Source organism: Hermetia illucens, chromosome 3 (assembly GCF_905115235.1).
Source record: "Hermetia illucens chromosome 3, iHerIll2.2.curated.20191125, whole genome shotgun sequence".
NCBI classification, from domain to species: Eukaryota; Metazoa; Arthropoda; class Insecta; order Diptera; family Stratiomyidae; genus Hermetia; species Hermetia illucens.
Genome location: NC_051851.1, coordinates 77,419,498 through 77,491,586, shown reverse-complemented (window position 1 = coordinate 77,491,586; position 72,089 = coordinate 77,419,498). Strand labels below are relative to the sequence as shown.

At 42.3% G+C, this 72,089-nt stretch overlaps 3 protein-coding genes across 6 annotated transcripts; 2 read left to right on the top strand and 1 right to left on the bottom strand.

The window, feature by feature from the left end:
* Window positions 1-7,996: 7,996 nt before the first annotated feature.
* LOC119651928 (putative defense protein 3) lies at window positions 7,997-23,578 on the top strand. Of its 2 annotated transcripts, XM_038055763.1 has the most exons (4): window positions 7,997-8,076; window positions 8,144-8,421; window positions 8,754-8,973; window positions 23,360-23,578. In XM_038055763.1, the coding sequence occupies exons 2-4, from the start codon at window positions 8,205-8,207 to the stop codon at window positions 23,487-23,489; spliced, it is 567 nt and encodes a 188-aa protein (XP_037911691.1). In that variant the 5' UTR covers window positions 7,997-8,076; window positions 8,144-8,204; the 3' UTR covers window positions 23,490-23,578. The 2 variants fall into 2 exon arrangements, with proteins under 2 accessions (XP_037911691.1, XP_037911690.1); XM_038055762.1 differs by having other exon boundaries at window positions 8,023-8,421.
* Window positions 23,579-48,866: 25,288 nt separating this feature from the next.
* Window positions 48,867-60,596, top strand: LOC119651498 (probable phosphoserine aminotransferase). The gene is made up of 4 exons (XM_038055115.1): window positions 48,867-49,362; window positions 59,267-59,675; window positions 59,741-60,005; window positions 60,079-60,596. The coding sequence occupies exons 1-4, from the start codon at window positions 49,318-49,320 to the stop codon at window positions 60,449-60,451; spliced, it is 1,092 nt and encodes a 363-aa protein (XP_037911043.1). The 5' UTR covers window positions 48,867-49,317; the 3' UTR covers window positions 60,452-60,596.
* LOC119651499 (guanosine-3',5'-bis(diphosphate) 3'-pyrophosphohydrolase MESH1) lies at window positions 60,480-69,148 on the bottom strand. 3 transcript variants are annotated; one of them, XM_038055117.1, is made up of 3 exons: window positions 68,959-69,148; window positions 68,381-68,900; window positions 60,480-60,689 (listed from the first exon to the last, which is right to left on the bottom strand). In XM_038055117.1, exons 2-3 carry the CDS (start codon window positions 68,852-68,854, stop codon window positions 60,564-60,566), a joined length of 600 nt encoding a protein of 199 aa, XP_037911045.1. In that variant the 5' UTR covers window positions 68,855-68,900; window positions 68,959-69,148; the 3' UTR covers window positions 60,480-60,563. The 3 variants fall into 3 exon arrangements, with proteins under 3 accessions (XP_037911045.1, XP_037911046.1, XP_037911044.1); XM_038055118.1 differs by having other exon boundaries at window positions 68,381-68,864; XM_038055116.1 differs by having other exon boundaries at window positions 68,381-68,884; window positions 68,959-69,147.
* Window positions 69,149-72,089: the final 2,941 nt, after the last annotated feature.

The window sequence follows — 72,089 nt, the reverse complement described above, 5'->3', positions numbered from 1 at the left end:
TTCATTTTGATATTTTCCAAACTAAATGAGATTCAAACTTGGCATGAAGGTTATTTATCGCTTGGATACCGGAGTCCTCACTTCTCGTCTCCTCAGATAGCATTGTCAATCCCATCCTCGGGGTCGTTTTCGAAGAGACTCGTACTGCGGTGCAGCACTCTGTGAAAACAAATATCACAAACCATAATAACATAAGGGCACATACACCTAATAGCTTTCGATAAGTGTGTCCGGCAAATGTCAACCACTAAAATTTACAAGACAAGGAGTTCCAATCAACCTGAAGACCAAATTTTTCTTTGTTTGACAGTTACAATCAGAGATAACTTTCGTTAATGAAGAAAGTCCGATGTGCTCGAGGATCATCCTCTCAATCTTGTTACCTCCATCTATTCCTGTTTGCCTTGCCCCATTGTTGTAGGTTTATCAGTTTCATGGCATTCAGTGAAATGAAATTGAAGTACAGCCTCATTGAAAATCTAATATTAAAAAATAAATAATAATCCACGAAAAGACTGCGAATGCAACATAAAAATACGAAATTTCTCCATACTTGCTTGTAGCGAGTCTTAAAAATTAAGAGCTAAAATCGACCAATGATTAACCTCTTCATTGGTCATCAAATATGTCGCCGATTCACTGATTAACTCGATTTGGGCTGAGCGGAACTAGCAAGAGCTCCGAAGAAAAGTTGTGCTCTCATCGCGCTTAATGTTAAATTCTTGAGTATTACATTCAACTGTAAGAGGTCTGCAGTAACATTGCAATTTACATTCGTATAGAAAATACCAAACATTAAGTCCAAACCCGGCTAAAACAGTCCCCCCTAACAAAGGCAAATCAAGAAATAGCCAAAGCACCAAAATCAAAGGATTGCAACTTAAATTTCGAAATTACCCCGGGGAAAATGCAATATGAATGCAGGATATACATATGTAGAACTTACGGCTCAGATCAAAATCATCGCGCATGGGATTTTCACCACAGAAAAAAAACCGTGAGAGTCTCCACCATCCCTTGAAATTCCCCTTTTCCGATTCAGATTATCTCAGTTATGTCGAATACTCAGTGAGTCTCTAGTTTTATCCGCGAGAAATACTAAGAAAAAGAACGCTTATGTGAAATATAAATCTTGCCCACCCACTTTTAAACTTTTGATAACTTATTATCCGAGGATCTATTTTTGTTCATTAAGATTTACAGGATTTGCGCTAACTGCGACTCAGTCAAAAGAATGTAAACTAAAGTAAAATGGAAGAAGAATCAATGACTTCCTTGCTTTCTAGATGGACAAGAAGCTGGAAAAGTGGAGGTACCGATAACATTGTCTTGAAAACAACCCTGGATTGCTCATAGATTGGGGTACTTTCACCGCTAATATGGTTGACTATAATACAGTATTAATCCGCTGCTGTTGGAGAATGAGTTGAACATCTGTTTTTAGATAAACTGGAAACACTACGTCTTTAAAATAATAAACAGGGGTTAAATACTGAAGATACAAGGAAATGACGAAACCGTACCCATAAAGCGCATATCCTCTGGTCTTCTTCAAAGTACTCTAAGAACTAACTTCCTTCTCTCCCAAATGCATGCAAAAAAGGCACTTTTCAGAATGTGTGGAGGTGCCATCGGGTTGGAGTGTTGCCAAAACCGAAAGAAACTAAACATCCTTTCCAGGCAATACCACGAAACGCTGATACCAAGAAAAAACATTAAATTTCAGTTACTCTAGGTTCCATGCCATGTCGGATTGGAAGGCAATGGGGCAACAGACACGTCGCTCGTTGGTTCACTAAACTTTTCTAGAATTGTTAGGTCAAAAAAACGAGAAAAACAGTGGCGGGAATCATGTTAAGCGAGCCTATCAGGAATAGCACAATCTAAAATATTATTTAGGACCATATGTAGAAACCAAAGCGATCGCGATGTACTAAATCTAAACAATAAATATCAAACAAATAAAGTGGGGTGTACTCACAGGCCACCGAAGGCTAAGCTACTAAACACACAGGTACTGGGGAAATATTTTTGCGGTTTCACTCCCGCAGTTAAGGTGTTCCCACTTAACATCTACCTTCGAATTCATAGCATACATACTGCCTATGTAATCGAGACTTACCTATTGCATATACTGCTCCTCAGGAATATGTTCAAGCCTTTCAATAAACACATAGGGCAGAACGAGCATTGGTCCATCATCTTTGGGAAGCAGCACCAACAACTGCTTGCTCAACTTGTCACTGCAAAGCCCCCTCTTAAAACCAACTGTTGGAAGAGAAAGCAAACCTTGCTAAAAATTTGTAAACACTAAACGCTCGCTTTTGGTCGCAGATGAAATATTTATCATGGTAGAAATGTATTCCATTTTCTGTGAGAACAAAGCCGAAGAGGGCCCTTCACCTAAGTTGCCTTCGCTCTCTTAGCGTTAACAACACTACTCTTTGTACTCCTCACCAGGATTAACATCGACCTCTTTGCATTGTTGTTGAAACGAATGTTGTTTACTCCCTCAGATTGATTTCTGCAACTTTCTCCGCCCCCACCAGCTTTTGTAAATAACCTGTCTTAAGGGTACGCACAATTGATAAAACCATTTCAACTGGCTCTCATTACGGGAGTGTTTGATGGGAATACCTACCGTGTAGGCATAATCGCACGGACTCATTTGGCGACCGTAAACAGAGTCTCGCGGTTTATATTGAGTACAGGCTCTGCATTCGTAACAGTTGATGTGGGGGTCTATCTAATGTCGGAACTAAGGGCTATGGGAGGACACATCGAGCCAACAGGAAGATCTGTTCGCTATATAGGTGTAATTACAACCACCATCGAATTCTAAAGAGGAGGCTAGTCGCAAATAACGGCACCTTCTAAGTATCCCTAAAACATATGTTCTCAGAGGGCCATTCCGGTCCTCATGGTAGATATCCTCCAGTGAGGCTTCTTGGCAACAGTCACTTTAGATGAATCCTTTGGACGCTGACTCGCTCAGTACTTTTTCTTTTCAGTGCAGTACTGAGAATAAGAGTTATGTCCACCACTGTGTTTATTTTCCCCCTTAAGAAAAAAAAAGTAGTTCTAGTTTTACCAAACCCCATTTCCAACATTGGCCATGTGTTGAAGACTTTCGCAATGAAAGCGGAGGAACGTCTGCTTGCATCTGTCAGGAGGCGGTGTATAAATCTTGTAAACACCATGTTAATCACAGCTATTTAATCGAGAAGGCTCCATTTGTCCAGTTCGAAAACAACAAGCCGTCAGTCGCAAATCACAGAGAGGTCCAAAAGCGCTATAACATTAGCGTTCACTGTTCACTTTACAACAGAATATTGTGAATAGCAAAGTTTCACAGTCACCTGGCCAGAACAAGGTCATTCATCTCCGAAAATAGCCAGGAAACCGTCTGACTTTGTGAAAGAGCGTACTATGAAAATTTCAGAATTTTAGCATTCAGTTCCCATCGAACTGAAAAAGTAAACGCAATCTATTTGGGGTTAATAACGCGATACCTGGCCAATACTGACAATATCGACATCATGGGAAAACCTACCCGAGAAGCACAAACTGCCTTCATCCAGATCGATCAGGCGGAGCCAGATCTTGGGCTGCACATCAATGAAGGCAAGGCGAAATATAAGATGGCAACGTCAGCGCGAAAAACCAAAGAACCAACAACATCAATTCGCACTGGGTAAACGAGAGCAATAAAGATAGGAGACTACAACTTTGAGACCGTTGATAACTTCTCCTATCAGTTGTCGAAAATCACAACCGATAACAGCTATGACGATGTAATTCACGCACGGTTTTTGGCAACCAACAGAGCCTATTTTAGCTCATAAAAACTATTCCGCTCGAAACGTCTCACCATAGGGTCAAAACTCTTACTGCACAAGCCAATGATCTTCCCAGTCCTCATGTATTCCTCGAAGATTTCGAAAGAGGTCCAAATCTCTCTGGTGCCAGAGGGATTTGCTGTCGGGACAGGATGTCGGATACCAGTTGACTCAGCTGTGAATGAATACCTGAGTCAAATCAAGGTAATAATCTCGGGCCAGCGCAATGCTGACCACATTGCCTCCTACAGTGTACTGTAATGCACTGTTACGGTCTTGAATGAAGTGCTCTAACACACTTCAAGGCCCTGATTCAACTGAATTGTTGCGCCAACGATTATTATTATTATTACATGAAGATGGGCGTAGCCTACATAATGACAAAATGTACGCACGATACCATCACCGTCTCGTTGTGGATAAAACCCGGCTCAATAGGGTGCGGTGGGCGGGTCACTTAATTCGTACGGATGATGATGATCCAGCCCGAAAGGTCTATAAGGGCAATATCTATGGTAGAAAAGTAGACGAGGGAAACGCTACCTGAGATAGAGCGATGGCGTAGGTCAGGATGCCAGGCAGCTTGTAGGGATATCGAATTGGTGGATCCCGGCGCAAAACCGGGATGTCTGGAGTTCCTTATTAAGGCAAGCCTAGACGTGACTGCGGAAATGTAGAGATTATCGATGAACTCTGTTGATAAGAGGTGATGACGACATACTAAAGTTCTGTTACGCGAAAACGAGATTCTGCCCTTGCATTGGTGAGGGAAGTAGCTGCCGCCAATAACAACGAGTTCACCCACAATATACCGCATCACGAAAGGATTTACAATCAATACAAATCTTTCGATGATCCTGTGATGGACATTAAGGGTATGCTTTTCGCCCACGATGATGAGGAGCTGACAAAGTGGACGGAATATTTCACCCCGATTCTGAATCATATAACATCCAATGAAGTTGCATTTCTTGTGGATTATATGGCAAACTGCTGTCACAGGCGGATGTTGACGCTCCACCAAACTGAGACAAAATTGTCTTTGCCATTAATGCGGCCAAACAATAAAACCACTGGCTTTGACTTAAACTTTTTCCAGAGCTCTTACAGTTGCTGCACAGTTACTACCTCTGCTCATTCGTAAATGTTGTGAATCCGAGGATTTATCCAAGGAGTGGAAGAAGGAGACGATCGTTGAAATTCTGAAGAAGGGCAATCGTCTTGAGTGCACCTGGTGGAGGGATATTTACGCGCTTCTTGCCGCCGTGAAAATATTAGCTAAAGTTATCCCAGGACACATCAAGGAAAATCTAGATCAATCGGAAGAGAACAGGTTGGTTTCCGTTCTAGATCGCCCTGTACCTACCATATTCGTACCCTTCGGATCATTGTGGGACAGTGTGCAGAGTTTCAACCTCCACTTTATCTGTTCTTAATCAATTTTGAGAAGCTTTCGGTAGCATGAGCAGCGATTGCGGGCTCTATGCAGGAGGAGCACCAAGGACTTCTTCAAGTTGTGGTCTGATGTGCGGGTGAATTTACATTCGATATAATTTGGACCTACGTTATGTTTTGGAAATTATAAAGAAATTATATCACTTTTGAGACACAAGGATCCTGAGTCCCTTATATATGCCGACCTTTATTTCTGGATTTCCTAACCACAAGTTTTCTGATCCCGGCACTAAAGTTGATATCTTTCCTCCTGTTTGTTTGTCTGTGTTTCTCAAGCATTTTATTCAAAAACGAGTTGAAAAATTTGATGTCCATAAGAAAACTATAAAGTCCTAAGTATGAATCATGCATCACATGAATTGTTTTTTTTTTTTGCCCTTGCAGCGGTAGATAGCTTTACGATCCTTAGCAAGGAGAGCAGCGGGGATCACTCCCCCAATCACCATCACGGCCGGTTCTGAGACCGTGTGCGCTAGGCAAACGCCACTCGCAAAGCTCCCCGTCTGTGCACTTCAGCAAGGCGCTTACGATGCACCTTCTTGTCAAGGGCATCAACCCAAACCTCCACACCATAAGCAGAATCGACTGCGTTGCTCCCATAAGAAGACTTCCCCTAGTAAATATAGAACTCCCAACATTCGCCGACTCATGGCCGGTACCCCCGCAACGACCCTGTCCGCTGCTGCTTTAATTTGCTCGAAGAAGTTCGTCTTCGAGTCGAGCAATAAAGCAAGGTATTTAACTGCTGGGTTTGCCTCACCGATCTTTATGAGTCGCAGGGTCGGCATTCTTTTTCTGGTCAAGATGACTACTTCGGTTTCTTCAGCAGTCATCCATTCGCTTACCCTTCGCCTCAATATTCCAAATCCGCTTTGCGTCTGTTCAACAGTGCGTCCGGCAACAAGCGCCATAACATCGTCTGCATAACCAACCAAGCGCAACTCTTTTGGCATGTCGAGTGTTAGTAGACTACCGTTGGAAACATTTCAGAGGTCCGGCCCTAAGATAGATCCCTGCACTATTCCCAACGTGATCTCCATCCTCCTCTGCCCAAGCTTCTCATAGAGCAGGGAGCGGTCTTTCACCTTGACACCTTGAATGAGTTTTTTAATGTGCCTAGCCTATCTATCCATTTTACGGAATTGAAGGCATTTCGGACATTAAGCGTTATGAGGAGCACTGTCCGTCGAGATCGGCGCTAGTGCGCTTCTGTTCGATGAACCACATCCGCGACCTTCAGTGTGGATCTCCCTATTCTCAACCCGAACTGCCTTAGGGATAAGTTCCCGGCAGCGCGAATCGCTTCAGTGAGTCTACTCATGATGCGGCTTTCGAGTACTTCCCAGCCACGTCAAGTATACACAGCGGTTGCTATGCAAAGGCAACTCCGGGTCTCCTTTTGCCTTGTTGATCAGCGGGAGTCTCCCTACCTTCCAGAGACAAGGAAAAATGCCCTACTTCAAGCATTCAATGCCCCGAGCAGCAGTACCCAATATGCAGGGCAAAGCTCAGATTTTCCGAGTGACAAGTTTATAGCCAAGTACCCACGGCCTCGCGGGCGTGTAAACTTTGTGCCAAACAGCGGAGCCTATGACACTCCCTCCGTAGGTTGGCATTTCTGCCGATATGTCGAGATGCCATGAAATCGGGTCCCTCTTTCGGTATTGTTCACGGATAAGCACTAAATCAACCTTCACCTCCCCAGGATTTTTGACATCTTTGCTAACATTCCTCTGGAGGAACGTTGCCGACCACATACGCTTCTCCACTACCGCGGATTTGCTGATACATCTTCGTCTCTTGCTTGTTTGACAGTCGACTGCACTTCTACTTGGTACGTATCGGAATCCACTAGCTCCCGATTTTGATTGGGCTTTTTTTCCGGAATGGAGACACTACGAGGTATTGGAGTTGCTGTCGCGCCGTCAGTCGTGCTACTTGGCAAAGCTTCCTCTTTGTTTGAGCATCCCAGTGTCACATCGGGTATTCTAGCCTTCGCTGCCTCTTTTTCTGGTGAGCAAGGCATTTGTGTGCTGCGCCACAATCAGTTCTACCTCCTTCCTTGCCATTTCGTCGATTTTTTTTGTGTAATTAGATTGATTCTCCATGCCACTTTCACCAATGTATCTTGTGCAAGGGAGGGCCGCAATAGTCACACTCTCTGACGGTGCAACTCTTTTGTCGTTACATCCTTCATCCTTTGGCAAAAATTAAAGGATACTAGAATACTAGGTCGTGTTTTGTAGCATAATAAATAATATATACAAAGAAATTTTGAAGGAAAAACGGATTATTGATTGATTATCAAAGTGAAGCATTACCGGAGTAGTAAGTATTCAGCCAGGATAGCACTTGGACACCCGCGTGAGGTTCATTTTTTAGCTACTTAACTATAAAGAAGATTTAGTTACGTAATTCTCATTGAGCTTTGTACGAATAACATTTTTAAAACTTTCTTATGATCCTGGACTACACATGAAACTATTTAACTTAACCTTTAGACCAAGACGCATTAACGCTTAAAATAATTTTCATCTAAAAATTGTTTCTCACAACCGTATAAGCATATGATCCACGCTTTTTTAGCACCGCGAGTGTACACACATGAATTAGATACAACTATCTGCACGCGTGAAAAAAATGCCATTCAACTCCATTAAATCGACAGATTTCAATCCAAGGAAAGGGAAAGGCTTTAAAAAGTCCGTTATAATGTCAGAAGCTCAAATTCGTTATAAAGATTTTTCAGGCCTGACGGCATCACGGAAAGAAGATTTGAAGTGTAATTTGTATCTGAGATCCAGGATTATTCATTAAATGGATTTTTCCAATTAACGTTCCCATTATAGTGATTCAGTGTGAATTTTAATCAGAACGTTTTATTTTGCTGGCATTCCAATCCCACCCGAAATGGTGCTCATTATGAAAAGTGTGTTTTTTGCCCTGCTAGGATTCACCAACCTCCATTTAGGACTGGCATTTCCTGATGGAGCGCCAGCCGATACTTGTGTAAAAAAACGTGCCAATCAACCTAATCATGGAGCGGCAAGGTCACAGCCTCCCGAAACGTTCCCTTATCAAGTGGTTGCCAGTTCGGATTCCTATCGGCCGGGTCAGCAAATTCACGGTAATTTTTGAATGACGTTATTAGAATAAAAGAATAGACGGATGTTGTAATTTTCGCGAGAAAAAGAAATCAATTATGACTGATTTCCGGCGTTGGCTAAAATTCCATACTCTCGAGCTTTAGAGGACCACCTTGACCGATTTTACGATGAAACTGCAGAAAACCTGATTTACGAGCATAATAGCTGCGCTTATGTTCAAGATGGAGATTAAATGAAAGATACGCTAAATATAGTGTAGTTGAATGAAAAATGTAGTGCTAACATTCTTCAAATTTTCCCGTGGTATCGCTTCCTCACATCTACAAGTACTCTTCCTGCTTTTAATTTCTAGTTCAAATCAGTGCCACCAGTACCAAGGATCCATTCCGCGGATTCTTCCTCCAAGCTCGCGATGTAGAAACAAACGAATGGATAGGCGAATGGGACGAGAGCCCTAATACCAAGACCATCCCCGAGTGTTCATCCATTACACACGCCGACCCCAAGGATAAGATAGGAGCTACTTTTGTATGGAAAGCACCCCAGGACAAGGCGGGCCATGTTTACTTTACGTAAGTTCAAGTGTACTGTTGTAAAGTTTATGTTCATGTAGCTTTGTTTCGTAGTTTGTTTTTACTTTTTATGAATGTGTAGCCAAGTACCATTGAATACATCAATGGACCTGCATAATACCCAGGAATTCGTATAACACTACTTCTCTTATTCAGTGAATACGTTGAATGTGCATGGAAAGATAGTCAGCATAGATACTCCATTTACTGAGTATGAACTCTAGTTATATCTTCAATCTCAAACGGTCGTATGATGTTATTGCATAATATTGGACTAGAAAAAGTTGACCGACATTCGCTCTGCGGTCAATTGCGTGCTAAGAAGCAATGAATGACGGTAAATATACCTAAGGAGCCACAAAAGCTGTGCGGTGCAATGGCTGCAAAGATACGAGTACTCATGCGATGTGCGTAAAAGTTTAAATATAGAAGATTAGATGAAAAGATATATCTCTTCTCAAATATTTTTCCATCCGCTTGCATGTGCGATAAAATATTCCATGTAGGAAAACTACACTAAATTCCATATAAACATGATTCACATAGTGAAAATTTCGACAATCAACTATATATATGTATAATATATATCTTGTCGGTAAAATTGATAGTAAATGTTTCTTTATATTTAAATATAATCAAAACACACACACTATCTGCCCCTGAAAGAAAAATCAATGGTTGGGGTACTCGCCTTCGAGAAGATTTCGTCAGGCGTCAAAGAAAAACTTTTGAGGTGCTACCACTCTGCAGTACTGCGACTAGCAAGGTCGTAGCCAACTGATGGATCATACCCAATTCATGATATTATGTGACGAAACTTTTAATGTTTTTTATATTGGAATTCCGAGTGAAAGGTGAAAGCAAATTAAAAGTGAGAACACTTTTAGAAGAAGTTTTCTCTACTTGGCAGGTTAGGGCCCCTAACCAATTCAATATCAGAACACACTACCATAATAGCATAGCTCAGCAATCGATACTGAGTTCCACCGCATCATCTAATATGCAGACAAAACAAGCCTATGTCACAAACTAGTTGCGAGACAGAGAATTTTACCAAAAATTACCTCTTCAAAGTATCACAAATTCTACTTAAAATAACTGTAATAGGCCAGGGTGCACATGTAATCAAAATATCACGCTTAGTTTTATCAAACACGAGAGCAAAAGTATATCTCACTTTTGAATTTGAGAGTGCTTATGGTTGTGGTAAATCTCTAGGTGCCACACAGTTACCATTCATCCCTTAATGGCACGCCAACCAGGTCTATGCGTCATCGATCGCGATTCGCTGAAATACGCCTCAGCTCCCCGAAGTACTATCCGAGACGCTTGTATTCGTCCAAAACTCACGAAACGCATTCTTGCCAAGGACACCAGCCCTTTCCTTCCTGCCATAGAACAGAATCGACTACATTGCACTAATAAGAAGACGTCTCTTGGTATGAGCCAACTTGAGATCAAGACTCCAACAACAGCCTTCGAAAAAGCTCAGTTCGAGTCGAGCGTTAACCGTTGGGTCTGGCTCTATAAGCAGTTCGCCAACCGGTATGGAAAGCAAGGTCGGGATACTCTTTTTGGTCAAGATAGCTACTTCCATTTATTCCAGAGCTAGGCTGAAACCATGAGCAGTTATCCATCCGTCCCGTCGCATCAACACACTAAGTCTGCTTCGCCCCTGTTCAACAATGTTTCCGCCAACAAGGACCACAACATGAGCTACATAACCGACCAAGCGCAACTCTTCTAGCATGTACAGTCTTAGGAGACTATCAACTAAATCTTCCAGAGGTCCAGCCCTAAGCTGCCCCGATTTGACTCCATCCTCCTCTGGCCCCTAGCGCCTCACAGAGCAGGAAGCTGTCAGATAATCCCTCAATATCCGAAACAGATATTTTAGTACATGGAGCGGAATTGGAGGCATTTCTGGCATCAAGTGTTAGGAGGAGCACTACCCATGGGGATCGGCGTCTGTGTGCCTCAGCGCGATTAACCACTTCCACGACCTCAATAATAGCATCCAAAGTGGATCTCTCTGCTCTAAAATCGAACTTGAACGATAAGTCCCCGGTTGCACGTAACGATTAACGAATTTACTCCTTCTCTCTCTTCTGCTCTTCCAGCATTTTCCCGGCCGTATAAAGCATACATATCGTTGAACATCCCGAGCTGTAAGTAGGGCCGATAGTGGGACACCAGTTTATACACTAGTGCCGAGATAACATCAGCACCCCTGTGCGGAGTGGCCAGATCTCCCATCAGGCGCGACCCCAGCTGGCGGATTGGGGCATACCTATTGATGTGTAAATATGTGTTCATGCACTTTTCTTTTCTGACTGTGCATGGGCTAGTGTTTGCTCATCTCTGGTGCGCGGACCAAAATGGCTATGGGAAGGATACCCAGAACATAAAACCACCATGGAAGACGAGAGAAGGAGTAAACTTACGGTGCAGGGGCTCGGAACCCCAGTACCGGCGGCTTTTGGGAGTGAGCAAGCGGGGTCCCGACCGTCGATATCCCCCGACCGCAGTGCCTCGGTGGTGGACAACTTGGCCACCTTGGCATATAATATTACAAGTGATTTGGATCTGGAGAAGGAAGTGTTCAAGCGAAGTACGACTCTACCGAGAACACCAGTAGTAAGAACAAACAAGGATGAACTGAAGACGGATCGTTGGACGACAAAAACCGTGACAACACCCACCACATATGTTCAAAATGCGCGACAGCAGTAGGTGCCCCAGGAACAAGAAAAGGATCCTTTCAAAAGAAGCTCATCAACTTTGAGATCTCCACCAATGCTAAAGACGATGAAGGTTAAAGCACAGGCAAGATCAACAACCGCCAAAAGTGAAGCAGCGTATAAAAGGAGTAACCCTGTCGGAGCTTATAGGGAGCGGAGTCCCGATCCGGAGGAATTACCCTTTATCCAGCTTGGGGCAAAAATAGTTGAGCTGTCCGAGTTTATCAAGGACAAGCACAACGTGCACCAAGCCATAAAGAATATGGTGAGGGCTATTAGAGTCCTCTATAACAGATCGCAGATGGAGGAAAATAACACCAAGGATACGCCAAACCCCGCTGTGCCAACAGTGTCGCAAGCAACCCAAATGACGCCTAACCGTACTACCATCGAATCCCAGCGAAATAAGCGAGTACGTGAAAAAGAGGCGGATCCTTTAAATAATCAGCAGGCGCCTAAGAGAAAAAAAGGCGGACAGGACATCCTGAAAACCAACACCAACAGCGCAGAAGGAGGAAAGCATACAGCGAATGTAGAAAAGTCGACCAGCGTTGCGAAGCCCAAGACGAACGAAAACGATGGATGGACTAAAGTTACCAGCAAAAAAGCGAAAGGAAAAGCAAAAGTGCGAACCCGTCCAGATGCGATTGTTATCTCCAGTAAGGGCAATCTGTCCTACGCGGAGATACTCAGAAAGGTCAAAGCGGATCCCGACCTAATAGATCTGAGCGGAAATGTGAATCGAATCCGAAAAACCCAGAGAGGGGATCTCATGTTCGAGCTGAAAAGATCCAGCGTGGGCAAGGCTGATGACTTTCGCACTCGGGTGAAGGACTCACTTGGGGAGAATGCCGCAGTGCGTGCCCAAAAACATGAGATCTACATACAATGTAAAGATCTCGATGAAATAACATCAAAGGCAGAAATTTGTGCTGCTCTGAAGGAGCAATTCAAGTTGCAAGACCTTGCCGAGGAGTCTGTTGTGAGTTTTCGAAAAGCCTATGGCGGTACTCAAACGGCCACAATACGAGTACCAGGGGAGACAGCGCAGAAGTTGTTGGCAACCGGAAAAGTTCGGATTGGATGGGTTGTCTGCCTGTTAAGGGAACAGACTTCACTAAAGAGGTGCTTTAAATGCCTCATGTTTGGGCACTTCGCCAAGGTATGCACCAGCAACATTGATCGATCCGATCGTTGCAGAAGGTGTGGGGAGAAGGGCCATATTGCCAGGGAGTGCAATAGGGTCCCCAAATGCCTATTATGCGAGGTGAAAGAGGGACAGGATACCCAGCATATTGCCGGAAGTAGTAAATGTCCGGAATTTAGGAAGGCGCTCACTGCAATAAGAAAATGAGGTTTATTCAAATAAACCTGAATCATTGCAGGGTCGCTCAGGATTTACTTGAGCAGACCACGTTCGAATCTGAGATGGAAATCGCCATCATAAGTGAGCCGTATAGAAACCGTCACGGTGGCGTATGGGTCACAGATTCGACTGGTAGACCGGCGATATGGGCTTGTGGTCGACAGGCCATACAATGTACTGCAAGTCAGGCAGCCAGTGGCTTTGTGTGGGCGAAAATAAGTGGTGTATATGTATACAGCTGCTACGCCCCACCAAGTTTAACACTGCCTGAATTCGAGCAAATGCTTGATAATCTTGCTCTCGACGCAAGGGGACGAAGTCCAAAGGTGATTGCTGGTGATTTCAATGCTTGGGCTCTAGAGTGGGGTAGCAGAGAATCGAATGCTAGGGGGCGCAGTTTAATAGAAGCTTTCACGCAGATGGATATGGTTTTGGCTAACGTAGGTGCTGTAAACACCTTCCAGAAAGGGGGGTCAGGCTCGGTTGTAGACCTGACCTTTGTCAGCCCTTCGCTAGCGCGTGGTATGTCCTGGTGCGTCAGCGAACGCTACACCCACAGCGATCACCAGGCAATCTTCTTTGAGACATGTGTCGAGCCTCAGGGCAAAGAGCTATCATGCCCGAAGCCGAAAAAAATTTCAGGCTGGTCTGCAAAATCTTTGGATGAGCAGACCTTCATAGAAGTGTGGTTAGATCAACCTGATAAAGCAGGTACCTCGACGGAAAGAGCCGTCCATCTGGCCCAATGCATCGCCTAAGCATGTGACGCGTCCATGCCTAGGTGGTGCTCATTCCCCAGTAGAAGACCAAACTACTGGTGGAATGATGAACTGACCGGTCTTCGATCAGCCTACCACCGAGCCAGAAGAGCAGCTCAGAGGGCGGTAGGTAGAGTCGAACAAGGGCAGAAAGAGTGCGCCTATAAGGCAGCCCGCAAAACCCTCAAGCTCGCCATCCAGCGAAGCAAGAGAAAATGCTTTAAGGAGCTCTGCTCAGAAGCGGACGTAAACCCGTGGGGAAGAGCTTATGGAATCGTGATGGGACGCTTCAGAGGCCGTTCCTCTCTGCAGATCACGTGTCCCACCCTCTTGCTGAAAATCATCCAAGGGTTATTCCCCCAGCAAGAGGAGAGCACCGACACATTCCAACCACCTCTGAATGTGACGGCAATCCCGCCAGTCACCAGAGACGAGCTGCTGGAGATCTGTGGTGGAATAGGAGACAATAAAGCGCCGGGCCTGGACGGAGTACCGAATAAGGCCCTTAAGCTTGCCGTGAAATCCAGGCCGGACGTATTCGCTGAGTTGTTCGAAGCGTGCATGTCCGAGGGAATATTTCCAGCGGCAAGGAAGCGACAGAAGTTGGTACTTCTGCCTAAGCCTGGTAAACCTCCAGGTGAACCATCGTCATACCGACCCATATGTCTTTTGGACACGGTGGGGAAAATGTTAGAGCGGGTAATCTATAATAGATTACTCTCGGTTGTTGAGAGCCAAGGCGGCCTTTCAGATCGGCAGTATGGGTTCCGAAAAGCCAGATCAACCATTGATGCCATCAAATTGGTTACTGGCTTGGCCGAAGATGCAATTCATGGGAAGGGTAGTACCAGCAAATATTGCGTGGTAGTAACCCTGGATGTGAAAAATGCATTCAATTCGGCTAATTGGAATCTAATACGGAAATCTTTAGCGAAGGTTGGTATTCCCGCCTATCTCGCTGCTATCGTCGATAGTTACTTAACTGAAAGGAGGCTCTGGTATGACACCGATGACGGGCCCCAGGAGTATGTTGTTTCCGCGGGTGTCCCGCAGGGCTCCGTATTGGGCTCACTACTGTGGAACATCATGTACAACGATGAACTTAATCTTCCCCTTCCGGAGAAAGTCACAGTGGTGGGTTACGCTGACGACATAGCATTGGTTGTTGTCGCAAAGCATCTCGAAGATGCTGAGTTATACTCAAGCGAGGCAATCAGTGCTGTCAAATGCTGGTTAGAGAGCTCTGGTCTGACGCTTGCGGAGGAAAAAACAGAAGCGGTCCTCATTACGAAGCGCCGGAAGAGAAATTACGCCTGTGTTAGAATCGGGAATCATATTATCACATCCACATCACATCAAATACTTGGGGGTGATGATAGACAGGAAGCTCAGCTTTAAGCAACACGTACAGTATGTTTGTGATAAATCATCCACTGCTAGTATGGCCCTGGCGAGGATGATGCCGAACGTGGAAGGGCCACGGCATACCTCTAGGTTGCTTATAGCCAGGGTGGTGACCTCAATCATGCTTTATGCGACCCCAGTTTGGAGCGAGGCGTTGCGGATACCAGTTAGTACTAGCAAACTGAATGCAGTCTACAGGAGGACAGCTCTGAGGGTATGCTCTGCCTTCAGGACTGTCTCAGATGATGCAGCATTCGTCATCTCTGGAATGATGCTGATTGACATCTTGGCAGATGAGATGGCGAATATATACCATGCGAAGTCAATCTCTCCCTTATTGCAGACGAAGAACGCTGAAAGGGAGAGATCCATAAATAGATGGCAAGAGCGGTGGGAACGCTCGGGAAAGGGTCGGCGGACTCACAGGCTCATTCCTGCCATCAAGGAGTGGTTAGAGAGACGACACGGTGAGATTAACTATAATCTCACCCTGTTTCGCACGGGACATGGAGGATATCTCCAATACCTTCACAGGCTTAAATTGGAGACCTCACCCGGCTGTCCAAATTGTGATGGAGTCCCAGAGGATCCAGAGCATGTATTCTTCCACTGTCCGAGATTTGTGGAAGAAAGGAGGAATCTAGAGGAAACTCTAGAGGAGACTCTAGAGGAGGTGCTGGTACCAGAAAATCTGGTGCCGAAAATGCTAGCACATCAAGAGAATTGGGATGCGGTCAACTCCATGATGGAAAGGAGAAAAGCGCGGTCACGTGCGCCGCGTGTGGAAGAAAGGTGACAAAGCTAGAGTGAGCTGACTCCGCCCCGTGATGTAATACCTTATGGTGGTTCCGCGGGGCAGGGAGGGAGTCGGGGGTGATTTGGTTTTAGTGTCCAGACCAGTGTCTTTTAAAGATTTCCACCTGCTCAAAAAAAAAAAAACAAAGATAACATCAGCACCTGGCGCCATCCGCACTGCTGTGATAAACCCACACGGATTGTTTAGGGGATATTTCCCGTACAATGCGATTCATCTAGTCGTATTTCAGGGTTTCCGCAGAGTGGCGATTTTCCGAATGACAAGTTTATAACCGAATCCCCATAGATCTCGATTTTCCTCTTCGACTAAGTCCGGCCAGTAGCCAGCTTTGCTTTTATTTATCGCGATGCGGAATCTCTTTTTACCTAATCTGTGGTCTGCCATTGTGGTTTAAAGCGTTAAAAAGCTGTGCTGCAAGCGGTCGTTCGTCCTCCAGTGTGAACCTTCCGATGGTCACACTCACAGCCGACAAATAGCGTCAAACACTTCGAACGCGATCTATTGGTAGGCGTTTGCCGAATCTTCCAAAACTCGCATCCATCCACCAACGTGATCAGTGATTCCGACGCAAGGGCGTGGGCAGCGGTACTCGACAAGTCGAGATGCCATGAAGCAGTATCCTTGTTCCCGTGCTGTTTGCGAATTAGCACTAGATCAGATTTTTCTTCCACAACGAATTGCACTAGCAGCTTGTGAGCCTGGCCGCATCTATGGCATAGTGTCCTTCTGTCAGATCCTTACCAAGTTGTAGACGTATGCCCATAGTCTAAAGATCTGAAACGCTTAGCGGGGACTATACACATTTGTCCACTATATAACACCTATCCATTTCTGATTTTCTATCGGTAAATAGTTTCTTTTTTTTGGAACCAAGAAGGTGATATCTATCCCAGCATTGGTTACCTCTGGACATTCACACTTGATACTTTCTTCTTTCCGGCGTAAAAAAAAATCTTTCCGGCGAAACAGTCAAGATTTCGCTTCACGGGCTCTAGACTAGAAGCTAGAACCTTCTCTCCTAGTAGCCCCTTGGTCGCCTTACACAACGTACTCTCGTATCTTCAACTTAATGCAACGAGGACTCCGCCGCCGTTGTTTTTCCGTGTGGGAGACAGCTCTGCTCTACAATCTTCGGGCTTAATCTTATACCGGATCTCACTGAGCATTCCGTCCATTTAATAAATAGAGCCAATGGTCTTGTCCTTCTTCATTTCCTCATCTTTAGTCTTGACGATCTACCATTCGTAACCGCAGTTTTCATCCTTCCCTACCATTTCACTAATTTTTACAATTTTTAAGATACGATAAAACGAACGCAGGTACTTTGTGACCCGTACTATTCTTTCAACTCCTTGCCAGTCTGTCTGTTCTCCTTTTTCTTTAGCGTTAGCGCGAATTATAATACATAACCATACCATCGAAGACGCCTCTCTCGCCATTTTTCCACGATCGGTGCAGTCCCATATCCACCGCGAAAATCCTCATTTCGGATATGATCAGGGTATACCACGCCATTATTCCAACGTAACATCTTCGCCTCTGTTATCGCAAGACACCGTTTATTGTCTTTTTTATTCGGCCAACACTCAGGACCATAGCGTGCGGCAGAACGGACGACATTGCGGTAAATTTTAGATTTAAGACGTTCTTTGATACGTCGATTAAAAAGCACACCACTTGTGGAACACCCCGACATCCACTGCTACTGGCCATGATAATACCTGTTTCATTGGGATCGGTCGTCGAAAATTCAGTTTTTTTTCAGATTCAATCTGATATCGTGTTACATGAGGCGATCATAACTTTTATGGGCAAGTTGCTCGAGCTCGCTTTTGCTATTTAACAAGTATCATCTACATAAAGCAGTGTATAGGACTTTGGACGTTGGATGCCCCGTGTGACAATGCCCATAACAAGAAGAAAGAGGAGTGATGAGAGGACGCCTCCTTGATCAACGCCGACAGAAATACAAAGCGCTTTTGATACACCCGCCACACTTCGAAATTTACTTTCTAATCATGCTAGAGCAATTTAACCCAGCGCACGAACTTTTCTGGTACTAGGTGTTGCCGGCCTACCAGATGAGTTCTTCAAACGCTTTCTCCAGATCCAGAAATGCAAGGTAAAGAGGGCGATGCTTGGCATGGTGTATTGCGTCAGTAGTTCCGCAGTTCTTGACAAACCCGGCTTGATTCACGGTTATTGCAACGATTTCGTGAATATGGAAAAATCTTCATGGTATAGGACAGTAACCGGATCGGATAGTAATTTGAATATTCAGCTGAATTACCTTTCTTTTTCCATATTGGAATCATCGTACTTTCTTGATAATCAGCTGATGTTCTACCTTCTTCAATAACCCTGTCTGTCATGCATGCATTGTAACCATAGAAAGAACAAAGAACAAACTTGTCAAAAGCTATCAAACTGGAAAATGTGAGCAAAATTAGGACAGTACTTTCATATAAAATCTGAGTTTCAGAAAGCATCCAATCCCGATATCTGACCAAATAAATTTAATAACAGTATATTGGTATATTCCAGAAAATTTTGGAATAGACCACAATTCGGGAACTACTAACTAAGCTGCGGTTGGAGGAAGCTTTTTTTTGCGTGCAAGCTTGGGTTACCTCGCCGTTCGTGCTCATGTATTCTTATTCCCCTACAAAGAAATCTGCTGACGACATGCCCTCCACTTCAGTGAAAAACTCGCTCGGTCAACTAGAAAGGAAGGTGTAGAAGCTCTTATAATGAAAGAAACAGGACACCCGACTACGGCTTTGTTGGCAGCACTGTTGACTAATTCTTCCTGGAAACGAAAAAAAGGCACGACAAATGGAAACTTCACTCGAAAGAAGAGAAAAGGAAATCTAAATTTTGCCTGTCAGAACCTTCGCTTCCGCCTCCAACAAGGAAAACAGCACGCAACTGCTCTAATATCGGAATGTGGAATGTGGGAAGAACCACACTAGATGCAGTAGACTAGACACACCCGAGAAGTTTCAGACAGATCAGTGTAACGTCATTTTCGCTGAAATATTTGGAAAGCCTGGTTAAGCGTTAAACTCGCGAGATGGCGCTAAGGTCGGAACTACTAAGTGAAAACTAAGTCTATTCTTCATTCCTTGGTTTCACAGATAGAGGACCCAAATCTGGAAAGGGGGCAATGGGAATGTTCTCGCATATTGAAGGACTTTTGACTGTGCGCTCCATGTAGCAATGTGGATACTGTATTTTCCAATAATGTCATTAGCCCAATGTTCACTTATGCATCGGTGGTGTTGTGGCGTAAGGTCCAACCTTCAGTTGTTTCACTTACTGCAGACAACTGTATGCCTGGGTATTACCAGTGCCATGAGCATGACATCCGGTGCAGCTCTAAATGTATTATTGCATTTGTAGCAATTGAATATATAGAGTATCCCAAAATTATAGGAAGATTTGAATTTGCCACCATTTGTGCAGTAAAGGGCTGAAAACGGCACAAAGAATAATTTGACAGGTGACGTTAAGGGTTAGAAAAAATACACGATAGAACAACGTGTCTTTATTGAATATTATCTTTATTGAATATTATCTCAAAAATAATGAAAGTTCAGCGGTCACGGCTTGAAAATTTCATATAAAATATAATCGGAGTGATCTTGTAATTTCATCAAATGTAGAGACATTAATTAAAAAATTCAGTGAGACTGGATCAGTTGACGGCCAGTGTCAATAAAAAACAAGTCGTTCAAATACCAAACGAAGACAGTTGTTGAATGGATTATTAAATTCATATTCAATTACCTTTTTTGTTTGGGATATGAGGAATCCTAAGTCCACATCTACTTTATGTTGCATCAGACCAAATGAAGAGCAACTTACTCTCACCTTTTTTGGGGCATGGACCCTCATTCTGACATAGCGCCTAAATATTCAAAAAAAAAAGAAAAAGACAGAAGAAACCCTGCTCCCAAGGCATGGGTGAGTCAGCGTCTGATGAGTCGCCTCTGCCCTGGATAGAACCATTAGTCGTCATTCCAAAAGTCCAAAACGGCTAAACCGATCCGAACGAAATTTGGTGGACATGTGGGAACTATGAAACTGCACGCATACAGTGAGTGACATAAATTTACATGCTGTTTAAAGGGGGCTCACCCATATATGTAAAGGGAGGATGTAAACATTTTTTCATCCAATATATATGTGAAAATGAAAGGTCTCAATTAGTACTTTCCGAATTTGATATTAGTTTTGAGGTGAATTGTGAAGTGCGCGAGTAAGGAGTAAGGAATCAAAATGTATACACTTAAAGTAAGACAGGACTCATTTTCGGAAACTACCCAGCCAAAAAATCCAAAAAAAACTCAGGAAGGTGCACTCAGATGAAATCTAGCCCCCAAAATACGTGCTATTCCGATATCTGCTCAAATAAACTTACTAATAGTATATTACCAACTTTTCGAAATTGAGATTCACATTCATCATAGGACTACCGCACCAGCATACAGGATTATATTTCGTATATACGTGCCAAACTTCATGAAAATCAGGCCATTAACGCCAAAGTTATAGCAGTTCAAACTTCACAATTTCGCGCAAATTTACTGCCCATGCAAATAAGATGCTGACGTCATAATTAACGAGAATAATTGACATTCGCGTGGAATATTAAAGTTCGCATTTATGAAGAATCTACTTCTCCTCTCTTTTCCCCCTAGATTGGTCTAAACATCGAAGTCGATGGTAGGCGACCAAACAACGGTGGCTTGGTATGCTGGATGGGGATTTGAAAGCCTCGAGATTGCATCCAGATCAGGCATTTGATATAACCAAATGACGAAACCAATCTGAACGAGCCGGCCACGCTTCTGAACGGGATAAAGGCTGCAGAAGAAGAAGAAGATGTACTCCAATTGCATCGGCTAGCACCACATCCAGTAACGGAAAATCTGCGATACATATACGAATCTAAGATATTTCGTTAGATGAGGAAGTCTCTCGTCCTCACATCATACGCACGAGTTTTTATATGAAATGCCACTTGCCAAGAAGCCTAAATACAGGTTATTTGATACCATGGGAACTGGTATGATCCTCTGAGAGCATACACCCCAGGAGATTTCCTGAAGGATATGTTTCCAGGCGTATTATTTGCAGTTCTGCTCTCTAGGTTTCATGGTGGTTGTGATTACAGCGTGCGTGCGCGCGTGCAGAGCTCGAATTCGCTTCACCCATGAAAGTCATGCTTTACAATTCAACGGTCATATCACTTTGATTGCAACAGATGTATTAGATAGGCCTTGTACCCACTGATATGAATACAGATCCTGCATCCTAGTAGCATTGCGGTTCTCATGCGGGGATCTGATTGTGCTCCCCAATCAACCTGTGTGAAGAATTCCGCAGGATTATGCATACATAACACTTTTTCGCGTTAAACAGCCTCCGTACCCTAAAGTATATTTGGAATGTCAGTATTATATTAAAGTGAAAGTCTGACTTATTGAATGTATGGACATTAAAACGGAGTTTGAATAACAGTAAACGACTTAAATTGATGATTTAAATGATCCCACCCGGAAAGTCTATAAGGGCAATATCTATGGTAGAAAAAGAAGACGAGCAGAACCTGCCTAAGATGAGGCGATGGCGTAGGTCAGGACGCCAGACAGCTTTTAGGGATATCGAATTGGTGGACCTCGGCGCAAAACCGGGATGTCTGGAGTTCCTTATTAAGGCAGGCCTAGACCGGTTGTTGCGCCGTTGATGATGATGATGATTTAAATTCTAGCAACGTTCGAATGAAGCGGTCAGGAACCCAATTCACTTAATAAAACTACAAAACCTATCGTACCTAATGTGTATCCTTGGCCCCCACCTTAATCTTTGACACATCTGGGCAAATTTGTCTAATTCCCAGCTCCGGCTTTATCTCGTCGACAAAATGCTAACCTACCAAATAGACTCGACCTTCACTCCAGCATTTTCTAGCTTGTCGCATGTGATAATACCTCCCAAAACTTCTGCACACGATTTCACATCGGTCAAATCATTAAAAAAAACTCCGAAGCAGAGTAAAGCGGTTTTTTCAGGAAACAAACTTCAGCACGACCAACGTTTACCAAAATTGTTATTTTGTTACGGCATATAAAAGCCAGAATTTCACTGATTATTATTTGACCTCTCCACATGTACATATCAGTCGTATATCGCCATCATTGATGTCATGAGATGAAAGTATTAAAGCTAAAATTAAAAGTTCATGAATCTACATTTCTGCTACATATCATCATACGAGTAACCACATATGTTGGTCGAAAATGAGACTTATTTTTTGTGATAATTACGACACTCTGAAGTACTTGCCACACGCCTATCTGCAGCAGTCAGCGAACCCCTTTAACCACATTATCTGCTCCACAGTCTCGGATAGACAGACATTAGTGCTCGTAAAGCGCGCAATTAGTGCCTAAATATAGTGAAAGGCATGTCACAGAGATAGTTCCCATAATTTACTTGCAATAGGCTTCGTAAGAGATTTTTAACGTTGAATAGGTTTCTAGGAAATTGCACTTCTATTTGAAAACCCGGTTAATTGCACAAAAGGTGGAAGGTAGTGAAACACTTCAATGTTGAAAAAGGATACGATTAGGACCAATATCACCTTTTTGAAGGGTCCTTATGGATCAACCCATTCACCTACCTCAAGTATAATTTCTTTGCTCTCGGTATAAAGTCCATCAACTGCTACCCACCGGCAGCATACCCACCAACCTGCTCATATCAAAATGGATTGAATCAAGATAAATCTCGAGTACCCGCATCTGACTACACGCAATAGATGTTATGTCATAAGATTAGACATTTTTTACAACTCAAAGCTTGGGAAGACCAACGGATTAACCTTTACCAGTTGATCCATTAAAGGCTGCCGGTTGCGATTTCAGCCTAGTGAAAGCCGAGGCACTGGAGACCCCATTGCGTAGGCTCACTCTATCCAATAATAAATATTCGCAAACAGCTTACAAATGAATTCAGGTTGCAACTGATGCAATTCGTGCCATTTTTCATGTTTACCCAACGTGCGAATAAAATGTCCGGTTTGTGTGAGAATGATTGATTAAATTTGACTAAGCCTGAGATTTATTTGTGCAGATGGAATGGAATTTACAAACGTTGAGTGGCACATCAAAATATGGAAATGTTTGCAGTAACTAAATCATTTATTAGTTTGGAAATTTAATATATACAAACAAAACATGGAACAGGAACTTTAGATTTTTTGATCTTGATCACGAGCTTATTCCTTTTTCAGTGGAGCTGTTGTTAAAGACTACGGAACATTTTGGGCCAACGTGCAAGCCTTGGTAGCTGCCCCGAGTTATGAACCCCAACAGCAGCAATACCATCGTCCGCAACATCAACAACACTATCAACAGAAATAATATTTAAATTAAAATAATGTTTAACAAATGTCGGTGCTACTTTAAGGTGATGAAATTGTGGACTTGAAGATATTCTTAATAAAAATAGAGTGTGTATGTCTGAATGTTGTTCTGCTTTCTTTGCCAAAAATTCGACATTTCAGAAGTAAGGAAAGAAAAAGGAGCCACGGCTGGATTTCTTACCCCTTGCATGCCTAGAAAAGGATGGGGTTTACACCAGACTTGCTTGCAATATCTATTATAGATCCCAATATATCAAACCAAATACAGACGGCAGAATTGTAGGTAGCCTAAGCGCCGAAGACTTCAAAATTCCGTAAATTAATAAAATGAAGAGTAATAAGTAATTGACCAGCTTGCTTACATGAAAGGCTAAGGGAAGAGAGTTCAGTGAGACTTTCGAATAGACCGACGCCACCTTTGCATTCTTTTACTGAACTCCTCCTTTATGCATTCCCATCGTACGGATCTATGCGTTCGCCTTTTTTCAGGAAGTTTAACCTTTCGTAACCTAATTTAAGCGCCTGCATAATATCAATAGCATAGCTCCGTGATTGTGATATGTCTTACCATTTTACTATTAGGTAATGTTTTTATTTAGGTTCGCATACACCGATATTTCGAAGATAATTTGTTCCCTTGTACGTATAACAACTTACGATGCAATTTTCCCAATTCATACATAGTTAAGTTTTGTATTCTTCTTCCTAATATATTGTCAAATTCGAAGATATGTTTTTTTTTTCTGTACATGGAAGTGGAATATCTTTGAAAGACACGTTCACTCCAGCTCCACCGCACCGGGGAATCATACCCACTAAAAACCACCTCCCATCTATCCAGGCTCAATCCCGTGAAACCACTATTACGCAAGGTGGATTCGCTTTTAAGCACTCGTCCTTCTGATCCTTTTCGGGTCTTCCCTTCTTTCCTCCTTGAGCACCCCCTCCTGCATTCTTACGATTGCGAAGGAAACCTTAAGTCAGCTCTCCTTCGACCTCAGAATCTCCGCAACAAAATTTGTCAAATTTGCCCAACGTATGGTTCAGATTCCTTCTCTCAAATGGGAACCGTGGCAGTCAAACATCACACGCTCTGGATTCACCGGTATGCCACTACATCTAGGACAATTCGATACACCATCCAACCCAAAGCGATGCAGATACTGCCTGTAGTAAGCACCGCGTCCCGTGAGGAACCGAGTAAAGTGGTAGTTGGTCTCCCCATCTTCCCCTCAAGCCACATCCTAATCTTGGAAATGAGCGTATACATCCACTGACCCTTCGTAGACTCATCCCATCTATGTTGCCAGAGATCATTTGAGTCTGACCTTGCGAATTTCTGCATTTTTTATGCCCCTACATACGTTCTGCCTGGTAATTAAGACTTGCCTTTACGATTCGCTAGGAATATTTATTAAACTTGTAAAAACCGATATTTCGGGAACCACTTGCTCTCTTCATCAGTTCTAACAAGACTGAATGCTAGGCACCAACAGAGACTGCTAATATAGTGGAGGCGATGCTTTCAACGAACAATGGCACGCAGTTCAGGGGATGCTTCCTAAAAGTGATAGTGTGATCTGAATTCCAAGGTAATGATGGGTCCACCACTTCCCGCCAGTTTAGGAAACTACGACCGCCCAAGTTAAACATCGACCGCTTGTATGATCCAGCTATTGCTCGACAGTGAGAAAGTTATTTTGCTGATCAGACGGCAGATACGCTAAATAACTCGCCTGAGAATATCGATCATTTTCTCATGGAACGTGCGCTCCCTGTACAGAGATGAAGCTGATAAGTAGCTAGCCGATACCCTGTGCCAATATAGGGGTGATGTAACAGCGTTACAGGAGATGCCTTCGACAGGGACCGGTTTCCTAGAGAAGAGTCACTACATCATATATTATAGTGGCCATCCAGTAAACCATGTGCTCGGAGTAGGTTTCTTAGTCAGCCAAAAAATTAAACCTACTGTTATCGGCTTTGAAAACATAAGCGAACGGCTATGCACTCTGCGCTTGCGAGGCAAGTTTAGAAATATAAACCTCATTAACGTTCACGACCCTATAGAGGAGACTGCAGAGTCAAAGAAGGATACCTTCTACGAGGCAGTAGAACGAACCCTCGAAGCCTATCCCAGATCATCATCATCATCAACGCGCAACAACCGGTATCCGGTCTAGGGCTGCCTTAATAAGGAACTCCAGACATCCCGGTTTTGCGCCGAGGTCCACCAATTCGATATCCCTAAAAGCTCTCTCGCGTCCTGACCTACGCCACCACTCCATCCCAGGCAGGGTCTGTATCGTCTTCTTTTTCTACCATAGATATTTCCCTTATAGACTTTCCGGGTGAGATCATCCTCATCCATACGGATTAAGTGACCCGCCCACCGTAACCTATTGAGCCGGATTTTATCCACAACCGGACAGTCATGGTATCGCTCATAGATTTCGTCATTGTGTAGACTACGGAATCGTCCATCCTCATGTAGGGGGCCAAAAATTCTTCGGAGGATTCTTCTCTCGAACGCGGCCAAGAATTGGCAATTTTTCTTGCTAAGAACCCAAGTTTCCGAGGAATACATGAGGACTGGCAAAATCATAGTTTTGTACAGTAAGAGCTTTGACCCTATGGTGAGACGTTTCGAGCGTAACAGTCTTTGTAAGCTAAAATAGGCTCTGTTGGCTAACAACAACCGTGCGTGGATTTCATCATCGTAGTTGTTATCGGTTGTGATTTTCGACCCTAGATAGGAGAAATTGTCAACGGTATCAAAGTTGTATTCTCCTATCCTTATTCTTCTTCGTGTTTGACCAGTGCGGTTTGATGTTGTTGGTTGATTCGTCTTCGGTGCTGACGTTGCCACCATATATTTTGTCTTGCCTTCATTGATGTGGAGCCCAAGATCTCGCACCGATAGCCGCCTGCTCGATCTGGATGAAGGCAGTTTGTACGTCTCGGGTGGTTCTTCCCATGATGTCGATATCGTCAGCATAGGCCAGTAGTTGAGTGGACTTGAAGAGGATCGTACCTCTTACATTTACCTCAGCATCACGGATCACTTTCTCGAGGGCCAGGTTAAAGAAGACGCATGATAGCGCATCCCCTTGTCGTAGACCGTTGTTGATGTTCCAGATATGATATCAAAATCACAGCCCGTATTCAGGAAATACGTTTGCTACCATAGCTTACACGACAATAAAAATGATAACGGACTGCGGATTATTCAATTAGCAGGGTCACACGAAATGGTTGTTGGAAGTACCTGGTTTGCGCGGAAAGCGGTCCACAAACATACATGGGCCTCTCCAGACGGGACCACTTTCAACCAAATTGACCACGTGTTGATCGAACGCCGCCACCTCTCACCCTTGATGAATGTCAGAACATATAAGGGAGCCAATATAGACTCGGATCACTATCCCGTTGGCATGGTGCTCCGAGCTCGAATAACAATACTACCAAGAATCCCCTCTGACAATCAGGTGAGAATGAACACTGAAGCCATCCACAACACATCCCTCCGCGACATCTATAAGAGGAAAATGGATGCCGCAATAACCGCAGTGAACAAAGGACCTGGAGATGAAACATCAACAAATGATCTTCACAATCACCTGAAAAACGTTATCATGGATACGGCCACAAACATAATTGGCCCCAGCTGAAAAAAGGGTCGGAACGGCTGGTTTGACGATGAATGTAAGCTAGCAACGCAACGGAAGAATGCCGCATACCGGGTAATGTTGCATTCTCAAAGAACGCGGGTACACGCAGAGACTTATCACGAACTCCGTCGAGCGGACAAGCGACTTCACAGATGGAAAAAGGAAGCCGGGAAAACCAACAAGTCTGTGAACTAGAAAAGTACAGGGAGCAACCGTACCAGGCACAGAAGTTTTAACAACAAGTCAGCAGGATGAAGCCTTATACACCTCCATGCTCATCCTGCCGAGACAAAGAGGGGAATCTGATTTCCGACAGAATGGGGATATTGAAGCGATAGGTTGAGTACTTTGATGAACTACTTAACAACCAGAACATCGGCGAGATGGAGGTTCCGCCAACTGAAGACGACGGACAAATACTACCACCACCAAGTTTAGGAGAAACAGTCCAAGCAATTCATCGGCTAAAAAATCATAAGTCGCCAGGAGCTGATGGAATTACAGCCGAATTGATTAAATATGGAGGCGACCAGTTACACCAAGTAGTTCATCAACTTGTGCACAAGGTATGGGACAGCGAATCAATACCTGACGACTAGTAACGAGGCATTATCTGTCTCATACATAAAAAGGGAGATATCACACAGTGCAGCAATTATAGAGGTATCACGTTGCTGAATACCATCTATAAGATATTCTCCTCTATCTTGCTAGGATAGCCCCATACGCCCAGAACATCATTGGCCCATATCAAAGAGGCTTCACTCCACGCAAATCAGCAACAGATCAGATTTTCTCTCTGCGGCAAGCGATGGAAAAACTGTTGGAATATGGACAACAGTTGCACCATCTATACATCGACTTTAAAGCCGTCAATGATAGCATAGCCAGGGTAAGACTGTACACGGCCATGAGAGAATTCGGTATACCGACGAAACTAATAAGACTGACTAGGCTGACCCTGACCAATGTGCAAGGCTAGATAAAAGCAGCAGGATCACTCTCAAGACCATTCGACGTCAACAACGGTCTACGACAAAGGGATGCCCTATAATGCGTCCTCTTTAACTTGGCCCTAGAAAAAGTGATCCGTGATGCTGAGTAAATGCAAGAGGTACGATCCTCTTTAAGTCCACCCAACTACTGGCCTATGCTGACGTTATCGACATCATGGGAACAACAACCCGGGACGTACAAACTGCCTTCGTCCTGATCGAGCAGGCGGCGCAAGATCTTGGGCACATCAATGAAAGAAGGACAAAATATATGGTCAGCACGTCAGCACGGAAGACGAACCAACCAATAACATCAAACCGCACTTGTCAAACAGGAAGAATAAGGATAGGAGAATACAACTTTGAGACCGTTGACAATTTCTCCCATCTAAGGTTGAACATCACAACCGATAACAGCTACGATGATGAAATCCGCGGACGGTTGCTTTCAGCCAACAGAGCCTATTTCAGCTTACAAAAACTGCTCCGCTCGAAACGTCTCACCATAGGGTCAAAGCTCTTTCTGTACAAAACTATGATCTTGTCAGTCCTCATGTATGATGATGTCAATATCGTCAGTATAGGCCAGTAGTTGGGTGGACTTTAAGTCCATAGGCTCCAAGCCTTCGTCAATATGTATCTGCGTTGTAATATGCTGGACTGACACTATCTCAAACGAAGAGCTTGATCGGCACACAGATCTTTCACTCATAGGCACTGTGATCGGAAGGTAGAAGTGGCAATGAATAAGCCACACACACTCAAGATGGCCGACGAGGAGGTCGCCCAAGTGCAGCTGGCACAAAACAATAGAGGAGAAATGCGAACGTCTCGGGAAGTCGTGGGGGAAGCTAAAGGAGTATATTTTATCTGCGGGTTGGGTTGAGCGCTTTCTTGAATTCCGATCACCTTATGCTGCCTGCAATGTGCCGATGGTCCAACCCCCTTCGCTTTGTAAAGTAACCAATTTGGTGTCAGCTAAACAGTCCTTCTTGGTATGGCCTTTCGTTCCGCATCTCCAGCAGTGCTTCGGCCTATCAATTGGACAAGTGCATACCTTTGCAATATAACCCGCTCCCTAAGTCAACACATAATCCAGCCTATTCTTCTTCTCTTCTCTTCTGAGTACTGTCCCCACTGGTAGGCTGATGATTGCGGTTTGTGTTCCACCGTAGGCTTTCCGTGGTGATCTTATATATATCTCCTGTCTGTTAGCTTTTACGTTGGCTTCATGTCTTACCGACTTTCCGATTTGGTTGAAGAACTGATCCGCGGTTACATCCTTGGAGTTCTGGAGGCCCAATCTAAGGTCTGCTTTCTGAGTCTGTCCAATGTGACTGACATTGTTGCCCAAATTGGAGAGTTCGGGGTCTCCGTTCACTTTCCTGAGAATGTTAGCATATGATCCTTCACCTCGTTTCGACATGACGATGACCATCAGTCTTATCTTCCACCCATTTTTTCCTTTTCATAGTGCCACCTTTCTCCAAACTTCCACATCCGCTTTGAGAGATGCACTCCATTTTTCCGAGGTCGCGGCTGCGTGAGCTTCGCTGTATATACAATATGGATAAAAAATGAGTCAATGCTGTTTTAAAGTGTAGAGATACTCTCATGTGGTGAAGTTAGTAGAAAAATTTCTTTATTATGTTCTATAATATGGGAGCAACCCATTCAATTTGAAATTAGGCCTCTCCCATTGTTGGTTTTAGGATAATCTTTATCGGACCAGATTATCCTAAAACCAATAATCTTTATCGGACCAGATTATCCTAAAACCAATAATCTGGTCCGATAAAGATTATCCTAAAACCAATAAGGGGAGACCAACATAAATCGGTTTCAATCATTTGGGCGAGCATGGCACTGAGCAAAATAACAAGATCCTTCAAACCCATTTCATGTGCAACCTTTTACTCCACACAGAATCGAAATACTTATTAAAATAGATGGTATAATTCGTAATTAGGATTATTGGCGCATCCTTGCTGATAATCCTAACGCTCTGGTTGTAAAAATGGTAATGATCCTTACGAAATCAATCAACTCTGGGAAAGAGCACATGAGGAGTAGCAGAATATTTCGAATGATTTTTAAATGTATGTATTTTTGCATTAGTTTATAAAATTATTAATTTTGATTCCGTTTCTTAATGCTAATGCATAGTAGTTCAATAAAATAAAAAAAATCAGTTAATCGAATAATCAAATTTTAATTGTGATTTTTTTCGTTTTCTTATGACATTGACTTATTTGACTCATTTCAATTTGGGTAATATATATCCCATAAGATCATATTCTGTGAAGAAAAGTTTTACACCACCTTCTGCATGTCTGAAAGCCCCCCTTAAACCTAACCCAACGCCACATTGGATATAAAGGGATTCACAGACCGCGTGTTCTCACCAAATTCGTGATAATAGCTTTTGTCGTTTCCGAGTAAATCGGTTCTGACAGAATGACAGACAAACAAGGACAATAAACAACAAACCCCTAAACTAAATTTTAATCTAACTGAGAAGCGGAAAACTTACAGGGAAGTCATATTCGTGCTCAAACACTAAAATTAATTCAGATTGCAACAATTAAAATTTGCTATCGGTCGGAAATTAGAAATTGTGGAATGCTCTATTATTCACACATACACTATGGAACGTAGTGTACCGGTGAGTAGTAAAATCCACAAAAGATAGAAAGTCACAATTATCATTTCGGAGTAATGACACCTGTCCCAACGTCAGAAGATACTGTGACTTTCGGCGAGCTTTCATCCAACGAAATTTAGAAGAATGATCAAAAATCTTATGGAGTATAGCAATGCTCGACAAAACGTGCATCATGCAATTTAGGTGTGTCAGTAGAGTTGCTTACCTTGAAGTACGTGATGGAATAAAAAACATGTAAAAAAGGACGAAAACCAGGAGAAACAGCAGTAATGCCATCAACACCAAGGGCACTCTTATCTAGGAGAAACTCCAGTGCTCTTTTAGATGCGGCAACGCAAATTACATCAAGAAGATTTCACTGAAAAGACACTTTAGGTGTTTAGAATTTGAGCACAAGGCAAAAAACTGTTCAATTGTCCGGAAAACAACACTGTTAAGGCTATTGCAATGAAAGCACTATGGACTATGGTTTTAACAGCTCAAATTGAACCATTGCCAAGAAGTTCAGGACCAGCGAAATTTGGAATTGGCGGAAATCGAAGCATAGAAGAAATAATGAAGTGCCTTCACAGGAGCGAAAACAGGTGGTATATCCATCTACAGTTGCTATGTGGCACCAAGTTTTACGAGAGAGGAGTTCCAATCAACGGTGGAGAGGCTAGCGAGGGATACGAACTACTAATGCATGGACTGAAGATTGGGGCAGCCGAGAAACGATTGCAAGAGGACGTGTATTATTTGAAGCTCTTTCTGAACTGAATCTTGTTCTTGTAAACCTGGATGCGTCAAGCGTTTCCAAAAAAGGGAAATGTGGTCGCTGATAGATGTCACAGTTGTTAGTGACTCTTAAGCTGTGGGTCTCCAGTGGCATGTTAATGAAAGTTACACAAACTGCAACCATCAGGCCCTCATTTTATAAATTAAACAATAAAAACAAATTGGTCTCGGAAGACAGCTGTTAAATGGGTAGTCAACAGGTCAGAGAAGGAGGCTTTCAAAGAGATTCTGCCGCAAAACACGACACTAGAAGGAAACGAAAATTATAAGGATTTCCAAATTGGCAAATATTCATGACCAGCATGCGATAATAACGCATAGTGGTTCCCAGAAACGAGTACTGAACCTCTGATGGAACCCTGAAATTGAGGAATCCCGGAATCCCCGCCTTAAGGCCAGCAGACGCATTCAGCGGAACCGAAACCGATCTAGATACAAGCTGCTATCCGAAGAATAAGAGACACTGTAAAAGCTGTATGTGGCTATAGTAAGAAGTAAAAGCGAACAAACGTCTGTTTAAAAAAGCTAATTTGGACCTCTCGGGCGCCGCCTACAAAGAAGTAATATCCGAAATCAAAGGCTTACTTGTCCTAGCTTGCTACAATACCTAGTGACGAACCTCTTCCCACAAATTGTAAATACCGCAAACCTTACCATTGGCCAAGTAAATTCCGTAGAAATACCAATAGGAAGTGAGGAAGAGGTTCTGGAAACTGCAAAGAAAATACTAGAAAATTAGGCTCCTGGGTTGGCTCCCCAACAAACTTCGTAGGGCTGCAACGAACATAGCACGAACATATTTGCCAAAGTATTTACCTCAAGTCTTAAGGACGAAGCATTTCCCACAGAGTGGAAAAAGCAGAGGCTAATTTTCATGCCCAAGCCAGTCAAACCTTTGGGTAGGCTAACATAGCTAAAGCCACTCTCGAAGAGAACAAATTCTCTGCAGTGATAACACTTGACGTTAAGAAACCCTTCAATGCCACGAGACATAGCAAAATACTAGAGGTCCTAATTATATTGGGGGGGCCGATGTACCTGGTGCTAATCATTGCCGACTTTTTCATCAATGGGCTTCTGTGCTGCGATTCAGATGAGGGACCTAAATCATATCATAACAAAATGCTAATTTCCACAAGAGATTCTCGTGGAACCACTCTTGTAGATAATTATGTATAAAGAATTGCAGACATTAGGTCTCCCTACCGGCGTGGCCACCATCGTCTCTGAAGATCAAAATTGTGATGCACCGTCGCCTCCTTAAAACACAAGGGTCGTCAACTCGATCCTATTATATGCAGCCCCAGTGTACCCGCGTACACAGGGAAACAAAGTATATATTGGGAGGCGGGACAAATAAAAAGCGGTTTTAAGTGCTCGAAAATAATTTTATTTAAAAAATATTTACAACTGAAATTAAGCAGAATATTTTCTAACTTTCGGACATCCACGAGTCAACTCAATGTATGGCTTCTGATTAGTTTTTGAAGTGCTGCTCTAGTAAACCACTTTTCATCGATGGCAACAAATGATAGTCCGAACAGTGCACCGTCCGAAAAACCAAAACTTCCCAACCAAGGAACTTGAACGTTTCTTTTACGATTTTCGCAGCACGAGGTCTTCCGTTGTCGTGAAGCAAAATCATGTTCGTGTGTCTTTCGTCCCATTCAAGTCGTCCACCGTGCAAAGGTCGACTGAAAGCGATTATTTGCTCTCGATATCGTTCAGCTGTTACAGTTTCATTCGGTTGTAGCAGTTCATAATACAGCGCACCTTGCTGGTCTCAGCAGATACAAGACATAAGCTCCTTGCCGTGAATGTCCCGTTTTGGTGTCCACCGCTACCTATTAAGTCGGATTTTATCCACCACCAGACGGCCATGCTATCGCTGATAGATTTAATCGTTATGTAGATTCCGGAATTATCCACCCTCATGAAGGGACGCAAAAATTCTTCGGAGGATTCTTCTCTCGAATGCGGCCACGAGTTCGCAAGTTTTCTTGATAAGAACTCAAGTCTCGGAGAAATGCATGAAGACTGGAAAGATCATTGTCTTGTACAGTAAGAGCTTTGACCCTTTGGTGCTGATGTTACCACCATGTATAATACTTCGTGTGTCAGCAATATCACCAGCATAAGCCAGTAGTTGGGAAAACTTGAATGTTGATGTTGAATGGTCTTGAGAATGATGCTGCTGCCTTATCTGGCACAAAGCGAAATTGAATTCTTTTTATGTCTTTCAAGAAGCAGTTCACAAGTGGCTAATCGCCTTTCTTGCTGTCTTTCGGTCGACTGGTGCGATACCCAATTTCCTTCTTTTTCGATGAACCCAACGAGCACACAAAGCGTTTTCCACCTGTCGTTGAATCAGCATTTAACGCTTCTGATAATTCCTGCAGAGTTTGCGTAAAAAAAACTTTTCCATTTTCGGATCATTAAAGAAAATAATCTGTATACTTCAACTATCTGTCAACTATAAATTCAAATATAATATAAATCAAATATAAAGTTGATTTATCAGTAAAATTATATGATATTTTATTGTTACTATTTCCACAAAAAAACAGACCAGCCCCATCTCTTGTAAAACGCCTGTTTTTTATTCCGCCTCCCAATAGAAGACAAATAAGAGCTGCATATCACCTAACTACATTCCGAACAAATTGCGCCTATCGAACAATATCTGGAGAACCGCTTTATGATTGAGCGTATCTCACCGAAGAATCTTATGCCATTCGGTGGCATTTCACATGGAGCGAGACTATCGCAGAATAGCAGGAGAGGTGGAATGAGGTAGAGAAAGACCTATGAACCCACAGAATCATATGGGACATTCGCAGAAGGACCTAGCAACCTACCGCGAAGTAGGTTCCGACTTGACATAAGTTTCGAGCGGATACGAAGGTTCTCGAACATACCACTATCGATTTAGACATGAGGATTCGCTTTATTGTCCAAGGTGTCCGAATATTGCAGAGGACACAGAACATGTCTTATATTAATGCCCGAGGTGCGCAATTCAAAGAGCCGCATTGGAAGCTACAACTAGGGAGTACTTTACACCGAATAACATGATAGAATATAGGTATGTTGAAATCGAAGGAGAAATGAACTGTACCCGAAAAGTTGATTGGAGCCATCGATAAGAAGTTTAGACAAGAGGAAGAAGGAACGAGTGAGGAGGACGAACGTGAACACTAGTGCAGGATACATTCTGATTCAGCTTCGCGGCACAATACCATATCGAAGTACCGCGAGGTAAGTGATAAAAATACAGAAGCCAACGGTGACTTTTGAAGCTTCCCATCTTCCAGTGAAAAAAAAGACAGACAGACAGACATTGAATGAATTCTAATAAGGTGAAGTGGTCTAAAACTAACAGCGGACCGGTAAAGAACATTAACGATCAGTTTTCTACTACTAACACTTTCACTATTATTAGCTCATATATTCATTCCCTTCTCCTTTTTCGGCTTTCTCTATTTTTTCATATTAAGGGGGCATCCCGTGTGAAGGCCGTTTTTTGCCTTTTTTTGAAAAATTATTTTGAAGGACTGGATAAAGATAGAAACGTGATTTTTTCACCATATGTTTACTGATGTCCCTAGTATATGTGATACATTTTTCAGCTTGATTTCGTAGCTAATTTTCGGAATAAGTGTTAATTAATGCACCCATCTCCAAAAAAAGTTGTTTTTCTGCTGCCACGCTGGAGGGCGCTGTATTCATCTGAGGGAAAAAAACTCAACGGCATTTTACTGTGGACAATATTCCACGGTCTGCAAACTAGGATAATTAAAAAATATTAAAAGGTAAATTTTTGGTGGGCTTTTAAAGTTAATTTTTTGGATTTTGGTGTTTTTTTACGGAATTTTTTATGAATAAAAAAAAACTACCCGTCCGATTGCAATTATCCTAATTTGCGGACCGTAGAAATATGTATTAAAGAAGTCGTGAAATTTTCAAAGAATTTGGTTGGATAGATTTTGAGCTATCGTGGCAGCCGATTTTCAAGATGCAGTTTCGAGAAAAACGCATTTGAAAATTTAAATGTGATTATCAACAGTAAAATTTTAAGCCACCATTAATCTGCTATACCGGGTCCATAGAGAGCACCCTCCGTTTCTTCAAAAAAGTCTTGTAAGGCCGATTGTTGCTCTCTGATTTTAATTCTGGCTCTTTTTGGCGGGGTCAGTCGATCGTCGTTCGGATCGCCAAATTCGCGCTTCATTACGGCGGTCGACATAAACCTGACATATGTGACCAACTTGACATCCCATTGTCACTAGGATTTTGAGAATGCCATTGAAGCCTTCATTGAAAATAATTATAGCCAGAAAAGTGCCTATTTCTACGACCTTGGCCCCAGAATGAAGGTGATTAGGAGCGAAAGTCCAGACCAATGCATTTAACGACTCATTGTTATTCTGGGTCTTTGCTCCTAAACATCTGTTCAAGAGATCATCTCGTGACAAATCTTCGTAGATTGGTTTGATGACTGTTTGAACTCCTTCAGTCACAGGTGCCTTCTCGTGGTGGAAACTATCCAGTTCTCCTTTAGCTTCCGCTTTGCGCCATTTGCGCCAGCTGTCCTCGCCTGCTGGACAATTTTGATGCTGAGGATTTTCGTCTGTAGAACATTTATGGAAGAAAGTTGTCCAAATTTCTTACTTCATTCCTTCTATCGAATTTGCGTGTCGACGAATAGCTAGCCCAAAAAATGTAGTGAAATCGTTATTAACCTTATCAGTAAGTTTTCCAACCCCTTTTCCACCAATGCATTTGTGATTCTTCTTTGCATTTCTAAGCCGCGTTCCCATTCTTCTCTCGACATGTCCTACGCATTCCTTTTTTACTACCACTTATATTTTATTATTTGCAGAAATTTGCAGAAATACCGGAGAAAACTCCAGCAAAACCCAATACACAATATACAAAACTTGTTGCTAAAAGTTTCTTTGCTGATGTTGATGCGAAGTCCTTTTTTTTTCTGATAAGTATCGATTCTCATGAAATACTTGTTTTTAAGTGCGAGCATGACGTTGAACGTTAAAAAGATCTCCCTTCGTACGATCCATTTAAAAAAATCACTGAACACACAAACAGCACAATACTTACAACAAACTATTATATAACTGAGTATAGCTTGAAAGCCTTTCAGTGCTCACTCTAGACTGGATTATCCTTTTTATTCCAAACAGCAAATAAGTTTAGACAATTGATTGGTTTTCCATCTTTTTATATTTATACCTGTGTTCGAATTTATAAGGCTCAGGTAAAAAACTAACGTTTAAAAAAGATTCAATGCTTTTTCTCATCCTGTAATCCTGTAATTTCTGAACGACTCGGAATATCGGAAAATCCCTTTGCCCACATATTCTCCACTATATATAGATACAATTCATGCAAAAAAAAAACGATTTCTCCAACCCGACACACGGGATGACCCCCATAAGTAATAATATTACATCAATGCGCCCTCTCGCTTGTCGAAGACTAAGTTCATTTATTTTGGATTATTGTACTAATCGAAGTTTAAAACAATCGCCTAATGAATGTTTCCTGCTGGGACCTGACTGAGCAGTGGCTAGAACTTTCAAAAAACCCTTCAACACCACCAACACCCCACCCCTTTAAAACAAAATCCTGCGACCGAGCGCCCTATATCACCCGTCAACCCCCTCGCCGTATACATACGCTAGGTTGCCCATACACTTCCCTTATCTCATAGAATACACAAATGTAAAACAAAGATTAAATAATCATTTACATACATGCATTCGCTTATCAAATTTGAATCTGATTGAATTTTATCTCAACTACCTGTACAGTGGTTTCCACTTCCGCACATAAATTTTCCAACCGAGTTTAATATCACGAAATCACAATATATGTAGCAATGTCGTTATCGTCCTTCCCTCGCATCGCTAATAAGCTTCCGGCAGTAGGTCATTAAAAGCGCGTCCACTACGTGCCTCCAGAGATTGTCGATTGCATCATTCCGAGGTTATCATTCTCTGGCACATGAGAACATCCAACCAACCCCCCAGTGGCAAAAATGCGCTCAATGGGGTAATTATACCGCCAAGTCTACGACAAAAGCATGCAATTCGATTGATAAGAACATTAGCATCAGACGAGTCTTCAATAACAACAATAGGTTGGGACAGTGCTAATAACAACTTGTTTTTACTTCCATATTCATTGGGGAGTATTCAATAAGCACAAAATAATCACCAAACATGTTTTTGTCCTGTGGTAATAATAATATGCTATGGGAACATTCTATGTAGGTACATTCACTTATAGTCTATGTATGGACACACTTTACTCTCTACACAGTACTTCAAGAACTTGTCCAATGTTTTCCAAGGAAAAAAAGTCCTGAAGGTTACCCCTTCCATTTTGAGAAAATATGAATATTCCTGCAACCAAATCCTATTATAGATCATAAACACTTCTGAAAGATATGACTCAAATTCAATCCAACTAAAGTGGTCATTGCAGCTCCTGTCAACATTATTTTGAAAAAGTGAAAAGGGTGCACTCTTCGACATTTCCAACACTTTGTGCGGGGTTGAATTTCAGACAAATAGTTTCTAGTATTGTTGGCACCATTATAGCATCCTCTTGTTGTATCAAATGATGAAGATTGTATTATAACAATCGACCAGACATTAAATTAATGTTGACAGTCAACAGATCGGCATGACCTTGAAGGAAACAAGATGGTTTGATTGGGCAAAGGAAGTGGAAACCTTCTGAAAATATAATATTTGGAGTATATGTTGTTATCGGGTGGGGCATTGTGCATTTGCTTCTTCAGTATTGAATTTTGAGACCGTTGACAATTTCTCCTATCTAGGGTCGAAAATCACAACCGATAACAACTACGATGATGAAATCCGCGCACGGTTGTTGTCAGCCAACAGAGCCTACTTCAGCTTACAAAGACTGTTCCGCTCGAAACGTCTCACCATAGGGTCAAAGCTCTTACTGTACAAGACTATGATCTTGCCAGTCCTCATGTATTCCTCGGAAACTTGGGTTCTTAGCAAGAAAAATTGCGAACTCTTGGCCGCGTTCGAGAGAAGAATCCTCTGAAGAATTTTTGGCCCCCTACATGAGGATGGACGATTCCGTAGCCTACACAATGACGAAATCTATGAGCGATACCATGACCGTCCGGTTGTGGATAAAATCCGGCTCAATAGGTTACGGTGGGCGGGTCACTTAATCCGTATGGATGAAGATGATCCCACCCGGAAAGTCTATAAGGGCAATATCTATGGTAGGAAAAGAAGACGAGGCAGACCCTGCCTAAGATGGAGCGATGGCGTGGGCCAGGACGGCAGACAGCTTTTAGGGATATCGAATTGGTGGACCTCGGCGCAAAACCGGGATGTCTGGAGTTCCTTATTAAAGCAGGCCTAGACCGGATACCGGTTGTTGCGCCGTTGATGATGATGATGATGAGTATTGAATTGCTCGACCATCCAAACCTGTCCTTAGACTCCAGAATAATTTTCACACAGTTTTCCCTATTTAATGGTCGAAATGGTCTTCGATTCCCTCCAGGTCTTCCCAAGAAACTTGTACTCCTTCTCAGCCATTCGCTATGTCCCATTTTGGTGATAACCACAACCAGGGGAACAATACAACCTTTGTGAAATAAAATAGGCTCATCGCACTTTGTTGTGGAGACAGGAGAAAGCATATGGGGCTACAGAGACCACTATTATTATGTAGCCGGTGGAACCAGCGGTTAAACTGATTAACGTGAGCAAGATCATTTTGCAGGAACAAGCACTTGTCAATACGTTTATTAAAGATTGTGCTGGAGGTCCACGATGCATTTTATACAAAGGGAAAGAGCAGTGAAGAGGCAGCACGATATAAATATAAGTAGTAGCCTTTTAAGCCTTAGTAATTTTATTACTCCTTTAGAATTGCAGTCTAATATCATTATTGACTATAAAGCCCATGATCAAAGAGAACTTTTCTCATAAATAGATTTACAATCTATCGCCTATTATTCAGCCATTTAATCGCGACAATGACTTTTTTCAACAAATCATAAAGATATTGGAACATTATATTTTATCTTTGGAGCCTGAGCTGGAATAGTGGCAGGTGTGCGGGTAGGATGTTAACACAAGTCAACCTGAACCCTTGTGAGCTCAAGATCTGCTCTTCCCAAACCAGTGAAGCTTATCGATTTACGGCAGTGCTACCTGGGTGAACGGGTCATCTGGAAACGCGGCGATATACATGCGAAAAGCATGCCATACAAGAAATAATGGCATTCCCGGGACCCGGCTTCGTAAATGCAAAAGTCAATGGGCTCTATATAGTCATCATCCTAGTGCAATATGAAAAGATGTTAGACAGCTTGGTGTTGGCAGTGAGAGACCACAGCTTTAAAAGTATTGAGTAATGAACAGCAGAAGGCAAATCCTCCTTAAAACCTTTGTACTAGGTAGCTTTGGACATGCGGCCACCTTCCGAAGTAGAGGTCTAGGCTCGATCGTCAATTAACTTAACAGTATGTCTGCTGAATACTACCAGCAGACCATCTTTCTTGACATTAGAAAAAGATTGCCCCTTTATACTGGAAGATATAAAAGATGCGAAAAGAATTAGGGTAGCTGGCTGTTCCACTGGGGTTTTCTAGAAGGAGGCATTTCGTGCGGCCCCAGAAGAAAGTTATAGCCCGAAGGGAACAGCCCTGAAAAAGGTGAGTCAGTTATAACCGCGGCTAACGGTGTTTCCATCACAGTAGCAAACCAAACCACTAGTGGAACCATGCAATTTCGTTGATATTAGACCATCGTGTCTGCAAGCATAAGATTTTGGCAAAGAGCAAGAAGGGAGCAAGAAGGTGGCCAAAACGCCGGGAGCTAGGAAAAAGATACCGGTATGTTCGTAGTAGCCCTAAAAAGGCCCCACGTGAAAGTAATCAGCTGTGCCTTGAGGCAAATACGAACCCCCGGTTCACTGCCTGCAAGGTTTTAATAGAGAAGATTCGTGGGTGAAAATCACCCCAAATAATGTGCTCGCGAATGTTATTCAAGGTAATTACTATTATTATAATTAATTTTCACCTTATTTTTCTTCAGTCTTTGTCCCGTCCATAAGCGGGATCGGCTCGTCGTGATCGATTTCGCTATTTCGCTCTATCAAATGCCTGATCTGGATGCAACCGCGAGGCTTTTAAATACCCATCCAGCGTATCACCACTATTTAATGCGCAGTGGGCCAGTTCGTTCCTCACGCTGTTTTATCGGTGGCTTAATTCGCAGGATGACAATCAACACCATTGGAGTGGAACTCGTTTGGATGTGGTGGTCTCTGTTCCCAGAATTACCGAGAAGAAACTACAAAAAGTCTTTGAATGAATTGAGGATAATAAGGCTTCGATATTAGATGAGATACCGAACGAAGCCATGAACTTGGAGAAGATGTTGGAGAGGATCATATATAACAGATTGCTCCCGTTCGTCGCACTAGAAGGTGGTCCATCAGAGCGGCAATATGGGTTCTGGCCAGCCCATTCTACGTCGGTGCGATAACAATGATTATTGGTCTAACTCGGGAGTTGTCGGCCGTTCATGAGTGCAGCACATTGGTGATGCTAAATGTCAAGAATGCCCTAAATTCGGGTTGGATTTAGGATACCTTGGCTAAACTGGGTGTCCTCGATTACTAAACTCGGCCAATCAAGAGCTACTTCTCGAAAAGACTCTTTTGGTACGAAATGAATGACGTTGTATGATAGCTGGTGTTCCCCAAGACTTCGTATTGCAGCCTCAGTTGGGGAACATAATGTATAATGGAGGGCTTGCTCTTCGCGTGCCAGAGGAGAGAACGTTGAATGATTTTGCGGGCGACTTGGCAATGGTTGTAGTGGCTAAACACCCCAAAGAAATGGAACTTGAAGTAAATAAAACCATTCAAGCCATCAAACCATCGTTACCAATGGTTGAACTGGTTTTGGCGGACGAAAAGACGAAGCAGTGTATGCCATCGCAGGAGTGACTCCCTTGGACCTTCTAGTGAATGAGGTGCATTGTCTCTACTCGAGAAAGAAAGCGGATCTGCCCGAGGTGACTGTACACTTCCATTGTAGTGGGTAAGAATCTCACACACTGGCGCAACCTAGCACATCAAAACCTTTTAACATTTCCACCTATACCAATTAAAATAAGTTGGAACACCAAAAGGGAGGACACTTCGGATATAAAGGTTTTGTGTTAACCTTCTGCGAAGAACTTCCTATGCGCGATTTTCTACTCGTGCAATGTATTCCTTCATATATTTCCAAACTACAAGATCGTATGTACATATGCACATCTCAACAAACAAACTTTGCCCATTACCCCCTGTGAGTTGAGGCTTAACAAAGCACTCAAATTCTTCCCTTGTTGTCGCAAAAAGGGATAGAAATGTGTGGGTTAGTAACCTGTACATTTTGAAACTTTACTACAACTGAACTGACCTGCCTATCGAACACAGACTATGATTTCTTTTCTGGAATGTGCGCGTGCTCCCCGAAAATGGTAGCTAAGGTCCCTGGAATGCTTATTTTATCCAGATCGAGTGAGAATTCCGATAATATAAGCTGAACATTCTGGACCTAAACAAAGTAAGATGGTGGGGCTCTGGAGAGTAGTCCACTACCTCTTGCCACGCTAGTGGCAATGTACCTTTACACTCTTGAAAGCCGAGTGGTAGCAGGTAGAAGCCGGTTTCTAACAGACTCTTGGCTGAGAAATGAAGGAACATCACAACTGTATTGCACTATGAACCAATGGAGGTTTCCAATATATTGGAGAAGGTTGCATGTGTGAGCAATTACACATAGTTTAGGAGCTGTTGCCTGAAGGTGACATTGGGATCGCGATGGATAATCTGAATGACATGTGATGAAGAAGCACGATGCAACGAACGTAAAGATAATAGTGGGCGCTTGGTGGATTCCTGCAGCTACCATCGCCGCGGCATTAGTGGCACCTTGTTGGAGCACAGAGCTCAGTTGGATTTCAACTAACCAACACTGCACAAGCAATCAGATTCACCACTTTGTCATCAGCAGTAGGTTTAAGACTTGTTTCCTGGGTGTGCGGCACATTCGAACTCCGCTATGGAGCAAAATCCCAAGAAGTTCAGTATAATGTACACCATGACAAGAGAGAATAGGCGCAATAGTGCAATAGGCCAGGAAAACAGAAGATGCAGCAGATCACAATGATTTAAGAAGTGTACACCCCATCACGAACGAATTTGTATTTGGTCGGAAATGTTTCGATGGTTCTGCGAAGGACGTCATCCACGATGACGAAAAGCCACTGTTCTTGACCGTACCACATCCGGTGAAGTTTTTCCTCTTATGGATGAAATGTCAGCGTTACATGTGGATGCGGACTATTCCTCCAAGCAGAAGAGATATCATTTCAGACGGTCTCCTCGCGAAGTTATTCATCGATGCTTACTTCAGATCTACTATTTCCACTCGTACGAAAATTTTGGGAATCCGGGACCTTTCCCAGAGAGTGGAAGAAGGGGATGATTGTTAAGATCTCAAAGAGGGGCACTCATTTTGAGTGTGACAATTGCTAATGGATAGACTAAGTGAACACGCTACCTATCATTCTGAAACATTGCGCGGTGTTCAGATCTTCGTTTCACCTGCTCTTGATTGATTTCGAAAAAACTTTCGACAGCGGGAATAGGAAGTGTATCTATGTAGGAGAAGCATTCCTGAAAAATAATAGTTATTATCAAAGTGACATATGATGGCACAAAATGTCAAGCGCCGCACCAAGGTAAAATCTTAGAGGATTTTGAGGTCCAAATTGGAATCCCTCAGGATTGCATCCTATCACCGATATTATTTCTACTTTTTATCGGTGATGTTCTTGATGCTGACTTGTCCGGAAGGCGTGGAGAAGTTCAATGGACTATAACATCTTTTCTCAAACATATCGGCTACATTGATGACACTCACCGGTCGTGGACTTTGGCTCTGTATTTGGAAAGAGAGTAGATTTGGACTAAAAATAAACATCGACCAAGCCAAAATTCTCAGTCTAGCGTGCCATCGTACTCTCTCCACCTGCGTTGATGAGCAGAGCATCGAAAGCTCTGATCAATTTAATATTGAAGAAGCGCTAGATCCGCTTTCGCTGCTTGGTCTGAAAATCTGAAATCGCCAACATCAAGTTGCGATTGCTCTCTGCTAATGTCTTTGTTATTAACGTTTTAAACACTTCTTTATTTTCATCTTCTCTAAATGGTCTAACGTATGAATGCAAAACTATGTTACTTTATTTTTATAATAATAATAAAAATGATAAAACAACAACTATGTAGCAGCGCACTAAAATCTAATCAGACGAGGAGTTGGTAGTTTTCTTTTTTTTACGCTTTACATCTCCATTTTTTTAATATAACATCTGCCGTCACCTACTCTGCTCTTCACTCCTGTAGCGAGGTCTAAACTGAGTGGAGAGCGCCGGTGACGTCATCTGTCCACTGGTATTCGCAACATTCGAAATAAATTTCGAATGCCGCGAATCCTGCCGCGCCACATCTTTTCTGGGTTTCTATCATATATGGGAGTAGCATATGCAAAGTGACCACCATTGTGACTCGAAACCTCTAAACCTTCGTTAATACTTGTCTGCGTTGTATCATCGGAGTGCGCTGGCTGGATACTATTTTAAATGAAGAACTTGGTCGCGATGTGATCAGAAGGCAGAAGTGGTAATGGATATGTCACACGTTTAGAAGGGGCAACGATTGCATTACTGGCAACGAAATGCAGTGAAATGCACTCTCCTGTGTTAAAATGGTTGACGAGTGGTTCGCCACAAGAGCGCAGTCACAGAACAGTAGAGGAGGAAGAGCGGGCGCCTCGAAAATTCCTGGGAGAACTGGATTGCATTTCAACGAATCGCACACGATGGCGCGTAGTTGTGATTGACAAGCTATACCCCACCAGGGCAAACTAAAATTTTCCAATCCGGCCCCTTCGTTCATATGACGTCATACACGTCTTGGAGCGCAAAATTTGACCTATGACTTTATTAATAGTAATTGAATTTCTTTCCAAACTTTTCTTCTAAAATAATGGGGGGGTTTTCAAAAGAATTTCTAAAATACGATAATATGTGATTATTAATTTCATTAAGGCAGATATCCAACTTGGATTTATTTTGAGGCCCAGATTTCCTGTGGATATACTATTGTGATTTTTTTCAGACTTTTCGGCTGGGAACGAGACCTATTATCAGAAACACAAAATGATACCACTCATTGCATGAAAAGAGTTTTACTAACCATATACTCTCACCAAATTTCGTGACGATAGCTTTTGCCGTTTCCGAGTAAATTTCGTGTGACAAACAGACAAATATTTGTGGTCGCAAAGAATCTCGAAGATACTTAGATGTACTTATGCGAAGCAACCAGTGTTGCTTAGACCTGATTAGAGAGGCACTTTCGGGCGAAAACGCCGTAATAGAAATTATTCCCACATTAGAATTGCGAATCATGTCATCAATGCCATGTCGACCATCAAATACTTCGAAGTGCCGACAGATGCAAAGCTCAGTTTTAAGCAGCACGTAGAATAGAAAAAGCACCCACCACGAGAAATGCCAAATGTAGAACGGCCGCAGCATTATAGCAGGCTGCTCAAAACCAGGGTGGTGAATTTCATTATGCTGGAAACAGCGGTGGAAGCACTCAGAAAAGGGTCGTTTCTCACAGATTGATCCCTGCCATTGGAAAGTGGCTGGAGAGAAAACATAGGGAGATCAATTATAATCTCACTCAGTTCATGGAGGAGAACTCTCCGGGTTTAAATTGGGCACCTCATCTGATTGTCCAAACTGCGATGAAGTCCCGGAGGACCAAGCACATGTATTCTTCTAATGTTCTAGATTCGTAGAAGAATGGAGAAACCTAGAGGAAACTTTAATTAAGATGCTATCACTAGGAAATTTTTGTCGGGAGAATGCTAGCATGTTGGGAATATTGTAGGTATAAAACTAAACCTGATTAAAATCTGTCTATTGTCTGCCTACCCGTCCGTCTGTCTGTCTATAGCACATATTATCTCATAAACGGTTACTCCTATTGATACGAAATTTGGTAGAACGGTGGGACCGATAAATTCCCTCGCATGCAGTGTGTAAGAGAGTTCCATGTTGAGTTTAATGGAGCGGGTCCCCATACATGCATAAGGGGGGTGTAAAAGTTTTTTTTCACCGGATATATTTATGTGGTGTATCAAATGAAGAGTCTTGATTAGTACTTTCCGAAATCGGAATTAGTTCGACATTGATTGCAAAGGGAAGGAATGTGGGAGTCATAAAGGTGTCAGTTACTTAAAAAATCCGTTCTCAGTAACTACCTAACCCAAATAATCCCATACCAATACCTATTTAAATAAAGTTAATGATAGTATATTACCATATTTATTTCCGAGTTATCACAACCTCGGCAGATGCCGGATTTTACCTAATACTAGCACTAAGTGCCAAGCATTTAAATTCGGACGATCCTACCTACTTAAATTATAAAGGGGCGTGGTAGTGGCCGGTGGTAGGTCAATGGGAGAATCTGTCAAGAACTCCGCACACATTGAGCACATATGCAGAATGGTATATTTCTGCATGGTTTGAACCAGACTGTGTGAGAGTCCCTGGACATCAAGGGAAGTTGTGAGGGATTTAGGTACGATACCTGTAGCTGACAATATTATGGGAACTACAATCACCCACTCGAGACGTCAAATTTCTTTGATTTATCGAGCCAATGGCTCAGAGTTCACTTTCTTCTCTACATATTTCCGTTCGATGTTGCTGTTATGAGCGATAGCAACATGAATAATATACGCGGAGCGTCTTGTCTGCTTGCGGCTCTTATCGGTAAACCGGACATGTTCCCGTGATCAGCCACGCTTGTATGCAAGGTTTTGATAAATCACTTTACATACAGTATTATGCACTGCACCGGTGTCATAACAGTGCTGCCAGAAGTGAGGTGGTCCAACGTCTCTAACGCCGAACCATACGTTCTGCACTGGTCGGGGTGGAGTTCTTTCATGAAGAACTTTTCATAAGCTCGGGTGATGACCACGGCATCCTGAATGACACACATAAATTCCTTCGTCTTAGCAAAGAGCTCCCCAGCACACAGCCATTTGTTCGACAAATGCAAATCGACCAATGGCTGCAAAAGACAATCCACCTGTTTACCATGTATTGCCTTCGACTTCCATTCATCGATCCGCTCTTGGTCCGACTTCACCCCACTCAGAGGATTGAAAAATTGATCCTTCAAATTAAGTGGAGTCAATCCACAGTCTGCAAAGTCTGCAGACAACCGCATGTAAGGAACTCGCACTATTGTGCGCCCCTACCTCCGATGTCACGAGGCAGGTTCACCCACTCCACGGCAGAGTTGAGATGATGCATTCAGAATTTGGACATTTAGGAATCATTGTAACTTCTGAAATCTTCCAATCCTTGGGGGAATAGGTGATACTTAGAATCGTTATGAATATGTGAGTCACGTAAGTGAATGCTATACCTAGAAGTTCCCTTAACATTTTCCCGTGATTAGGTCATATCATGGAGCTGCTTTTAAGTCCACTTGTTCACCGAAAAGTTGAACAAAATGGGTCTAAATTAGAAGCTTCTATTCGGTGTAGCCATGAATATTTTTGGAAATGGCGCCCCTTTCCCGTTATCACTTTTTTTGTCCAGCTGCCGTCTGTTAATGTCAGTGGCAATTCGCATTGAGAAGGTCTCCTCAACTTTCTTGTAGCTTTCCGCAGGAAAAAAATCTATTGATGCAGTAGGTGGTAAACCTCGTAAGTTATTTTATGACTCCCTAAGGGCTTCATAAATATTTCTACCTCCTTTAAGGGGGTCATCCCGTGTGTCGGATCCGCGGAATCGAATTTTTTTTGGCATCAATTATATCTAGATATAGTGTAGAATATATGGGTAAAATGATTTTTTGATATTCTGAGTCATTCGGAAATTATAGTGTTAAACCCGTGATAAGTCACATGCTAGATTTATGTCGATCGCCGTAATAAAGCGCGTATTTATCGGTCCGAATGGCGTTCGAATGACTTCGCCAAAAGGACAAGAATTGAAGCCAAGGCCGTATATGTGTTTTTTCAAGAAAGCTAAGGTTTATGGACTAAGTATAGAAGATTAATGGTCAGTTAAAGTTTTATTGCTAAAAATCGCATTCTGCTTTTTAAATGCGTTTCTCTCGAAACCGCATGTTGAAAATGGGCTCCCACCATAGCCCAAAATCTATCCAACCAAATTCTTTGAAATATTCAGGACTTATTCAGAACATATTTCTACAGCCCGCAAACTAGGGTAATTGCGATTCATTTAGTATTTTTTTTTCTATTCATTGAAGAAGCCGTAAAAAACGCCAAAATTCAAAAAAAAAGTTTAACAAGGCACCAAAAATTTAGTTTTTAATATTTGTTAATAATCCTAGTTTGCGGGCTGTAGTTAAGTCTGTACGTTAAAATGCCGTTTACTTTTTTCTCTAAGATGATCACAGCGCCCTCTAGCGTGGCAGCAGAAAAACACCTTTTTTCCAGATGGGTGTATAAATTGCTCTGTATTTCAATAAGGAACTATTTGATCGGGCTGGAAAAATTACTATGCACGCTCAAGATATTTCAGTTCAGTTCTTCTAAAAAAGCCAAAAACAAACCGCCTTCACACGGGATGACAACCTTAAAAAGCAGACAGGCTGCAAACAGTGAACCGATCTATAGCGATATTTGTTAAATTGTAAAAACCACAGTAGGTAGACCACATAAGTATGTGCCTAGAAGAGTTCATGAGTACAATTGGACGGTTTCGCCATTGAAGCAGAAAGTATAAAATAGAGTTGATTCAAAACCTCAAGATCATTTCTAGGTATATAGAAAATTTCTTGGGCGAAATTCACTCAGAATGGAAAACGCTATAAGCGCAACCAAATTATTGGAAATAGGTACTTGTTAGACCGCTTGCGAACAAAAAAAATCAGATGAAGATGCTCAGACGAGTTTGAAAAAAATATGGAGCGCTTTCTATTGAAAAATTAACTGATAACATAGCAATAACGGAGTGCTCACGGGTTAAACTGGAAATATTTCATTCTCTAGTGACAACACAAAATTATCACTTTCTCTTATCGTGACGTTGTGCTTATGTCAAGTTTGTTTTTTGCAAATGAGCTCCAGTAATGTGTACCACGGCCATTCTACCCACAATTCGAAGCGTTCTACTCCATTCGACTTAGCTCCACAAAAGAGAACTTAATCGAAAGAAACTCAGTCCTAAGTCTGTCGAACTAAGCCGGTTATCGTGGGTTCCACTAACAATTTTGAGCTCAGTCATCACAGCACCGCCACAAAAACCGAAGACGTGCATGGAATTCGCCCCATTGAAACATCACATGCCCCAACATTATCAATACTCCGGAAAAAGAAGAAATCGAACTGGCCTGGGAAACAAGTCTTGGAACTAAGTTCTAGATTTCGAAATCTGGTCTAATCGCATCCCGAGATCCATCTTCAGATCAGTTCGTAACTATAGTGTGTAGCGGACTACATATTAGGACAGTGAGGCTGTGCTCCATTTCTCTACAGTGAAATCGTGGTAAAGCAAGTGCAATCCAGTGAAAATGGTTATCAATTTCGGTGCCGGTCCAGCTAAGTTACCTGAAGAGGTGAGTGGTTATTTCACTAAACCAATACTGGCTTGATTGATGTCCCCATGAACAGTAATAATGGCCCACAGGAATGTGTTCAGAATAAATGTCTCTGATAAGATTAGGAATAAACATGTCAAGCTTGAATGGCGTGCATGCATTCCGAAAAAGTAGTCTGAAATTGCAGTCTATGTTGATAATGATAGAGTGCGCACTTACGCCGTTCAGTTCGCCCTGACTTGTATTCCCCGTCAGCTCCCTATGTCGGAGAGACTATATGCATATGAAGAAACTTAATTGAGCGGCCATTATGCTATAAAATGAGTCCATGCACTTGTCGTGGGCTGATTTACAATTTGTTGAAAAAGATAATAAATTGATTGCAATTAACTTCCTCTTTCTTCTGTCGCAAATTTGCATACTGTTCACGAAAGGGTGCATGCCGATATAGTGCCGCTTTCATAATCTGGCCATGTGTACTCCTGGTTTATGAGTCTAACTCTAGCGTCTGAGTTTTCTGAATAATTGCACTTCATTGTCAAGTCTTTTGCTAATTGCACTAAGCTGACATAGATACTCGTATAGCAAGTTCATTGTTCATTCTACTTTCTTGAATCTGGAATGTCGCTAATGGCGCCTGAAATCGTATCACATCTTGCATCTTACATTATTTGGAAAGCATAAACGTTTTACTTTAAAGTAAATACATATAATACATATATACAATGCATTCCGATCTATTAAAAATTCTCTTATTTTTATTTTGCACACTTGCCTTCCATTTATTCCGCGGCTAGCTATTATCTGGTGATTTCTCAGGTTAAGAACGGTTATCTTATCATTAAACTTTGAGGGCATTCGCCTTGTTATCGAATCATACAGCAACCAACGTGTTTATATATATTAATACCGAGTAAAATCGTCTAATTAAAAGAGGAAAAAAATAACTACTTAAAGCGAAACGGAATATGGTTGGAGGAAGTTCACTATTAAATGAGATAGTTATTGTTCATAACTTTTACGGGGAACTTCCATTCTATACCTTCAAGACTGCAAATAGTCCAGTGGCAAGTCGTTTTCATTCAGAAATGATACATTGAACTTGAGGATCGGATTTCGGCCTTTTCATGATGGTAAATACTGATTTCAGCCCGTTACCGCCCAATAACCTTGGTCCACCAATTACTTGGTCACTGGAAACATCCTACTTATTTCAGAGCTTTTCAGGAGGTGTTGGATTATTGTGTTATTCATTGACTCTAAGCGGTTCCCGTAGAATGACGTGACCAGGAAAGAATGAAGAAAAACAATTCTCTGAGAGTAATATTTATTTTTCCTAGGTTCGACCCAGTTGGAGTTAATTAAGGTATTGTAAGTTTTGTAATGAGATCGAGCTTGCAGTTTAGTAATTATGCCTTTCTCCGTTCAACACCGTCTAGAATGTGCCAATAGATATTGTAAATATTCCTCACATCTTTTTTTGTTGAGGGTGTTGTTGATTGGGAAGAAGTGGAGCATTTTTGAAGTGACAGTGTTCCTTGGCTAGTATTTTGTAATAATAACAATAATCGTTAGCGCGACAATCGAATTGGATCTGGGCACTTCATTTAAGGCCGTAACGAGGCAGTGCAGGAGACAATGTGGTCAGCGTTGCGCACGGCCTTGAATATTACCTTGATTGGACTGGTTTTTTAAATCAGCACAGGCTCCTTAACAAAAGTATCGGGGGCATCCAGAATGCTTACTTTCTGCAACTCAAACGAGAATTGCAGTGATATAAGCTGAATATTTTGGACCTAAGTGAAATGAGATCATTGGAACCGGATGAGCAGCTTTTGTAGTCAAGTAGCAGCAGATGCGACTCCGATGTCAGGCTATTTTTTATAAGCAATTATATACGGTTTAGGGAAGACTTGTAATCGGGATGGGTGATTTGAATCCCAAGGGGGGTTCTGACAACCCCTTGATCAAGCATGTGAGCCATCGCTCGATCAACTTTAGTATATTGCGTCATGTATGTAGTGTCCGCGGCTTTGCGACATGTGCAGCATTATACTCGCCTTGTTCAGTAACAATCTGACCAGAGAATTCGGTTGCTAATATGCAGCATTTCTTCTTTTTTTGTTTCTTTTCTCCCAGCTTCTCCAAAATTTAATTCCTAAAAATTCATCAACATCATCAACGGCGCAACAACCGGTATCCGATCTAGGCCTGCCTTAATAAGGAACTCCAGACATCCCGGTTTGGTGCCGAAGTCCACCATTTCGATATCCTTAAAATCTGTCTGGCGTCCTGACCCCCTGACTCCCTCGTCTTCTTTTTCTACCATAGATATTGCTCTTATAGACTTTCCGGGCTGGGTCATCCTCATCCATACGAGCGGAACAGTTTTTGTAAGCTAAAATAGGCTCTGTTGGCTGCCAACAACCGTGCGCAGATTTCATTATCGTAGCTGTTATCGGTTGTGATTTTCGACCCTAGATAGGAGAAATTATCAACGATCTCAAAGTTGTAGTCTCCTATCTTTATTCTTCCCGTTTGATGTTGTTGGTGCTGACGTTGCCACCATATACTCTGTCTTGCCCAAGATATCGCGCCACCTGCTCGATCTGGATGAAGGCAGTTTGTACGTCTCGGGTGGTTCTTCCCATGATGTCGATATCGTCAGCATAGGTCAGTAGTTGGGTGGACTTAAAGAGGATCGTACCTCTTACATTTACCTCAGCATCACGGATCACTTTCTGCAGGGCCAGGTTAAAGAGGACGCATGATAAGGCATCCCCTTGTCGTAGACCGTTGTTGATGTTGGATGGTCTTGAGAGTGATCCTGCTGCTTTTATCTGGCCTCGGACATTGGTCAGGGTCAGCCTAGTCAGTCTTATCAATTTCGTCGGGATACCGAATTCTCTCATGGCCGTGTACAGTTTTTCCCTGGCTATGCTATCATAGGCGGCTTTAAAGTCGATGAATAGATGGTGCAACTGTTGTCCATATTCCAACAGTTTTTCCATCGCTTGCCGCAGAGAGAAAGTCTGATCTGTTGGTGATTTGCCTGGTGTGAAGCCTCTTTGGTATGGGCCAATGATGCTCTGAGCGCCCACAGCATCATTCGGGCTAGCAAGAGAGCAGAGAATATCTTATAGATGGTACTCAGCAACCTGACACCTCTATAATTGCTGCACTGTGTGATATCTCCCTTTTTATGTATGAGACAGATAATGCCTCTTTGCCAGTCGTCAGGCATTGATTCGCTGTCCCACACCTTGAGCACAAGTTGATGAACCACTTGGTGTAATTGGTCGCCTCCATATTTAACCAATTCGCCTGTAATTCCATCGGCTCCTGGCGACTTATGGTTTTTAAGCCGATGAATTGCACGGACTGTTTCTTCTATACTTGGTGGTGGCAGTTCAGTTGGCGGGACCTCCAGCTCGCCGATGTTCTGGTTGTTCAGTAGTTCATCAAAGTACTCAACCCATCACTCCAATATGCCCATTCTGTCGGAAGTCAGATTTTCCTCTTTGTCTCGGCAGGATGAACATCGAGGTGTGTAAGGTTTCATCCTGCTGACTTGTTGGTAAAACTTCCGTGCCTGGTGCGGTTGCTCCCCGTACTTTTCGAATTCAAAGACCTGTTGTTTTTTCCAAGCTTCTTTTTTTCATCTGTGAAGGCGCTTCTCCGCTCGACGGAGTTCGTGATAAATCTCCGCGCGAGCCCGCGTTCGGTACTCGGTATGCGGCATTCTTCCGTTCCGTTGCTAGCTTACATTCGCCGTCAAACCAGCCTTTCCGACTCCTTTTGCGGCTGGGGCCAAGTATGTTTGTGACCGTATCAACGATAACGTTCTTGAGGTGGTTGTGAAGATTATTTGTTGATGCTTCATCTACAGGTCCTCTGTTGACTGCGGTTATTGCGGCATCCATTTCCCTCTTATAGGTATCGCAGAGGGCTGTGTTGTGGATAGCTTCAGAGTTAACTCTCACCTGATTGTCAGAGGGAATTCTGGGTGGTATTGTTATTCGAGCTCGGAGCACCATGCTAACGAAATAGTGATCCGTGTCTATATTGGCCCACCTAAATATTCTGACACTCATTAAGGTTGAGAGGGGCGTCGTTCGATCAGCAGATGGTCAATTTGGTTGAAAGTTGTCCCGCCTGGAGAGGCCCCGAATGTTTGTGAACCGCTTTCCACGCAAACCAGGTACTTCTAACAACCATTTCATGTGACACTGCTAATTGAATGATCCGCAGTCCTTTATCATTTGTATTTTAGTATAAGCTATGGAAACCAACGTATCGCCTGAATACGGGCTGCTTCCCTTCTTGGCTGTTAAAATCGCCAAGTATGATTTTGATATCATATCTGGGACAGGCTTCGAAGGTTCGTTCTACTGCCTCGTAGAAAGTATCCTTTTCCGACTCTGCAGTCTCCTCTGTAGGGGCGTGAACGTTAATGAGGCTTATATTTCTAAATTTTCCTCGCAAACGCAGAATGCATAGCCGTTCGCTTATGTTTTCAAAGCCGATAACAACTGGTTTCATGACTAAGAAATCTACTCCGAGCACATCGTTTACTGGATGGCCACTATAATATATGGTGTAGTGACTCTTCTCCAGGGAACCGGTCCCTATCGACCTAATCTCGTGTAACGCTGTTACATCACCCCTATATTGGGACAGGATATCGGCGAGCTGCTCATCAGTTTCATCTCTGTACAGGGAGTGCACGTTCCATAAGAAAATGCGCAAATCGTAATTCTTTCGTCAAGAAGAAGCTCCCAGCGGTCACCACGTGGAGGTGGAGATAGGGTTCAGTAGTAGAGCTGTTGGTGTTGGTTCAGCAGGCGTTTCCCAGGTTTTATGCTCCATGGTCGGTACCAATCCACGTTTCACCTTGGGACCTATACTACCCTTTGACATGAAAAATTACTGGGTTAAATATTGAAACCCAGGAAATAAGATATACTTTGAGAAAAGTGGCTGAAGGTGAAAAGCGAAATTTAGTTGCTTAAAAGAAGATAAGCTCGAGATTGATGACTGACGGAGTAGCAAGTTAATTCCGCGCTTCGTAGTCATGTAAACAACGGAACCGGCGAACCATTACATAACTTGTTCTTCATTGACTCATCGTCAGTATATCCGGTAAATGGAAAATCCGGTAATAAGGCCGTGGCCTAGAATACCGACCAATTTAACGAATCTTGGTACCATAAGTAAAAAAAATTATTTACGTTATTAATTTGAGGTAGTGTTTCATAAACAAATCTCTATTGTATCAAGCTGAATATTTCTCTGAGATAAAGACGGAACTCAAATATATTTTTTTTATTTTTTCAAAGTTATCGTTTTTCTGATTTTCTTTGGATTTAAACAGATTTAAACATGGAATCAAATGGCTTTTGTTGTTCTTGATATGAACGGAACTTAAAGAGCTCTCACCACCATCTTATTTAATTTCCTATTTTTATCTTCTTATTTTTATTTTCCTATCTTTGGCTTTGTGTCCGGTTAGCTGAGTAGTTAGAGCACAAGGCTGTCATACGGAAGATCGTGGTTTAAATATCACTGGTGGCAGTAGAATTTGTATCGTGATTTGACGTCGGATGCCAGTCGATTCAGCTGCCAATGAGTACCTGAGTCAAATCACGGTAATAATCTCGGACGAGCGCAATGCTTATCACATTGCCTCCTACAGAGTACTGTAACTCTGTAGTGTACCGTTACGGTCTTGAATGAAGTGCTCTAACACACTTCAAGGCGCTGATCCAATTGGATTGTTGCGTCAACGATTGTTATTATTACTATTATCTTTAGCTTTATCGATCCCGGCACTCGGGTCCGGGGTTTTACGGCTTGTCAATGGAACACTTCGAAGAAGCTTCAGTATTTGCTGACGACCTTCACAGTCAATTTAGCCATCCTTTTTTTCTTTTACGTTTTTGAGATAGCTTTCCCCTTTGTGTCTTCCATCCTCTAATCTCATTTTCTTGGTTCCACCCAGGTTATTCTATACTATGTTTGAAGGTAACTTCGTCCGAGAATGCATTCCAAAAAGTAGATTTAGTTCTCTAAATATTTCCTCACATGTCCATTGTTTCACCATAGACCCAAACTTGTTAATCTATGAGCTATTCTCATTTCAGTGTTTCGAATATGTATATATTCAAGGGTTGCAAATTGAGTAATACATTTAGAGTTACGCCGGATATCGTGCCCATAGTGCTGGTAATATCCAGGCATATAATTCTTTACAGTGAGACTAGCTTACATTTCTGAAAGGCCATTCAGTTTCCTCCTGTTTGTAAAAAATAGCACCAACTATAAATCAAATGAATGGGGGATTGTATATTTCTACACACTCTTCAGAAGTCTCGACCAACAGCTGGCTTATCCATGACATCCGCATAAATTTGTATTGTATTTATGTATTGTATTATATTTATTGTATTGGCACATTTTGCTGTTCACATAATAGCGAATCGACCAGCATACTCCACAGAAGTAGCGATAACACACCTTCCTTCGGGCAGCCTTTCATTGCTTCTATTTTGAGGTATAGATCAACTCTCCCTTTAGCACACTGCATTTTCTGCACAGTTACAACCCAATTGCGAGTTACGCCATGCAATGGGTTCTACCATCTCAGGACGGGTGACATGTGGGTCGCCCCGGAACTTCGTGACGTTGCCAGGAACCAACAACAATGACAATTTAATGTGATTGACGCGTCCAACATAGGGGACTACGAGAATCATACGTATGTTATTCTAAAATTGTTTAGTTGTTGCAATATATACGACCATACATTGATTTTTCCTGCACACAAGATCTCGTAAAACCGATTAGTTTGGTTGAGGATTAACTCTGGATCTTAATAAGAATCGCCCCATATTATGCAGAGTTGTGTGGCATTTCTGCTTCACTACCAATGATTATAGGATTATCCCCATTCAGTAATCCATCGCATATAGTTGCTTGGGAGATATCCGTTGGGTACTGCATTCCTTGTGGTCTGAACGTGTTTTGAACGTATTGACCGAAACCTTCAATATTAGGCGTTTAATACCTTTTTTAGAAAACCATTCTTCATTAGTATTCGAAACAACCTAATCTCTTTTTTGCAATGAAACTCCCCAACACTCATTGTGAGTGCCTTGTGTATTACTATAGATTATAGATTATATGCGGCATTCATTACCTGTTTCCGGGGATGGAAGGATCGGATCGATCGTCTAGATGCCAGTTTAACTTTGGAGATTCCCCATCCTTTATGATAAGTGTGTCCAGGTATGCTAATTGATAACGTCTAATGACATGAGTTGAACTCTTGAAGAATATTGTCCACTTCCTTATGTGGGCAGATCAAAAATTTTCCTCCCCATCGGAAGTCCAAACACTTGTTTACAATTCTCTCCAATAATATGTAAAAACCACTAACTTTTCCTAAGGTTTTCGTATTTCCGATGCGGCACGCGACATTTTGCGCCATCATATGTCGCTCTGATTATATCTATTAGTTTCTCCGGAATACTTCCCCTTCGTAGAAACTTTACATGCAGTCCCCATTTACGTTACTGAAAGATTTCTCGAAATTGATGAAGAGCAGGTAAAACGTAAATCTAAACTCGGCGAATTGTTGCAAAGTGATCCATAGGGTGTTGAAGTTAACAACATTCAAAATTTATTTCGGCTGCATTTTGACAAGGAGTCAGCATCCACATGGTACGATGATTAGCGACTTCATCCATTAGAGACCGTGGTGAAGCGTTCCTTCCACCTCTTCAGTTGCTCATTATCATGAAACTTTGCCTCAAAGATCATCGAAAAGCTGATCGCAAAGTGGTTAATCTAATTGCTCGTACTTTGTCGGTCAGTTGAAACTCAGGTTCTGTGCTCGAATAATGTGCCATCAAACCATTATCGTTACGGTCGCCATTATCGTTGCGGTCATCATTGTCGTTACGGTCGCCAAGATTGCGTTTCCCATTCACATGTCCGAGAAAAGTGCAGTCAGAGCCCACCTTGGCATTCAGATCATCCATCACGATCACAATGTCACCTTTAGGAAGCCTGCCCTGAACAGCGTGCAAATGCTCGCACAAAGCATCCATACATAGCACTGCAAAAACGTGATGCTCCCTAGCCTGGACCGGAGTCTCACAGTCTGTCAGAAACCGGCTCCCAGGTCAAGAAAGCGCGCCTTGCGGTAGTTGTCAGAAACAACCCAACACCTAATTCGCTTCTGCTACCACTCGGCTTTTCAGAGTACAAAAGCGCATTGCCTCAAGTGGAAGAGGAAAGTCCCATCTTAGTTCGCTTAGGCCTAGAATATCCAGATTCAGCTTATATCGTTGGAATCCCCGGTCGAATTGGACGAAGCCGAAGGTCGTAGCCCCTAGTCCTTATCCGACGCGTTGTTAACATTTCAGTAACATTAAGTTTCAAAGTTTGCATTTTGCTAGGGAAGACTTTTAGTGTATTTTTAAGCCACAAGTCACAAGGCAGCCTATAAGCTTAAGAAGTGAGATTTCCGTTTTTGAGTCAAAAGAATTCCACATTAAATCCACTCCTATTCAACTGTAATATGAAGCAAGGAAACAAAGATAACTAATGATTTATTTGCGCTGGTTATTTTTGATAACCACAATAAAAACTTCAAATATGCGCAATGAGATTTGAAGTGCCAAATTGATGCGATTGGAGGTGGTAATATTAGATCTCGTGATAGAAAACACGTTGAAGGTATTAACACCTACAAGGAATATATATCGTAAGCAAAAAGTGGAAATGTCTAGGAGTTGCATTGTCCGTGGCATAGTCTTAGTAGTCCATCCGACGTGAATACCCCATTATTAAAAGATATCGTCTAGTGTGTTAATGAGCACTAGCTTCACACCGCCAATCAGTCAATTTGCCTTTATATAAAAATAGGTCATATGATAGGAGCCTTTTTGAGAGGGATGCATTCGGTGAAGCCAGGACCAGACTAATAGAGGCATGCGACGTTACCGTGCTGAGACGGCAAGAACTCACGGTCAAATTATTGTTGAAATGATAAGATTGCAGTGTTGCGGGATGCATAATAATAATAATCATTGGTGCAACAATCCAATTGGATCAGGGCAGATTCCCTTTTGTGCAGTGTGACAAAAGCAAATTTGCTATCGCGCTGGTTAGAGAGCGGATATGCTGCAGACCACAATGATTTCCGAAATGTATACCGCATCACCGAAAGAGCTTACATATGGGCGTAAATTTTTTGATGGTCCTGTGAAGCACGTTAATGGTCGACTTCTCATCCACGATGACGAGCAACTGAAGGGACGGAAAAAACAAATCATTAGGGTTCTTGACCGTAACACATCCAGTGAGGTTCTCCCCTTATGGATGAAGTGACCCGTCATCATAACATGCGAACACGGACTGTTTCTCCAAGTAGAAGAGAAATCATTTCGACCATTAATGCAATCAAACAACGATTTAATCGCAAGTAGAAAAAAAAAAGTAGGCATCTCAGGAAGTTATGGAGGAACTGAATTTTCCCTGTGTTAATTCACATAAGGAGATTTTTTTCTTGCCCCTACGGCAAGTGCGAAGGCTATATTACGGCCATCTACTCTTCTTCCAAAATTTTTGATACATCGAAAAAGCAAGTGAAACTAATTAGTTGCGGCCCCACCTGAAGCTTGTCGCACTTCAGCAATCAAATTGGCTCTTCAATCAAGGAGAGGGAAGTTTTTCCTTTCTGTAGAGCTTGTTTTCTTGAAGTCATTGATTACATATCAACATTGATTCTTCCACTTGGCAAAATTAAACGGCGTTCTAAGTATTGTTTATGTACATACATCATCATCGATTTACATATATCATAGTACCAACTAAAAGTTGTCCAAAAGTTAATAATAATATTTTCTCCTTACAGGTACTTAAAGAAGTTCAAAAGGACCTTGTCCACTATCCTGGTGCGGATATTAGCGTCATGGAAATGTCACATCGTGGAAGTCATTATGCAGCTATTCACGAAGCAGCTTTACAGTCTCTAAAGGACATAATTTATATACCAGATAACTACAAAATATTACTAATGCAAGGTGGTGGAACAGGTTTATTTGCGACTGTTTGCATGAACCTTATGGGCCGCACCGGAACTGCTGATTATATTGTGTCTGGATCATGGTCTGCAAAGGCGGCAAAGGAAGCGGAAAAATATGGAAAAGTTAACTTGGTTATTCCGAAAACATCAAAGTACACTAGTATCCCAGATCAGTATACATGGAATTTGGATCCAAATGCCTCTTACGTTTATTATTGTGATAACGAAACAGTTGATGGTAAGATTGAACTTAGAAAAATTATCCGAGGTGTGTGACGTCACTAACCAACTACTCTACTTTAGGAGTGGAATTCAATTTTGTTCCAGATACAAAGGGCGTTCCATTAGTGGCAGATATGTCATCGAATTTCCTATCTCGTCCGATCGATGTATCTAAATATGGCGTAATTTTCGCTGGAGCTCAAAAAAACATCGGAACTGCTGGTATCACTGTTGTTATTGTTCGAGATGATTTGATAGGACACGCTATGAAAATAACCCCAACTATCCTTGACTTTGAAATACAAGCCAAGAACAATTCTATTTACAATACACCACCGACATTTATGTAAGTATGGATTTTGTTGCATATGCTCCTTCAACCACTTACTCCAAAATACATAATAACAATTTTTCCACAGTATATATGTCATGGGACGTGTTTTCGAATGGATCAAACGCTGCGGCGGAATCACAGCTATGGAGAGCAATTCACTGAAAAAGTCACAATTAATTTATGATGTCATAAAATCCTCAAATGGTTTCTACAAATGCCTTCTCGATTCTAACTGTCGGTCACGAATGAATGTCCCATTCCGGATCGGAGATGCGAACGAGGAACTCGAGAAGCAATTCCTAAAAGAAGCGGAGAGCAAGGGAATGATTCAGCTTAAAGGACATAGATCAGTTGGAGGAATACGTGCATCGTTATACAATGCAATTACTATTAAGGAGGCTCAAATCCTCGCGGAATTTATGACTGACTTCTATAAGCGAAATGAGTCTAAGGTGTAGGCCAGCAAGCAGCAAAGCAAAGCCGATATTACGTATAAAAATATATAATTTATAATAATATACGTGAGATACACTTCAATACATTTTTATAAGAATTTACACATTATTGCGGTTATTCTAAATAATATATTTCTTCTTGTTTGAAGACAATGTCAAGTGCATTTTCTAATGCTTGGTTTGTTCCACGTAAATTGTCAACAACTTTTTTGCTCCATATAAAATATTCGCGGCGACGTTCCTAAAACGAAATTAAATACGCATGAGATAAGCTAGTGGAAGGTAACATCAAACAGAACAACGAAAATTTTTCCTTACAAAAAGTAGAAAATGTTGTTAATAGCAATACATTGAGCTAGTTAATATTAGTAGTTCTACTAAAACTGCGTGAAATTAACCTATGACAATGAGATAAGACCACTGAAAAGAATTTTAAGGGAAGGGCACAGCATACGGTAAAGTTGAAACTAAGTTCCGGGCATTCCTCACAAATAAATCTTAGATACTTGATTTAAATATGCACTTATATGTAGGACGTTTGGGGAAATACACACCTCTCCCAAACTGTTCTCGCTCATTTCTCAATAAGCATTGTGTAACGACTCGAAAAGTGGACATATTGTGGATGGGTTATCTAGTGTCACCCCCGACAGCATAACTACCTGAAAATTTGAAAAGTCTGGCGAAATTTGACCGTGGAAAAAATTCCATAAATTATCCAAAAGTCATAGAAAAAAATATTGCTCCCTCGCCGCAAAGCTAAAAAACTCGAAACTCCGATACCTCGGTCAAGGAATGAAAGAGCTCTTGGGAAACTTATTTTTCTTCTTAAGAGGTGGTTGTCATTTTTTGGATATAATATATACTGGGATAAATTATCCAATTTCTTGCGGTAATAACTACTATGCCAATTGCGCCAACACGGCAGAAACAATACTTTCAGTCGCTTATGAATTTCGTTGAAACTGAAATGCAAATTCAACAAATGCTCCCTTGATGAGAATCCTCGGCATTTTAACTTTTCGATGATTATGAATATCATGTCACCGTTGTATCAAACCACGCTTTAGAATTGTAATAGCACTCGACCGGGTAATAAATACCACACAGCGGCTGAGCTGTTTTCGTTGTGCTAGACTCCGCTTGCGGTTTGAGATCCTGCCTTCATTTGGGGAAACGAAATTCCGCCTTCATTAACAGAGTAAGCAAGGGAAGAACCAGTGTGTCCCTCGTTTAGAGCTAACCACTCCCTAGAACGCTTAACCTCGATGACCAGTCATCGAGTTCGGTTAATTCGAAGTTTTGGGGGGAAGAAGAAGAACTTTTGTAGCTTTTATCCCATTTGGTGACAAGGTTGGCTTACCTGGATCAGCTTTCCAGTTCTCTTACCTGGTCACTATGGTTTATGCTGCTGCAATTTTGTGCTTCTAAGACTAATTTCAGTATATTCTCTAGTAAATTTCGAAAATGTAATATAAATACTTTTATTACCTTTACTAAAGCAGATATGGGAATGAGAGTTGGTTTGGAACTGAAATTTTTTCATAGACTAATTTCTGATCTGACTAATTAATCTTGCCCCAATTGAGCTCAGACTTTCTGAGCCTTTTCTCGTCTATTTCCTAACCGACGACAAAACTAAGACGTATTTCCTTTAGAAAATAAAAAGTACTAATTCAAACACGGCCATATTCAGGAAATAATTGTTTAGACCCTCTCTTTGCTTGTATGCCCCCTCCCTTTAAAATTCACGCACAATCATGCCATTTACTATATGCTTGTAAACCAGTTTTCGTTTCTCTGCAACCGTTAAATCGATTAATAAACTGGCAAACAGATTGAGATGATGCAGCGTTTGTCATCTCTTAGTAGATGAAATGGTGAACAGATGTATATAACGGAAGCTCCACTTTTCCTTTATCGCGGACGAAAAATACGCGGAGGGGGGAGGAAAGCTATAAATAAATGGTGACAACGAAAGGAACGCTCAAAGACGGAATACATAGGCAAATCCATGCCATCAAGGAGCAATTTTAGAAAAAGCATCGGAAGAACTATTACAATCTTAGCCAATTTCACATGGAGCATGGAGGATATCGTTAGTATCTGTAAAGGTTTAAATTGAACATTTCTCCTGATTGGCTGGCTGTCATTAAGTCCGGGAGACCCTGGGATAGTAAGGATGACTGAACCAGTATCTATTAAAAATTGTCTACTCCTTTACAAAAAGAAATAAAACGAAAAACTTATAGCTACCTCCGCCTACTTATTTTGCCACCGTTACTACAACTAGAGGAGGAAGAGGTGGCTGAAACGAATATGTTACTCCTGAGAACAACCATTGTAAAACATACATATACGGTTGCCTTTTACCCCTTAGTGGGATACAGGGCATCAACCACAACTGCGCGCCATCGTTCGCGGTTATTTGAAAAGTCTATCAGCTCCCCCCACCCATGACTCCCCGAGACGCCCGCAGTCTTCTAATGTTTGCTCCAAATGTCCTTGGAGTGACCCATATTACAAAGGCGCCGGAAAATGCTCTATAGGCAGGACATTTATCAGCTCACCTTCAAGAAACCACATATAACTAGGAAATATCAAAGTTGTCCAATATTTCCTGAAGCTAAAGACAATATACCCGGATGACTTAAGTGGTAAGAGCAGTCGTGGCGGAAGGTCGCGGTTCAAATCTCGCTGGTGGCAGAGAGATACGTTATCATGACTGGATATCGTTACAGTCTTAATTGAAGTGCTCTAAGACACTTCAAAGCCCTGATCCAATATGGATTATTGCGCTAACGATGATTATTATTGAAGGCGATGAAAGGTAGAAATCAAATGAGTTTGAAATAATAAAAACTTGTTTTACCTATTCGCTAGTGTTGATTTATTTGTCTTGCAAATACCGATACTTCGGAGACCATTTGTTCCCTTCAGCCCATACCACATGGTGAGAATCTGTTCAAATATTTTCTTTAGATTCAGGCCTGTTACATTGCAGTCCAAACAACCGTACTGGGTATGTGTGTTGCGTTAATAGTTCCGCGATTCTTTACAAACATGGCTTGCTTTACAGAAATTTGAATCGTGAATACGAAATCAACCAAAAATCTTTTGGTATGGAATAACAATCAAACCGAGCCGAAATTTGAACTTTCCGCCGAACTCCCCTTCTTTTTCCATATTACAACAATTCTACTTTCTTGTCAATCAGATGGTGCTCTCCAAAATTAAAAAAGAAAATGTATTCCGAATTGTTTATCATTTCTCAAATAGGTGACATGGAGGCACGCAGCCCGCAGATATCAGTTTATCAGCGATAAGATAAGGTAAGGTGAAAATCAGCTGGGTCGGTTGGCGGCTCGTGGGACCGACAAGAAGGAAGTAAATGATCTAACAACCTGCACTTCGAAGGTGGTAGAGTTGATTACAGACTGGTGAGTGCTAGACGAAGACTCACTGTCAGATGCCCGATATCTAGAATTTAATATGACTATTGCGGTAGAACAGTCTGTAATACAAAGAGGGAATCTTATAAAATGAATTGGAGGTAATGAACTTCTTGGCAATAAAACGGAGGACTCCTTTGGCGATAGAAGGTGAATTAAAAACTCTGAATCGCACACTATCAGGAACCGGAAGGCGAAAGAGAGACTTCTTAGCTGTTTAGAGTCCTCAAAAAGGATGAGTCAATCAAGTTGGACTCTCTTAGAAAACCCGATGGCACTTTCACGAACTCCAGACTGAAATCAGTACAGACCAGAAGTACACCATCCGGGAATACTGGTGAGAGAAGTGGAAGGGGAAGAGTTAGCGGTTTCTGCAACCCCTTCAACACGTAAATGTTGTAAGATGAACTGAAGCACTGTGAAAGCGGTTGTTACCAACGAAAAGCTAAGAGCTGCTATACGGTCCTTTCAACATTTCACAGCACCTAGCATGGATGGCATCTATCATTAGGCCGATGTTCGCTAATGCATCCGTAGTGCGGTGGGTTAAGGGGAGATAAAAGTTTCGACCGTAAAGTAGCCGTACTGCAAAAGAACTGTGTGTTTGGGTATTTCCGGTGCCATGAGCACGACATCCGGCGCAGCATAGACTAATTCGCTTAGATATATGGGGAAACACACCTCTGGAATAGAAACGAGAAGTGGACTTTTTTTTAGGATAATATGCACTGGTTTTTCAAGCTGAATTATATGCGATCCTATGCGCGGCAAACTGAGTTATTGACGAGCGGCGCATCGCAATCTACAGTGATAGCCAGGCTGCAGTGAGGGCGTTAAGTAGTCCTTCGTCGAGGAATGCAGAAACTGTTTGAACTCTATTTTTAGATTCAATACGGTGGAACTACTCTGGGTACTAGGTCACTCTGGTGTAGAGTGAACTGAAATCCTGGATGCCTTAGCAAATAAGGGATCAATTTTCACCTCCCCCCGATACGATACATAAACGAATCCGGGATATTCGATTAGACGGGGGGTCGAGTACACTGGGTCACTACGGTCTGAGTGCTCAGAGGCTATAGCTTCTCTCCCACTACAAACATACACACGCAGACTCCATCAAGCGCAGTCGTGATACAATATGAAGAAATGTGAGATGCCTTGGCTTTCTATGTTGGAAGTCGAATTTCCAAAATAATAGCCCAATCCGTGGAAGGCGAGCGGAGCCATAAACACCAGGACCATCACGGACCCCTCTTTTTGGTTTACTGTCTGTCTATCCGTCTATCTGTCACACGCACTTTTTTCGGAAACTGCTGTATCGATTGACACCAAATTTGGTGGAAAGGTGAGAACTGTGAACGCTCATGCATACAGGGACTTACATCATTCTACGTGAAATTTAAGGGGGGATGGGTCGCCATATTTGCAAAAGGGGCACTTTTTTCACCAAATAAAGTCATGTGGAGTATCAAATGGAAAGTCTCGATTAGTACTTTCCTAGGCTCCGAAATACCCCTCATACCAATATATGTTCAAATAAAGTTAATAATAATATTACTATAATTTTTAGTAATTGGCTGTTAATAATATTACTATAATTTTTAGTAATTGGCTGCAAAACTCCCCTTAAGTTCATTCTAGAATCAACAAATTTTGCAGCACTATACGCTATAAGAAGAACTCAATCCTTTTACTAACAAAATTATAATAGATTACGATCGATCTTGAATGAAGTGCTTTAACACACTTCAAGGCCCTGATCCAATAAGGATTGTTGCGCCAACGATTATTATTATTATAAAACCTTTCACACCTGAAGCGTCCAGCTTCCGGTTTCCCTACTTGTTTCATTAGTTGCTCATGCATAGCGTCAATTTCACGGCAATAGAACTCCGCTGTTATGGTTTTGCCTGGTTGTAAAAAGGAATACTGGATTACTAACTTGACATTCCACCATACAGCAACCATAATCTTCTTTTTATGGAATTTTTGCTTAGGGATATGTCCTGGCGGTGTATTCCTATCTACCCATTTACTTGATCGTTTTCGATTGTCATACAAAATCCACTTTTCAGCGCAAGTCATGATTTGATGCAAAAACGGCAATCGTGTATTGCGAATCAACAAAGATGCGCACTTACTCTTGCGATCGACCATCTGCGACTCCGTAGTTCGTGCGGTACATATGAGTCCAATTCTTTCACTGTGTACGCCGATGTGTCAACACAGCGGTATGGCTAGTTCCTAGCTTAGTCCCAGTAGGAATAATCCTTAAATCCTCGTTATCAATATTAACCGGAGGGTTGCCTCGAGGATCATTGACGATGCTCAAGCTGCCAGGACGAAATTTTTGGAACCAATATCGAGCATTTTTCTCAGTGGTGGATCCAACTCGAGATGCTTGATTAGTGTTTCTCAAAGCTTGAGCTGCGCTATGATCCAATATCCATAAAGAAAAGTACATGTCGTATTTTGTTTCCATCAGGTTTCGGAGAAATATAAATTACAAAAGGAAAATGGAACACAAACATGAACATTTTTTACAAAATGAGTAAGAAGAATGCCTTTAAAATTAGTAAATAAAAATATCGAGCACAAGTCGTAATGAACCGCTCTCAGTCGCATTTGAACACAGACTAACCAAAAACGGCCGTTTCATAGTTCCGAACCTAATATATAAATGCACTTTCGGTCACGCTGCTCCCAGGGCAGAGGAGAACCAGCTTCTGTCAGTTGCCTATATGCATTCTCAGAGTACATCGAAACAATTGACACCCGCGATATATTGAATTTGCTACAAAAAAATTGAAACAAAATTTGAATGCTCTTTTCAGACAGTTGGCCGCAGGGACCACAGCAAAAGAGAATAGTTTTATAGCAGAATCAGTTACGCCCGTTATGATTTTCATCATAAAGAGACTTTCATCATAGACACGGTTAACTTAGTGGTCAAAATGTTACTCGCGTAACTACGATCTCCTTTATAAACGCTTCAACTTGAGTAGAAATTATCAAAACCGCAGATGAGAGAAGCTGCGCCCAGCACACAGCTTCAATGTACAGTAAGATTTAAGTTCGGCAAAGATCGCTCCACGTCGGCAAGGTTTGGTCTGATGGCAGATTACAGCCGTTTGCAGTATGGCGGCGCTTATCCTTTGCGGTTGTTACATTTTTTACTGCACGTACTGTGCGTTGTGCTTCACAAGCGGGCGGCGCAGTCAAACAAGTAGTAGTAATCCCATAGTAGTTAATCCCATTCAAATGTAACAACCGAAAACGAAAAGTGCCGCCATATTGCAAGTGACGGAACAAACTCTCTCTAACGCAACGGAAGAGTTCGATTTTCCGAACTTTTCTGCGTGCCGCATTACGCACCGCATTTATTGTATATTGCCCCATACAAGTCCGTGTAATGAACTTCATTTGACGGCTCTTTCACTGCGGACGGAAGCAGTCACTCACTCCACATCAACAACAGTCTAAGATAAGGGGATGCCCTATCATGCGTCCTCTTTAACCTGATCCTAGAAAAAGTGATTCGCGATGCAGATATCAATGCAAGAGGCAGCAACCTCTTCAAGTCCACCTAAATACTGGCCTACGCTGACGATATTGACATTATGGGAAGAACAACTCAAGATGTACAGTCTACCTTCATTCAGATCGAGAAGGCGGCACGAAATCTCGGGCTGCATGTTAATGAAGGCAAGACGAAGTACATGATGGCAACGACAGCACCAAAAAACAGAGAACCAAAAACATCGAATCGCACTTTCAAACGAAAAGAATAAAGATAGGAGACTACAACTTCGAGACCTTTGATAATTTTTCCTATCCAGGGTCTAAAATCACAACCCGATAACAATTACGGCGATGAAATCCGCGCTTGGTTGTTGACTCCCAACAGATCCTACTTCAGCTTACAAAAACTATTCCTCGAAAAGCCTCACCATAGGGCCAAAGCTCTTACCTGTTCAAAACAATGGCCTTGCTAGTCCTCATGTATTCCTCGGAGACTTGGGTTCTAAACAAGAAAAATTCCGAAATTTTGGCCACGTTCGAGAGAAGAATCCTCCGAAAAATGTTTGGCCCCCTACATAATAATGGACGATTCCGTAGCCTACATTACGGCAAAATCTATGAGCGATACCATGACCGTCTGGTTGTGCATAAAATCCGGCTCAACAGGTTGCGCTGGGCGGGTCACCTAATCTATATGGATGAGGATGATCCAGCTCGGAAAGTCTATAAGGGCAATATCTATGGTAAAAAAAGAAGACGAGGCAGACCCTGCCTGAGACGGAGCGATGGCGTAAGTCAGGACGACAGACAACTTTTAGGGATATCGAATTGGTGGACCTCAGCGCAAAACCAGGTTGTCTGAAGTTCCTTACTAAGGCAGGCCTCGACCAGATACCGGTTGTTTTTGTCTGTTCAAACGTTTTTAAAGAATCAATAGAAAGAAAATAACGCGACTTACCTCGCTCCATCCCTTAGGTAGCGCTTGTTGCAAATCCCGCAAGTTATATAGTTTATCCGCAAGTTTAACCAGTTTTGCCTTAAAAGATGACGTCGCTGCATGGACAATTTGCAATCTCTTCCTCTCCATTTTCGGCAAACTTTTATCATCAGTAACTTCTTGTACAATTTTTCTCACGGTTTCGCCAAAATGAAATTCTATCTCCTCGAATGTGGTATCCGTATCCTCCACAGTGTCATGTAATAACGCCGCAAGCAAGACATCAGGGTCTTGAACATACGCTTCAGAAGTAAGAATGTACGCAACCCCGATTGGGTGATTTATATACGGGGTTTCATCAACATCCAATCGTCTTTGATTTTTATGCTTCACTGCAGCAAAATTCACGCATTTTAAAATCAGCGCCAAAGTGTCGGTTGAGAAATCTCCCACTACGGGGTGCTGGGCGCGCTTTGACAGTGTAAGCCCACTCATACTTGAAGAGCTAGACACGGGTAGATGGAACTGTGGAGATGTCAGGCTACAGGAGATGCCAACAATGTGGAATTGGATGAGTAAAACATGCTTGGAATACTTACCCTCTTCGAGTATTACTGTAATTATCCACAATTTTCAATGCTGAAGGTAACAACACACTGGGAAACGCTTTTGGGATACCTTCACCAGGGGAAAAACCAATAAATGCGGCAACGGCAGCTATAACTGCAATTGACAACTAAAATTTTCTGAGGCGTTTTTGCTAAATGTCATTATCAAATTAGGCGTTTATGATATTCAGTTGAGTTCGGCGGAGGCTACTTCGCAATTGCGATTACTTGCCTTCGGTGTAGCGGAAGTTGAATTTAGGAAGTTAAAGCTGCAACGTTACCAACAGGCGGTATTAGATGAATGTTATTAGATGGGGCATGTAAAATGCATAAAATGTCTACGCTAAAGATCCGTTACGAGAAGAGACTTCTTTGTAGGGTTAATATCATTTGCGCGTGGCGTTAGACTAGTTGGTTTTATTTTCCCGTTTATAAGAAAAAGGGACTTGGACTTCTAGAGGTTGATTTCATTCCATCAGAGTGCCTGTGAGTGATTGATAAACATAAAAAATTTATCAGAAATTATATTCCATGTAAGTAAATTATTATAATATGTAAAATATGGGAATGTGCGACTAATGCTTGTTTCACATTAGGATTAAATGTATTCAATTGACGAATTTGATAATCGTTTGCATTTGTTTTGTACGGTCAAGGTTGGCTCATCTAAAAAAGATGGGTTGCTGGTGAGGGGCGTTTACCACCAGCACCATTTATAGTAATCTGCATAGTTGTCTCTAACGTCCGAACGTTACGTTAATTTTACGTAGGACTATTTTTCATTGAAAATCTACAATAAAAGTAAGAAATTATTAATGAAAGTACATAATCTAACCACTGATATATAGAACCATCATCTACGGCGCAACAACCGGTATCCGGTCTAGGCCTGCCTTAATGAGGAACTCCAGACACCACGGTTTTGCGCCGAAGTCCACCAATTCGATATCCCTAAAAGCTGTCTGGCGTACCTGACTTACGCCATCGCTCCTTCTCAGGCATGGTCTGCTTCGTCTTCTTTGTCTACCATATATATTGCCCTTATAGACTTCCCGGGTGGGATCATCCTCACCCATACGGATTAAGTGACCCGCCCACCGTAACCTATTGAGCCGGATTTTATCCACAACCAGACGGTCATGGTATCGCTCATAGATTTCATCGTTACGTAGACTACGGAATCATCCATCCTCATGTAAGGGGCAAAAATTCTTCGGAGGATTCTTCTCTCGAACGCGGCCAAGAGTTCGCAATTTTTCTTACTAAGAAGCTAAGTCCCCGAGGAATACATGAGGACTGGCAAGATCATTGTTTTGTACAGTAAGAGCTTTGACCCTATGGTGAGACGTGTCGAGCGAAACAGTTTTTGCAAGCTGAAATAGGCTCGCTTTGCAGTCAACAACCGTGTGCGGATTCCATCGTCGTAGCTGTTATCAATTGTGATTTTCGACCCCAGATAGGAGAAATTTTTAACGGTCTCTTTTGACCAGTGCGATTCTATGTTGTTCGTTCTTTCGGTTTTGGCATTGGCGCTGACGTTGCCACCATTTACTTCGTCTTACCCTTACTAATGTGCAGCCCTGCAGATCCTGCTGCTTTTATCTGGCCTCGCACATTGGTCAGCGTCAGCCTAGTCAGTCTTATCAATTTCGTCGGGATACCGAATTCTCTCATGGCTATCATAGGCGGCTTAAAGTCGATGAAAAGATGGTGCAACTGGTGTCCATATTCCAACAGTTTTTCCATCGCTTGCCACAGAGAGAAAATCTGATCTGTTGCTGATTTGCCTGGAGTGAAGCCTCTTTGGTATGGGCCAATAATGTTCTGGGCGTATAGGGCTACCCAGCCTAGCAAGATAGAGCAGAATTTCTTATAGATGGTACTCAGCAACGTGATACCTCTATAATTGCTGCACTGTGTGATGTCCCCCTTTTTATGTATGAGACAGATAATGCCCCGTTGCCGGTCGTCAAGCATTGATTCGCTGTCTCATACTTTGAGTTGATGAACCGCTTGGTGTAATTGGTCACCTCCATATTTAACCAATTCGGTTGTAATTCCATCGGCTCCTAGCGACCTACGGTTTTTAAGGACAAGGGCAAGCTTCGAGGGTCCTCTCAACTGCCTTGTAGAAGGTATCCTTCTCCTACCCTGCAGTCTCCTCTGTAGGGGCGTGATCGTTTATGAGGCTTATATTTCTAAACTTACCTCGCAAACGCAGAGTGCATAGTCATTCGCTTATATTTTTAAAGCCGATAACAGCAGGTTTTATCTTTTGGCTGACTAAAAAACATACTCCGTGCACATGGTTTACTGGATAATATATGGTGTAGCGGTTCTTCTCCAGGACACCGGTCCCTGTCCAGCGCATCTCTTGCAACGCTGTTACAGCAGCCTTATATTAGGACAGGGTATCGGCTAGCTGCTCAGCAGCATTCGATCTGTACAGGGAGTGCACCTTCCATGAGAAAATGGGCAAATCGTTATTCCGTTGTCGTTGTTGGATTCGTCGTTTTGTAATCCATCCTGTCCGAGGCTCCTTCCGTGGCTTGGTAACTTTGGTTTTGCGTGTAGGGTTGTCAACTCTACCCAACCCCCAACCTGAAGGACCAGTTAGTTATTATTATTATTATTTAGTATGTTCCCTACTTCCAGATCTTTCAGCCTTGCATCTGGTATTAAGTGTTCTCCCAGATGCCTCGACCTACTTTGCACAAGTGCCGGACACTGTCCTAGGACGTGTATAGAGGTTTCGTCATCCTCCTCACAAAACCTGCAGGCAGTGTCCGTAGATATCCCTGCGTATGGGTTCGTATCCCCCCATAAGCACTCTGGACTTCTCTATCCCTGGTAGGCCCGCCTAGTATAGTTCCTTCAACCGTTCCTCTTCATTTCTTAGATTCATAGCCATGAAACCGTTTCCGATTCCACAGAAGGGTTCCGGCCCGTGTAAAGGCGTCCCTGCTCCCTTCTTGGCTAGTTCGTCCACTGTCTCGTTGCCTTCCAACCCAGCATGGCCTGGAACCCAAAGTATCCAGACCTTGTTGGACGAGCCGAGTGTATTCAGTCTCTCAAGGCATTCCCATACCAGTTTAGAGTACGCCTGGTTGGACCTAAGTGCC

Bases quoted from the DNA above. Each gene is read 5' to 3' on its own strand.
- LOC119651928 (XM_038055763.1), top strand. From the start codon at position 8,205: ATGGTGCTCATTATGAAAAGTGTGTTTTTTGCCCTGCTAGGATTCACC. The intron at 8,422-8,753 runs GTAATTTTTGAA...TTTAATTTCTAG, and splicing joins GCCGGGTCAGCAAATTCACG to TTCAAATCAGTGCCACCAGT. The intron at 8,974-23,359 runs GTAAGTTCAAGT...TTCCTTTTTCAG, and splicing joins GCGGGCCATGTTTACTTTAC to TGGAGCTGTTGTTAAAGACT.
- LOC119651498 (XM_038055115.1), top strand. From the start codon at position 49,318: ATGGTTATCAATTTCGGTGCCGGTCCAGCTAAGTTACCTGAAGAG. The intron at 49,363-59,266 runs GTGAGTGGTTAT...TTCTCCTTACAG, and splicing joins CAGCTAAGTTACCTGAAGAG to GTACTTAAAGAAGTTCAAAA. The intron at 59,676-59,740 runs GTAAGATTGAAC...ACTCTACTTTAG, and splicing joins TGATAACGAAACAGTTGATG to GAGTGGAATTCAATTTTGTT.
- LOC119651499 (XM_038055117.1), bottom strand. From the start codon at position 68,854: ATGAGTGGGCTTACACTGTCAAAGCGCGCCCAGCACCCCGTAGTGGGA. The intron at 60,690-68,380 runs GTAAGTCGCGTT...ATTTCGTTTTAG, and splicing joins TACCTAAGGGATGGAGCGAG to GAACGTCGCCGCGAATATTT.